The sequence below is a fragment of the Manacus candei genome, unplaced genomic scaffold (genome assembly GCF_025592945.1).
Source record: "Manacus candei isolate 608988 ecotype Guabito, Panama unplaced genomic scaffold, ASM2559294v1 h1tg000356l, whole genome shotgun sequence".
Taxonomy (NCBI): Eukaryota; Metazoa; Chordata; class Aves; order Passeriformes; family Pipridae; genus Manacus; species Manacus candei.
The window spans coordinates 246-70,351 of NW_026138404.1; the positions used below are offsets into that span (position 1 = coordinate 246).

General features: G+C 55.3%; 1 protein-coding gene and 3 long non-coding RNA genes across 5 annotated transcripts; 1 reads left to right on the forward strand and 3 right to left on the reverse strand.

The window, feature by feature from the left end:
* The first annotated feature begins 22,631 nt into the window (after nucleotides 1–22,631).
* LOC127465295 (uncharacterized) lies at nucleotides 22,632–23,234 on the forward strand. The gene is made up of 3 exons (XR_007902004.1): nucleotides 22,632–22,696; nucleotides 22,795–22,833; nucleotides 23,188–23,234. It is a non-coding gene; the product is annotated as an uncharacterized LOC127465295 (long non-coding RNA).
* A 3,225-nt stretch (nucleotides 23,235–26,459) lies between these two features.
* LOC127465294 (uncharacterized) lies at nucleotides 26,460–26,992 on the reverse strand. Its single transcript, XR_007902003.1, has 3 exons — nucleotides 26,941–26,992; nucleotides 26,804–26,842; nucleotides 26,460–26,474 (listed from the first exon to the last, which is right to left on the reverse strand). It is a non-coding gene; the product is annotated as an uncharacterized LOC127465294 (long non-coding RNA).
* Nucleotides 26,993–29,109: 2,117 nt separating this feature from the next.
* Nucleotides 29,110–31,278, reverse strand: LOC127465292 (putative keratin-associated protein 4-16). Of its 2 annotated transcripts, XM_051775767.1 has the most exons (3): nucleotides 30,567–31,278; nucleotides 30,285–30,482; nucleotides 29,110–29,924 (listed from the first exon to the last, which is right to left on the reverse strand). In XM_051775767.1, exons 1-3 carry the CDS (start codon nucleotides 30,983–30,985, stop codon nucleotides 29,591–29,593), a joined length of 951 nt encoding a protein of 316 aa, XP_051631727.1. In that variant the 5' UTR covers nucleotides 30,986–31,278; the 3' UTR covers nucleotides 29,110–29,590. The 2 variants fall into 2 exon arrangements, with proteins under 2 accessions (XP_051631727.1, XP_051631726.1); XM_051775766.1 differs by having other exon boundaries at nucleotides 30,285–31,278.
* Nucleotides 31,279–49,796: 18,518 nt separating this feature from the next.
* Nucleotides 49,797–50,493, reverse strand: LOC127465293 (uncharacterized). The gene is made up of 3 exons (XR_007902002.1): nucleotides 50,422–50,493; nucleotides 50,285–50,323; nucleotides 49,797–49,958 (listed from the first exon to the last, which is right to left on the reverse strand). It is a non-coding gene; the product is annotated as an uncharacterized LOC127465293 (long non-coding RNA).
* Nucleotides 50,494–70,106: the final 19,613 nt, after the last annotated feature.

Sequence of the window (70,106 nt, forward strand, 5' to 3'; positions counted from 1 at the left end):
GAGTGACTGCAATAATACTGGGAGTATGTGAGAGGGACTGCAACCATACTGGGGATGACTGGGATCAAACTGAACCCACTGGAAGTGTCTGCAAGTTCTTGGGATCATACTGGGGGTGACTGGACTCATAGTGGGATCACACTGGGAGCAACTGGGACCATGCAGGGGCAAATGGCATCGTCCAGGCAGTGACTGAAAGTGCCTGGGGCCAGACTGGACTCAGACTGGGAGTCCCTGAGAGGGAAAGGAACCATCCTGGGGGGGGACTGGGAGCAACTGGGGCCACCTTGGGTGTAGCTGTAAAATATGGAACTTTATTAGAAATTGTCAACCATAGAATTTCTGTATTTACACCAAACACTTGAAAAGGACAGTGCTAGCACAGAAATTGTGGATTTTAGTGAGCTTGGAAGGTCTCGAGGGAAAGGGTAGAGTTACCATTTCTTGTGAAGATTCCTTACAGGAAATAATTTTGGTAAAAACAGAGAGGGTTCTTACAGCTGTGAAGCGACTGATAGAAAGTGAGAAAGGACAGAAAACAGATCCATGAAACTGGGTCTAGGCCTTGGAGCAGTTGTAGAGGGCAGGAAACAGTGCCAGAAGCACAGGGTGAAGAAAAGAACAAAGCAAGAAAGGTGTTGGTGCCTGACCCCAGGGGTCGCTTTGTGACCTCCAACACAGTTCCAGAGGGGAGTAGGGTGGGTGGAAACTGGGGTGGAACAGGGGTGGAATTGAGTCCAACCCTCAGCCCTGCCCAGGTCCATCCCCAAGAGTCACAGCCTGTGCCCCAGAGGATCATCCAAACTCTCCTGGAGCTCTGTCAGCCTTGGTGCTGTGCCCACTGCCCTGGGGAGCCTGTTCAGTGCCAACCACCCTGGGGGGGAAGAACCTCTATCTAACATCCAACCTGACACTGGCCTGACACAACTCCAGGCCATTCCCTGGGGGCTGTCCCTGGTCCCCCCAGAGCAGAGCTCAGGGCCTGCCCCTCCTCTGCCCCTCTGAGGAAGTTGGAACTGCCATGAGGTCTCCCCTCAGTCTCCTCTTGTGCAGCTGAACATCCCAAGTGCCCTGAGCTGCTCCTCCTTTGGCTTCCCCTGCAGAGCCTTCCCCATCCTGGTGGCCTCCTTTGGCCACTCTCTACTGGCTCCATCTCTTCCTTCCATTGTGTCCCCCCAGAGTGCCCCACTATAGAGGTGAGGCCGCCCCAGGGCAGAGCAGAGCGGGACAATCCCCTCCCTGGCCCGGCCATGCTGGGCCTGATGCCCCCAGGACAGGGTTGTCCCTCCTGGCTGTCAGGGCACTGCTGACTCCTGGCCAAGTGGGCACCCCCCAGGACCCCCAGGGCCCTTTCCCAGCACTGCTCTCCAGCCTCTCATTCCCACTCTGTCCCCACATCTGGGGTTGCCCATCCCAGGGGCAGAATCCGGCCCTGCCCCTTGTTGAACTTCCATGCGTGGTGATTCCCAGCCCTGGGATCTGTCCAGGTCTCTCTGCAGGGCCTCCCTGCCCTCCAGGGACTCAGCAGCTCCTCCCAGGTTGGGGTCATCTGCAAACTTGCTCCGTGTCCCTTCCAGTGCTGCGTCCAAGTCATGGATGGAGATGTTGGAGAGCACAGGGCCCAGATGGAGCCCTGGGGAACCCCCCTAGTGACCCCCATCTGATGTCCCCCAGTCACTGCCACCCTCTGTGCCCGACCCAGGAGCCCATTGCTCGCCCAGCACAGGGTGTGTTTATCCAGCTCTGGGCTGGACACTTTGTCCAGAGGGATCTGGGCACAGACACGATGGGAAGCTTCACTGGAACCCAAGAAGGTCCCATCAAGTGCCTTCCCTTGATCAGCCAGGGGGTGATGTTGTCATAAAGTAACTCAGGTTTGATCAGCAGGCCTTTCCTCTGGGGAAACCGTGCTGGCTGTGATACCCCACAGCAGGGTGGGAGCTCAGGGGCCACCCCAGACCCCCCTTTTCCCACCTTTTCCCCCGTGGCCACTGCAGCACTGGCTGTTGGGTGGAGGGGAACCCCCCATCAGCCCCCCAGGGATGGACAGGGGGTTTGGGGACCCCCCAGTGCAGATCCAACCCCCCCAGAGCCCCAGGGAACTGCTCCAGGGCTCAAGTGATGGGGACACCAAGGGACCCCCATGGGACTCCTCTTCCTGCTGTCCCACCCCCGTTTTCTGCCCCTCTCCCACCCCTTTCCTATGGTCTCCCCAGCCCCCAGACCCCCTCTGCACTCAGTTGGGGTCTCCCGTCCCTCTCCCAATAACTTTGGGGTCCCAGCACTCCTCACACTCAGTTTTGGGGCTCTCAGCCCACCACTTTTCCCTTCTCTCCCACCCCTTTCCTATTGTCCCACTAAACCACAGCTTCCCTCTGCTACCTTTGGGGGTCCCACCCCTTTGGCCCCTCAGCTGAAGGGGTCCCACGCCCCCTTTTTCCCACCTTTTCTCCCCTTTCCTGCTCCCTTTTCCCCATCCCCCCTGTGGCAGGGGGAGTTCAAGGCTCAGACAAAGTTGATGGGAGAAGTCCTGCCCTGGAGTCCCGAGGCGCAGAACGGACTCCCTGGCTTTCTAAACTCTGCTCCCAGAGGAGCCTGGGGGCAGCTGGATCCAATCTCAGCCTTGGGTTATGCCAATGTTTTGAATTTAAGGAATTATAGAGATGGGATTGAACCAGTTTTGTCCCACAGGTTTTAATGTTGGAAAAGCAGTTACATTTATATCAATGAACTACTTATTACTAATAATGATCAGACAAAAGGACTAAACCAGAATTATTTATTACACAACATACACACTAAAACTACCAGTAGTGCAGGATAAGATATGACAGGGCAATACACTAAAGCAATTGTTGAAGCAATTCTACTAAAGGTGGCAAACAAGCAAGAATTTTTAATTAGAGATGGATGGAACTCCCCCAGAGCAGCGCTCGTGGGGAGATCTCTGCTCTCAACCTCCAGCAGTGACCTTGGGGGGTCCCCAGCCAAGGCAGGAATCTCCACACACCCCCCAAGAAGGGTTCTGTTGGAAGAACCTGCCCCTGGGAAAGGGGACTGGCCCTTTCTGGTAGAAACCCATGGACTGACAGGCCTTGGACTCCAGGGCTTCCCTCACCATCAGGGGCTTCATTTGGGGTGAAACCAGTCTGGGGTCCAACATCTCCTGCCTTGGCCTGGCCCCCTCTCAGCTCAGCACTGACCCCTTTGCAAATGGGGCATTGTCTTGGTGCCATTGCAGGGGGATGTCCTGCCCCAGTGTCCCAGTGTTCCTTTAATTCCCAGAGGCCCTGCAGTGTCCCAGTGGCCCCTTGATTCCATGACCTTCGGAAACACCTCAGGGTTCCTTTGGTTCCATGAGGCCCCCATGTCCCAAAGGCCCCTGGATTCCAGGAATTCCGCAGTGTCACAAGGTTCCTTTTTTTCCATGGGGCCCTGCAGTGTCCCAGTTGTGCCTTGATTCCAGGAGTATCCAAATACTCCCGGGGTTCCTTTGGTCTCAGGAGGTCCCGCTCGAAGGCTTCACACAAAATCAGCATTTTTATCCAATCTTCAGCTGGGATTAAATGCATATTCAAGTGATTACAACATCTATCGATGCATATTAATAACAGGCGGAGTAGAGGTGGAGCTCAGGCAGGGCTTGGGGCGGTGTTTCTCTTGGCCCTCAATCCTGAGGGTACTTCCACTCTTCCTCCATGGCTCTGGGGGCTTCAACTCATCTTCCTCAGCTTGACCTTCCTTCTCTTCCATTCTTCTTGACCCGCTCACTGAAGCTTGGAAAAAGCCCTGGCTCCCGGCCTATTCCTCCTATTCCAATGTCTCCCTGATCCTGCTGTCTCTCTAATTTATCCCCTCGAGGCCTAGGACATGTTCCTGTACTATTCTCTGAAGCTTTGCTCCAGTCAGTAGAACAGAACGAGCACAGATGGTCTTGGATGTTGGTAGCTTGTTAGCAGGCCCCAATTTCTTAGTTAACTCTTTTGGGCCTGGCCTCCTGTTTCCCCAGGGACACAGCCCGGGCCCGGCTGTTCCCATTCCCATTCCACGGGTTTGCATTCCTGTTCCAGGGGTTTCCCATCCCGTTCTAGTTGTTCCCATCCCATTCCAGGTGTCCCCATTCCCATTCCAGGTGTTCCCATTCCCATTCCATGTGTTCCAATTCCCTTTCCAGGTGTTCCATCCCATTCTAGGTGTCTCCATTCCCATTCCTATTGTCCGTCCTCCCATTCCTGGTGTTCCCATCCCACTTCTGTTTTCCCCATTCCCAGTTCTTGGTGTTCCCATTTATATTCCAGGTGTCTCCATTCCGATTCCTATTGTCCCCATTCCCATTCCAGGTGTTCCCCTCCCACCTCTGTTTTCCCTATTCCCATTCCAGGTGTCTCCATTCCCATTCTAGGTGTCCCCATTCCAATTCCTGGTGTCCCCAGTCTGCTCCCAATGTTCCCATTCCCATTCCAGGTGTCCCCATTCCAATCCCAGGTGATCCCATTCCCATTCCTGGTGTTCCCAACCTGCTCCCGATGTTCCCATTCCCATTCCCAATGTTCCCATTACCAGCCCAGGTGTCCCCATTCCGATTCCAGGTGTCCCCATTCCCATTCCTGCTGCCTCCATTCCCATTCCAGGTGTTTCCATTCCCATTCCAGGTGTTTCCATTCCCATTCCTGGTGTCCCCATTCCCATTCCAGGTGTTCCCATTCCCATTACTGGTGTTCCAATTCCAGGTGTCCCCATTTCCATTCCCGGTGTCCCCATTTCCATTCCAGGTGTTTCCATTCCCGTTCCAGGTGTCCCCATTCCAATTCCAGGTGTTCCCATTCCCATTCCTGCTGCCCCCATTCCCATTCCAGGTGTTTCCATTCCCATTCCACGTGTCCCCATTCCCATTCCTAGTGTCCCCATTTCCATTCCAGGTGTCCCCATTCCCATTCCAGGTGTTCCTATTCCAATTCCAGGTGTTCCCATTCCAGGTGTTTCCATTCCAGTTCCAGGTGTTCCCATTCCCATTCCTGGTGTCCCCATTTCCATTCCAGGTGTTCCCATTCCCATTACTAGTGTTCCCATTCCAGGTGTCTCCATTCCAATTCCAGGTGTCCCCATTTCCATTCCAGGTGTTCCTATTCCCATTCCAGGTGTTCCCACTCCAGGTGTTTCCATTCCAGTTCCAGGTGTTCCCATTCCCATTCCAGGTGTTCCCATTCCAGGTGTCTCCATTCCAATTCCTGGTGTCCCCATTTCCATTCCTGGTGTTCCCATTTCCACTCCAGGTGTTCCCATTCCCATTCCAGGTGTCTCCATTCCAATTCCTGCTGCCCCCATTCCTATTCCAGGTGTTCCCATTCCCATTCCAGGTGTTTCCATTCCAGTTCCAGGTGTTCCCATTCCCATTCCTGGTGTCCCCATTCCAGGTGTCCCCATTCCCATTCCAGGTGTTCCCATTCCAGGTGTCTCCATTCCAATTCCGGGTGTTCCCATTCCCATTCCTGGTGTCCCCATTCCCATTCCTGGTGTTCCCATTCCAGGTGTCCCCATTTCCATTCCAGGTGTTCCCATTCCTGGTGTCCCCATTTCCATTCCAGGTGTTCCCATTCCCATTTCAGGTGTTCCTTCCCCATTCCACGTGTCCCCATTCCCATTCCTGCTGGCCCCATTCCCATTCCTAGTGTCCCCAGTCTGCTCCCAATGTCCCAATTCCCATTCCAGGTGTTCCCATTTCCATTCCTGGTGTTCCCATCCCATTACTATTGTCCCCATCCCATTCCTGATGTCCCCATTCCCATTCCAGGCATTCTCATTCCCATTCCAGGTGTTCCATCCCATTCTAGGTGTCACCGCTGTCATTTCCCCTGCTGGTTTACCTTTAAACCAGCACACCAGGGCTGTGCCCAACGGGGGTCCCTGTGGATCATCCAACGCGGGTCCTCCCATGGCTGATGGAGTTGGAGCAGCGGCCGAAGCTCTTCCCGCAGTCGGGGCACTCGGGGCTTCTCTTACCGGTGGGTCCGTTGGTAGGAGGTCAAGGCAGAGCTGTCCCTGAAGCTCTTCCCACACTCCCCACACTTGTGAGGCCTCTCCCTGATGTGGATGTGATGGTGGGTGTAGAGGGTGGAGCTGTCCCACATTCCCTACACGTGTAGGGCTGTTCCCCAGTGGGGATGTGCTGGTGGCTGAGCAGCTTGGTGCTTGTGCTGAAGCTCTTCCCACATTCCAAGCACTTGTAGGGCCATTCCCTGGTGGGGATGCAACGGTGTTTGCAAAGGCTGGAGCTGTCCCTGAAGCTCTTCCCACACTCCGCACACGTGTAGGGCCGTTCCCACTGTGGATCATCTGGTGTCGGAGCAGGTTGGAGCTCTGATTGAAGCTCTTCCCACACTCCCCACACGTGTAGGGCCTTTCCCCACTGTGGATGCGACGGTGTTTGCGGAGGGTGGAGATGTCACTGAAGCTCTTCCCACACTCCTCACACGTGTAGGGCCGTTCCCCACTGTGGATGCGACAGTGGTTGCGGAGGGTGGAGCTCTGCCTGAAGCTTTTCCCACATTCCCCACACGTGTAGGGCCGTTCCCCACTGTGGACGTGCTGGTGCCTCAGGAGGTTGGTTCTCTTCCTAAAGCTCTTCCCACATTCCAAGCACCTGAAGGGTTTCTCCCTGCTGGGAGGCTGCTCAGGGACCACCAGCTCGCAGCTCCGCCTCAAGCTCCGGCCGCCTTCCCGGCACACGCTGGCTCTTTCCTCCTCACAGCCCCCTGGGCTGGCTTTGGAGCCCCTCCTGCGGGGGCATCTCCGGCCCTTTTCCTCCCCGCTGCCTTCCTGCGCCGGGGAGCCCTTCAAAACGGCCTCTCCCACCAGGCTCTGCCGGGGGGATTTGTCCTCCGCGCTCTCCGGCCTCACCTCGGGGCCTGGGGCAGGAACCAACAAGGACACGCAGGGGATTTGCCTCCGGCCCACAGGGAAGCCCAAGGACATCCCCCCAACTCCGGCCCCGGCAGGACGGCCACAAAAGACAAAAGACCGACCCAAAGGGGCACTGACTTCCTCCTCACCTGCCTGGGGGTCCCAAGGAATCTTCCTCTTCCTCACAGCCTCCTCCTCCATCCACCCAACCTTTGGGAAGCAGAAATCCTGTTGGGGGGGACAACATGGGGTGAGCACATTGCCCTTGGGGTTCCTCCTGCCCAAGTCCAGCTCAAGGACTCACTGGGCATCTTGTGTCCATAAAAACCCCCAAAACACCAACATTCAGCCAAAAATCCCCTACCAAAATTCCCCCTCTCTGCTCTCTGGGGTTAGGGGGGTCCCCCTGTCTGGCCTGACGGCACTTCTGCCTGCATTGGGGGTCCCCCTTCTCTGGGCTGCCGGGGGTCCCGCGGCTCTGGGGGGTTCCCACTCTCCGGGGTCCCCTTGAGTGTTGCCAGGGGGGTCCCAGGGCTCACTTCTCCCCACTCTGCCTCCCGGGGCCGGCCGGCCCTCCTCTCTCGGCTCCCACCCTCGCAAACCTCTTGGCGCTCTCGGCTCCCACCCCACCTCGAGGTCCCCCCTCCTCTCCACACTCCAAGGCCTTCCTCCTCTCCGGGACCCCCGCTTAAGGGGCCCGGCGCTCCCTCTCTGCTCCCCCCCCTCCAGCATTCCGGGGTCCCCCAGCTCCGGGATCACCCCTCTCCGCTCTCCCCACTCCGCGGCTACCGGGGTTCCCCCCCGGCTCTCATGAGGGCCCCCAAACCGCTCTCGCCCCCCCCGCCATTGCCCAGCCACCGCCAGGACCTTTTGGCTGCTCTTCTTTGTGCTCCCGCTCGGCTCCTCCCTCGGCTGGGCCGCCGCTTTTGGCGGGTTTCCTCCTCCGGGATCCGCCCCCTGCAGCCCATCCCCCCCTGGACCAGCCCCCTTGGGCCCCCCTTGGGCCCCCCTTGGGCCCCCCTTGGGCCCCCCTTGCCCAATAAGTCTGATTATACAAACAAGCAATTTGGTTTTCATCCACAAAACCCAAAGGTATAACCCAGCACCCTGGGGCATGAACAAAGTGGTTTTCCTTGGGCCCCCCCGGAGTCCAAAGTAAAGGGAGAGGGGAAAAAACCTGCTGGTGGGAGAGCTGTTGCAGTCTGGTCAGAAGTGGTGATTGCAGTCCAGTTGAGGGTGATGGTCTCAGTCTGGTTGAGAGCGATGAGCTGCAGCCTTCCTCTGGATCCCACGAGTGGTGGAAAGGTTCTGAAACTCCAGGTTTATATATTCTCCATTTCAGGCAGGAATGCCCAGTCCTCCCCTCAGAGTGGGGAATTCCATAAAAGGATGCTTAGTTCTTCCCTCAGAGTGGGGAATTCCATAAAAGGATATGAGGATTCTCAGAGCAGGGAATTCCATAAAAGGGTATGAGGATAGGGACAACCCCCCCACCTCGCATGGCCCCCCCACAGTCCCTCCCCCCGACAACAGTTCCTGGGAAAATGGCATGGAAGGCCATAGAATACACACTTTTGGGCTACACCCATCCAGTGAGGAATCGGTCCCAGCTGTTCTAACTAGGACACTGTGTCCGTCATCGCTGCCATCATCATCATCATCGGCCTCGTGGCAGTCGGTGTCTGGAAGCTCCGATCCGGTAACTCCCGGGATGGGGGTCGGCAAGGGGCACGGATCCGCCCGGCAGCATTCCGGGGATCCTGTGCCACGGGTGCTGATCCCACTTTCTTTCCAGAGGGAAGAGGGAGGGGAATGGATACGACCCCGCGCCCACCAGTGAGTCCCAGCAGCGTGTGTGGATCCAGATCCTCTGTGCAGGGATCCCAGGATGGATGCCGGGATTCCAGAGGGGAATGGGGGCCTAATGGCTGGAGCGGGATTGGAAGGGGATTGCAGCTCAGGGCAGGATTCCAGAGTGGGATCAGGTGGAATTGTGGACTGGGATCAGGGCTGGATTCTGGAGTGGGATTGGGGTGGGATGGATGGAATGGGATTAGGGTGGGATGGACAGCACTTCTCTTGCAGAGAGCTGGGCCTGTCAACCCAGCTGCCAAAAGCACGGCCCTTGGGCTGCCTCGGAGGTTCCTGCAGTCGCCCCAGGCCCTGCCCAAGGCCCTCCCATCAGGGGCTGGGCCCTGGGGGCCGGGGGAGAACCCACCCGCGGCTTGGCCCTTCTTGCCCAGCCCTGCTCTGGCCCAGCCTCCTCCCCCTGCACACTCCCCACTGCCACAGCCTGCGCTGGGGCAGCATTTCCTTCCTGGGCCCTTTCCAGCTGCCCCCATGGGGACACTTCCATTTTCTGGGCCAGGATAAGTATAAGTATGGAGAGGCATGGCAGGTTGATTATATCAAACTGCCACAGACCCGCCAAGGTAAGTGCTATGTACTTACCATGGTGGAAGCAGCAACAGGATGGTTAGAGACTTTTTCAGTGCCCCACGCAACGGCCCGGAATACCATTCTGGGCCTTGAAAAGCAAGTCCTGTGGAGACACGGGACCCCAGAACGTATTGAGTCGGACAACGGGACTCATTTCAAAAATGAATTAGTCACCACTTGGGCGAGGGAACATGGTATCGAATGGGTGTACCACATTCCTTATCATGCACCAGCTGCTGGGAAGGTTGAGAGATATAACGGACTGTTGAAGACAACTCTAAAGTCACTAGGTGAGGGGACTTATAAAAACTGGGACAAGAACTTAGCCAAGGCTGCCTGGCTAGTTAACACCAGGGGTTCTGTCAACCGAGCTGGCCCCGCACAAGCAGAATCCCTTCACATTGTTGATGGAGATAAAGTTCCAGCAATCCATTTGAGGGGAATGCTAGGGAAAGCTGTTTGGGTTACCCCTGCCTCAGGCCAAGACAAACCCATTTGTGGGATTGTCTTTGCTCAAGGGCCAGGAAATACGTGGTGGGTAATGAGGAAGGATGGAGTCATCCAGTGTGTGCCTCAAGGAAATTTAGCCTTGGGGAAAAACTAATTGTATGTCCTGAGTTGTGTTTTCACAGGAAGCCAGTCACCAGATGAGAGAGAGAGAGACCTGAACTAAGCTGGTGCTGGTATCCAGTGATGAGACAGTCCAGTGATGAAACAGCCATAAATCAGAACTGTAATTGTGACTGAGGAGACCAAAGATCTGGACTGAACTGAACTGACATCGGTATTGATTTTCCAACGACGAGACAACTGCGCTGAGAGACCAACAAGGACTATATATATATATATATGTATATGTGTATATATACGTGCGGGATGTAGGCGAACGTGAGACATAGGTGTTACTTAAAAATAGTATGGAATAAGGGGTGGAGAATGGGATGGTTTGGGCTAGGCCTTCCTTGGTGACCAGTTTGTAACCAAGGAAGGGTCCAGATTTACCCAGTATTCCCTACGATTTTTACGTAAGTCAGATTATAAGAAGAAAGGAGGAGAGGCCTTCGCTCTCTTTCCTTCCGGCGGCTTGGAGGTGCAGGTTCCCTGCTGTTGATCTGCCGTGCTGGGGAGCGAGGCCTGGTTAGGCCTTGTCGACCTTGGGAGACAGAGGTTGCCGGCGATCGTTCTGGAGCGACCCTCGGTTGTCCCAGGAGAGTAGTGAGCTATTTCTTTGCTAACTCTTTTAGTGGATAGATATTGGGCTGCTAATTGGGATATTTATATATATATAATATTTTGGTTTTGTTCCTTTTCCCTTCCCCCTTCCCTTTCCCTTATTTTAATTGTATATAAGTGTAAATATATATCTCACTTTGGCTGTCTCTCTCTCGTTTCGGGTTTTCTTAGGTTTTTTTTTTCTCCCTCTTCTCCCTGAGGTTTGGGGGGGGAACTCTGGTGGTAAGGTTTGGAGACTTGGCAGGGAGCCAGGTTCAAACCATATCAGTAAGCTTGGGCCATAATTACAGGACACCTGTAAAATCTGGGCTTTGGGAAAGGTTGGGGAGGGTTGGGAAAGGTGTTCAAAGGGTGGTTTTGCCTGAGGTGTTAAACATGGGAGCGGGTTTGTATTCCCAATTCCCAAGAGAAGAGATCCCAGAAAGCTCCCCAGCAGGTTGTGTTTTAAGGAACAGGAGAAGAGACCGAGGGTAAGGGGTTTCTTTCCTGGAGGGAAGGGCTGTCGTTCACTTGCAGGAGCCCTGCTCTGAAATTGCCAGTCTGACTGCCCAAACTGAACACAGCTGAAGATTCCTGCCAGACAAAAGGTGGCAGGACAGAAAGCTCTTGCTGCCCATGGAGTGCCCAGGGTGGCCCCCCAACTGCATGTGAAACCCGAAGGTTCCAGGCTTTCTTTCCTGGGGGAAAGGCCGTGACATCCCAAAGAGTCCCGTGGCAGACAGGTGGGGCTGCACTGTGGGGGTGTGAGGTGTTGGTTCTTTGGTTTCCAGGGGCTATTCCAGAATGGATGGGATAGACTGTGACATCACAAAGGGGCCCATGGCACACGGGTGGGGCTGCACTAGGGGCTGTGAGACATTGGTTTTTTGGTTTCCAGCAGCCATTCTGGAATGGAGAGGACAGGCTGTGACATCACAAGAGGGTCCATGGCACAAAGGTGGGGCTTCACTTTGGGGTTGTAGGGCGTTGGTTCTTTGGTTACCAGGGCCCATTCCAGAATGGAGAGGACAGGCTGTGACACCACAAAGGAGTCCTTGGCACACGGGTGGGGTTGAACTGTCACATGGGGGGGGTTTGGTTCTTTGGTTTCCAGAGGCCATTCCAGAATGGTGGGGATAGGCCAGAATGGATAGGACAACAAAAGGGCCCAAAGCACATGGGTTGGTCTGCACTATGGTGTGGGGTGTTGGTTCTTTGGTTGCCAGGGTCTATTCTGGAATGGAGAGGACAGGCTGTGACAAGAAGTGCCTGTCAGAACTGCAAAGACGGACGCACAAGAATCTTCTGTGGGCATATTCTCTGCTCTGCCCTGCAGACCCTTGTGTTGGGGTCAAAACACAGCCTCTCTGCTTCCCTCTCCTGAGGGACTTGTTCTTAGACATCCCTTTCCCCTCCCAGCAATTCCCAAGCCTGGACCCGGCTCTCATCCCCTCTCTGGCTCAGAGCCCTCAACTCATCTTTCAGAGAGCTGGGCCTGTCAACCCACCGTCCCTTTGGCTGGCTGTATTGGGGAGAGTTCGGATCATACTGAAGCTGAAACCACGACACCATTGAAAGCTCAACAAAACTGATCTTTATTAGCAAGAGGTGGCCAACAAAAAGAACACACCCAAAGGAGAGGAAGGAAGAGAGAAATAAGCCCCCAGCATGACCTCCCCCAGTCACCCAGCTGTTGCCCATAAAGTTATCTCACTGACCTAGAATGCCTGTAATTACCAATGGCAGAAGCTGCATCCTTGGAGAGTCAGTAAGTTCACAAACTGGCAGGTGTCCCTGCCAAAGGCAACGTTGTCCTTGATGTGGAGCTTGCTCCCCTCCAAAAAAAGAGCTATCTGCTTTTATTCAATGAGTTGAGTGACCTCAACCTCGGCAGGTGTGGCCAGCACCGCCCAGCCAGAGCCCTCAGTCCCACCCCTTGGTGATGTCAGTGCATCTCTTCTGCGCACGCGGGGCTTTCCCTGCGCTTGTTTATCTGTACTAGGGGGAATTTATGCTGAAACTTTTGGTCTGTGTTTGGCCCCAGCCACCTGCAGGAGTTTATATTCTCCCTGCCAAGTTCAATGATAAAAAGTGAATTCATCCATGGAGGAAGAACTTGTGTATAAACTGTTTAATTGGTGTTCTGTGATTGGCCAGTTGTCCTCCAAGGCTGCTTGAAGGAGAGATTGAGGAGGAGGATGAGGAAGGCTCGTCCCCAGACTCAATTAAGAAAGACCCCCAAAACACACTGTGTGTGTGTGAGGGGATTTCCCAAGTTCTCACGTGCACAGAAGGGATGCACTGACATAACCGGGGTGGGACTGAGGGCCTCGGGCTGGGCAGTGCTGGCCACTCCTGGGAGGCTGTGGCCACTCAGTTAATTGTATAAAAAGCAGATAGTGCTTTCTTGGGGCGAGCTAACTTCACACCAAGGACAACGTTGCCTTTGGCAGGGACACCTGCCAGTTTGTGAACTCACTGACTCTCCAAGGATGCAGCTTCTGCTCTGGGTAATTATAGGCCTGCTAGGTCAGTAAGAGAACTTTATGGGCAACAGCTGGGGAACTGGGGGCTTATTTCTCTCCTCCTTCCTCCCTTTTGGGTTTGTTCGTTTTGTTGGCCACCTCTTGGTAATAAATATTGGGTTTTGTTAAGCTTTTAATGGTGTCTTGGTTTCGAGTTTCAGTATGGTTTTGAACCCTCCCTAATACAATCAGGAACAGCGTGGCCAGCAGGTCCAAGGAAGTGATTCTTCCCCTGGACTCAGCACTGGTGAGACCACCCCTGGAGTGCTGTGTCCAGTTCTGGGCCCTCAGTTCAGGAAGGATATTGAGGTCCTGGAGCAGGTCCAGAGTAGGGCAACGAAGATGGGGAAGGGGCTGGAGCACAAGTCCTGTGAGGAGAGGCTGAGGGAGCTGGGGCTGTTCAGCCTGGAGAAGAGGAGGCTCAGGGGAGACCTCCTCACTCTCTACAACTCCCTGACAGGAGGTTGTAGCCAGCTGGGGGTTGGTCTCTTTTCCCAGGCAACCATCAGCAAGACAAGAGGGCATGGTCTCAAGTTGTGCCAGGGGAGGTTTAGGTTAGATATTAGAAAGAATTTCTTTCCAGAGAAGGTGGTCAGACGTTGGAATGGGCTGCCCAGGGAAGTGGTGGATTCCCAGTCCCTGGAGATTTTTAAAAAGAGACTGGATGTGGCACCAGTGCCATGGCCTAGTAACTGCAGTGGTGTTGGATCAAGGGTTGAACTTGATGATCCCTGTGGGGTCCCTTCCAACTCGCATGTTCTTTCATTCTGGGATTCTGTAACACTTTGCCTGCTTTGCTGCTTCTGTGAACACGAGTTCCTTATAGAATCATAGAATCATAGAATCAGCTGGGTTGGAAGGGACCTTCGAGATCATCAAGTCCAACCCTCAGCCCTGCCCAGGCCCATCCCCAAGAGTCACAGCCTGTGCCCCAGAGGATCATCCAAACTGTCCTGGAGCTCTGTCAGCCTTGGTGCTGTGCCCACTGCCCTGGGGAGCCTGTTCAGTGCCAACCACCCTGGGGGGGAAGAACCTCTATCTAACATCCAACCTGACACTGGCCTGACACAACTCCAGGCCATTCCCTGGGGGCTGTCCCTGGTCCCCCCAGAGCAGAGCTCAGGGCCTGCCCCTCCTCTGCCCCTCCTGAGGAAGTTGGAACTGCCATGAGGTCTCCCCTCAGTCTCCTCTTGTGCAGCTGAACACCCCAAGTGCCCTGAGCTGCTCCTCCTAAGGCTTCCCCTGCAGAGCCTTCCCCATCCTGGTGGCCTCCTTTGGACACTCTCGACTGGCTCCATCTCTTCCTTCCATTGTGTCCCCCCAGAGTGCCCCACTATTGAGGTGAGGCCGCCCCAGGGCAGAGCAGAGCGGGACAATCCCCTCCCTGGCCCGGCCATGCTGGGCCTGATGCCCCCAGGACAGGGTTGTCCCTCCTGGCTGCCAGGGCACTGCTGACTCCTGGCCAAGGGGGCACCCCCAGGACCCCCAGGGCCCTTTCCCAGCACTGCTCTCCAGCCTCTCATTCCCACTCTGTCCCCACATCTGGGGTTGCCCCATCCCAGGGGCAGAATCCGGCCCTGCCCCTTGTTGAACTTCCATGGGTGGTGATTCCCAGCCCTGGGATCTGTCCAGGTCTCTCTGCAGGGCCTCCCTGCCCTCCAGGGACTCAGCAGCTCCTCCCAGGTTGGGGTCATCTGCAAACTTGCTCCGTGTCCCTTCCAGTGCTGCGCCCAAGTCACGGATGGAGATGTTGGAGAGCACAGGGCCCAGATGGAGCCCTGGGGAACCCCCCTAGTGACCCCCATCTGATGTCCCCCAGTCACTGCCACCCTCTGTGCCCGACCCGGGAGCCCATTGCTCGCCCAGCACAGGGTGTGTTTATCCAGCTCTGGGCTGGACACTTTGTCCAGAGGGATCTGGGCACAGACACTATGGGAAGCTTCACTGAAACCCAAAAAGACCCCATCAAGTGCCTTCCCTTGATCAGCCAGGGGGTGATGTTGTCATAAAGTAACTCAGGTTTGATCAGCAGGCCTTTCCTCTGGGGAAGCCGTGCTGGCTGTGATACCCCACAGCAGGGTGGGAGCTCAGGGGCCACCCCAGACCCCCCTTTTCCCACCTTTTCCCCAGTGGCCACTGCAGCACCGGCTGTTGGGTGGAGGGGAACCCCCCATCAGCCCCCCAGGGATGGACAGGGGGGTTGGGGACCCCCCAGTGCAGATCCAACCCCCCCAGAGCCCCAGGGAACTGCTCCAGGGCTCAAGTGATGGGGACACCAAGGGACCCTCGTGGGACTCCTCTTCCTGCTGTCCCACCCCCCTGTTCTGCCCCTCTCCCACCCCTTTCCTATGGTCCCTCCAACCCTCTGCACTCAGTTGGGGTCTCCCGTCCCTCTCCCAATAACTTTGGGGTCCCAACACCCCTCACACTCAGTTTTGGGGCTCTCAACCCACCACTTTTCCCTTCTCTCCCACCCCTTTCCTATTGTCCCACTAAACCACAGCTTCCCTCTGCTCCCTTTGGGGGTCCCACCCCTTTGGCCCCTCAGCTGAAGGGGTCCCACGCCCCCTTTTTCCCACCTTTTCTCCCATTTCCTGCTCCCTTTTCCCCATCCCCCCTGTGGCAGGGGGAGTTCAAGACTCAGACAAAGTTGATGGGAGAAGTCCTGCCCTGGAGTCCTGAGGTGCAGAACGGACTCCCTGGCTTTCTAAACTCTGCTCCCAGAGGAGCCTGGGGGCAGCTGGATCCAATCTCAGCCTTGGGTTATGCCAATGCTTTGAATTTAAGGAATTATAGAGATGGGATTGAACCAGTTTTGTCCCACAGGTTTTAATGATGGAAAAGCAGTTACATTTATATCAATGAACTACTTATTACTAATAATGATCAGACAAAAGGACTAAACCAGAATTATTTACTACACAACATACACACTACAACTACCAGTAGTACAGGATAAGATATGACAGGGCACTACACTAAAGCAATTGTTGAAGCAATTCTACTAAAGGTGGCAAACAAGCAAGAATTTTTAATTAGAGATGGATGGAACTCCCCCAGACCAGCGCTCGTGGGGAGATCTCTGCTCTCAACCTCCAGCAGTGACCTTGGGGGGTCCCCAGCCAAGGCAGGAATCTCCACACACCCCCCAAGAAGGGTTCTGTTGGAAGAACCTGCCCCTGGGAAAGGGGACTGGCCCTTTCTGGTAGAAACCCATGGACTGACAGGCCTTGGACTCCAGGGGTTCCCTCACCATCAGGGGCTTCATTTGGGGTCAAACCAGTCTGGGGTCCAACATCTCCTGCCTTGGCCTGGCCCCCTCTCAGCTCAGCACTGACCCCTTTGCAAATGGGGCATTGTCTTGGTGCCATTGCAGGGGGATGTCCTGCCCCAGTGTCCCAGTGTTCCTTTAATTCCCAGAGGCCCTGCAGTGTCCCAGTGGCCCCTTGATTCCATGACCTTCGGAAACACCTCAGGGTTCCTTTGGTTCCATGAGGCCCCCATGTCCCAAAGGCCCCTGGATTCCAGGAATTCCGCAGTGTCACAAGGTTCCTTTTTTTCCATAGGGCCCTGCAGTGTCCCAATTGTGCCTTGATTCCAGGAGTATCCAAATTCTCCCGGGGTTCCTTTGGTCTCAGGAGGTCCCGCAGTGTCCCAGCGGCCCCTTCATTCCAGGCAGGCCCAGGGAGACGAAGCCAAAGACGGAGCCCCGACCCCGTCAGCATCTTGGGGGGCGGGGGGGCAGGACCTGGGAAACGGCTGGGAAGGGACGGGGATGGACTGGGATGGACTGGGAGGGACTGGGATGGATTGGGATGGACTGGGATGGACTGGGATGGATTGGGAGGGACTGGGATGGACTGGGATGGACTGGGACAGACTGGGATGGACTGGGACAGACTGGGATGGATTGGAATGGGCCGGGACACCAGGATACACAAGGATACAACGGGACCAGTACTGGGAAAAAACAGGACCCCCCGGGAGCAGGATCTGAGCACACTGGGACCCTCCAGGACCAGAACTGGGGCAACAGGGATCATACTGGGAGCCACTGGGACCACACTGAGGGGTACTGGGAGCAACTGGAGGCCACATAGGATATAGTGGGAGTGGCTTGGAGTCACTGGGATCATACTGGTGGAAACTGGAATGTTACTGGGACCACACTGGGAGTGACTGGGAAGGACTAGGAGCATGCTGAGGGCTCTACTGGGATATACTGGGAGTGTCTGCAACCATGGTGGGGGTGACTGAGACCATACTGGGAGTGACTGGGACTACGTGAAGGGGAATTAGGACCAGGTTGGGGGCAACTGGAAGGAACTGTGAGTGACTGGATCTACAAGAGAAGCAACTGGGATTGACTGGGACTGTCAGGAGGGAGGACTGGGATCATACTTGGAGTGACTGGATCTGTGCTAGGGGCAACTGGGAGCAACTGGGACCATGATGGGGACAACTGGGATCATCCTGGGATCACGGTGGGAGAAGCTTGGCCCATGCTGGGAGCAACTGAGACCACACTGAGGGTGACTGGGGTCATCCTGGGATCATAGCAGGAGTGAGTGGGATCATGCAGGAGGTGATTGGGATCATACTGGGAGCAACTGGGAGTGCACTGGGGATGACTGGAAGTGGCTGTGAGCAACTGGGATCATGCTGGAAGCTTCTGGGGGCAACTGGGAATGAGTGGGACCACATGGAGGAAACTGGGAGCAACTGGGAGAGACCAGGAGTGACTGGGATCATCCTGGGACTGACTGGGCGCTGAATCCGAAAAATCGGTCCGAGAAACTGCTGAGAGACTTTTTTATCTTTAAGCAGCAAGGTATTTGTTTATTCAACGTTGGGAGCAAGCCAGCTGGCGCTGGACAAACTTGCTCGAAGGCTTCACACAAAATCAGCATTTTTATCCAATCTTCAGCTGGGATTAAATGCATATTCAAGAGATTACAACATCTATCGATGCATATTAATAACAGGCGGAGTAGAGGTGGAGCTCAGGCGGGGCTTGGGGCGGTGTTTCTCTTGGCCCTCAATCCTGAGGGTACTTCCACTCTTCCTCCATGGCTCTGGGGCCTTCAACTCATCTTCCTCAGCTTGACCTTCCTTCTCTTCCATTCTTCTTGACCCGCTCCCTGAAGCTTGGAAAAGCCCTGGCTCCCGGCCTATTCCTCCTATTCCAATGTCTCCCTGATCCTGCTGTCTCTCTAATTTATCCCCTCGAGGCCTAGGACATGTTCCTGTACTATTCTCTGAAGCTTTGCTCCAGTCAGTAGAACAGAACGAGCACAGATGGTCTTGGATGTTGGTAGCTTGTTAGCAGGCCCCAATTTCTGAGTTAACTCTTTTGGGCCTGGCCTCCTGTTTCCCCAGGGACACAGCCCGGGCCCGGCTGTTCCCATTCCCATTCCACGGGTTTGCATTCCTGTTCCAGGGGTTTCCCATCCCGTTCTAGTTGTTCCCATCCCATTCCAGGTGTCCCCATTCCCATTCCAGGTGTTCCCATTCCCATTCCATGTGTTCCAATTCCCTTTCCAGGTGTTCCATCCCATTCTAGGTGTCTCCATTCCCATTCCTATTGTCCGTCCTCCCATTCCTGGTGTTCCCATCCCACTTCTGTTTTCCCCATTCCCAGTTCTTGGTGTTCCCATTTATATTCCAGGTGTCTCCATTCCGATTCCTATTGTCCCCATTCCCATTCCAGGTGTTCCCATCCCACCTCTGTTTTCCCTATTCCCGTTCCAGGTGTCTCCATTCCCATTCCAGGTGTCCCCATTCCAATTCCTGGTGTCCCCAGTCTGCTCCCAATGTTCCCATTCCCATTCCAGGTGTCCCCATTCCAATCCCAGGTGATCCCATTCCCATTCCTGGTGTTCCCAACCTGCTCCCGATGTTCCCATTCCCATTCCCAATGTTCCCATTACCAGCCCAGGTGTCCCCATTCCGATTCCAGGTGTCCCCATTCCCATTCCTGCTGCCTCCATTCCCATTCCAGGTGTTTCCATTCCCATTCCAGGTGTTTCCATTCCCATTCCTGGTGTCCCCATTCCCATTCCAGGTGTTCCCATTCCCATTACTGGTGTTCCAATTCCCGGTGTCCCCATTTCCATTCCAGGTGTCCCCATTCCCATTCCAGGTGTTCCTATTCCAATTCCAGGTGTTCCCATTCCAGGTGTTTCCATTCCAGTTCCAGGTGTTCCCATTCCCATTCCTGGTGTCCCCATTTCCATTCCAGGTGTTCCCATTCCCATTACTAGTGTTCCCATTCCAGGTGTCTCCATTCCAATTCCAGGTGTCCCCATTTCCATTCCAGGTGTTCCTATTCCCATTCCAGGTGTTCCCACTCCAGGTGTTTCCATTCCAGTTCCAGGCGTTCCCATTCCCATTCCAGGTGTTCCCATTCCAGGTGTCTCCATTCCAATTCCTGGTGTCCCCATTTCCATTCCTGGTGTTCCCATTTCCACTCCAGGTGTTCCCATTCCCATTCCAGGTGTTTCCATTCCCATTCCTGCTGCCCCCATTCCTATTCCAGGTGTTCCTATTCCCATTCCAGGTGTTTCCATTCCAGTTCCAGGTGTTCCCATTCCCATTCCTGGTGTCCCCATTCCAGGTGTTCCCATTCCCATTCCAGGTGTTCCCATTCCAGGTGTCTCCATTCCAATTCCGGGTGTTCCCATTCCTGGTGTCCCCATTTCCATTCCAGGTGTTCCCATTCCCATTTCAGGTGTTCCTTCCCCGTTCCACGTGTCCCCATTCCCATTCCTGCTGGCCCCATTCCCATTCCTAGTGTCCCCAGTTTGCTCCGCATGTCCCCATTCCCATTCCAGGTGTTCCCATTTCCATTCCTGGTGTTCCCATCCCATTGCTATTGTCCCCATCCCATTCCTGATGTCCCCATTCCCATTCCAGGCATTCTCATTCCCATTCCAGGTGTTCCATCCCATTCTAGGTGTCACCGCTGTCATTTCCCCTGCTGGTTTACCTTTAAACCAGCACACCAGGGCTGTGCCCAACGGGGGTCCCTGTGGATCATCCAACGCGGGTCCTCCCATGGCTGATGGAGTTGGAGCAGCGGCCGAAGCTCTTCCCGCAGTCGGGGCACTCGGGGCTTCTCTTACCGGTGGGACCGTTGGTGGGAGGTCAAGGCAGAGCTGTCCCTGAAGCTCTTCCCACACTCCCCACACTTGTGAGGCCTCTCCCTGATGTGGATGCGACGGTGGGTGTAGAGGGTGGAGCTGTCCCACATTCCCTACACGTGTAGGGCCGTTCCCCAGTGGGGATGTGCTGGTGGCTGAGCAGCTTGGTGCTTGTGCTGAAGCTCTTCCCACATTCCAAGCACTTGTAGGGCCATTCCCTGGTGGGGATGCAACGGTGTTTGCAAAGGCTGGAGCTGCCCCTGAAGCTCTTCCCACACTCCGCACACGTGTAGGGCCGTTCCCACTGTGGATCATCTGGTGTTGGAGCAGGTTGGAGCTCAGTTTGAAGCTCTTCCCACACTCCCCACACGTGTAGGGCCGTTCCCCACTGTGGATGCGACAGTGCTTGCGGAGGGTGGAGCTCTGCCTGAAGCTTTTCCCACATTCCCCACACGTGTAGGGCCGTTCCCCACTGTGGACGTGCTGGTGCCTCAGGAGGTTGGTTCTCTTCCTAAAGCTCTTCCCACATTCCAAGCACCTGAAGGGTTTCTCCCTGCTGGGAGGCTGCTCAGGGACCACCAGCTCGCAGCTCCGCCTCAAGCTCCGGCCGCCTTCCCGGCACACGCTGGCTCTTTCCTCCTCACAGCCCCCTGGGCTGGCTTTGGAGCCCCTCCTGCGGGGGCATCTCCGGTCCTTTTCCTCCCCGCTGCCTTCCTGCGCCGGGGAGCCCTTCAAAACGGCCTCTCCCACCAGGCTCTGCCGGGGGGATTTGTCCTCCGCGCTCTCCGGCCGCACATCGGGGCCTGGGGCAGGAACCAACAAGGACACGCAGGGGATTTGCCTCCGGCCCACAGGGAAGCCCAAGGACATCCCCCCAACTCCGGCCCTGGCAGGACGGCCACAAAAGACAAAAGACCCACCCAAAGGGGCACTGACTTCCTCCTCACCTGCCTGGGGGGCCCAAGGCATCTTCCTCTTCCTCGCAGCCTCCTCCTCCATCCGACCAAGCTTTGGGAAGCAGAAATCCTGATGGGGGTAAAAACAAGGGGTGAGCGCGTTGCCTTGGGGGTTCCTCCTGCCCAAGTCCAGCTCAAGGACTCACTGGGCATCTTGTGTCCATAAAAACCCCCAAAACACCAACATTAAGCCCAAATTCCCCTCCCAGGAGTTCCCCCTCTCTGCTCTCTGGGGTTAGGGGGTCCCCCCTGTCTGGTCTGATGGCACTTCTGCCTGCATTGGGGGTCCCCCTTCTCCGGGCTGCCGGGGGTCCCGCGGCTCCGGGGGGTTCCCACTCTCCGGGGTCCCCTTGAGTGTTGCCAGGGGGGTCCCAGGGCTCACTTCTCCCCACTCTGCCTCCCGGGGCCGGCCGGCCCTCCTCTCTCGGCTCCCACCCTCGCAAACCTCTTGGCGCTCTCGGCTCCCACCCCGCCTCAAGGCCCCCCCTCCTCTCCACACTCCAAGGCCTTCCCCCTCTCCGGGACCCCCGCTTAAGGGGCCCGGCGCTCCCTCTCTGCTCCCCCCCCTCCAGCATTCCGGGGGTCCCCCAGCTCCGGGATCGCCCCTCTCCGCTCTCCCCACTCCGCGGCTACCGGGGTTCCCCCCCGGCTCTCACGGGGGCCCCCAAACCGCTCTCGCCCCCCCCCGCCATTGCCCAGCCACCGCCAGGACCTTTTGGCTGCTCTTCTTTGTGCTCCCGCTCGGCTCCTCCCTCGGCTGGGCCGCCGCTTTTGGCGGGTTTCCTCCTCCGGGATCCGCCCCCTGCAGCCCTTCCCCCCCTGGACCAGCCCCCTTGGGCCCTCCTTGGGCCCCCCTTGGGCCCCTCTTGCCCAATAAGTCTGATTATACAGACAAGCAATTGGTTTAAATCCACAAAACCCAAATGTATAACCCAGCACCCTGGGGCATGAACAAAGTGGTTTTCCTTGGCCCCCCCCGAGTCCAAAGTAAAGGGAGAGGAGAAAAAACCTGCTGGTGGGAGAGCTGTTGCAGTCTGGTCAGAAGTGGTGATTGCAGTCCAGTTGAGGGTGGTGATCTCAGTCTGGTTGAGAGTGCTGAGCTGCAGCCTTCCTCTGGATCCCACGAGTGGTGGAAAGGTTCTGAAACTCCAGGTTTATATATTCTCCAGTTCAGGCAGGAATGGTCAGTCGCTCCCTCAGAGCAGGGAATTCCATAAAAGGATGCTTAGTTCGTTCCCTCAGAGCAGGGAATTCCATAAAAGGATATGAAGATTGCCAGAGTGGGCAATTCCATAAAAGGGTATGAGGACAGGAACATCCCCCCCCACCTCGCAGGCCCCCACCCCCCGACAACAGTTCCTGGGAAAATGGCATGGAAGGCCATAGAATACACACTTTTGGGCTACACCCATCCAGTGAGGAATCGGTCCCAGCTGTTCTAACTAGGACACTGTGTCCGTCATCGCTGCCATCATCATCATCATCGGCCTCGTGGCAGTCGGTGTCTGGAAGCTCCGATCCGGTAACTCCCGGGATGGGGGTCGGCAAGGGGCACGGATCCGCCCGGCAGCATTCCGGGGATCCTGTGCCACGGGTGCTGATCCCACTTTCTTGCCATAGGGAAGAGGGAGGGGAATGGATACGACCCCGCGCCCACCAGTGAGTCCCAGCAGCGTGTGTGGATCCAGATCCTCTGTGCAGGGATCCCAGGATGGATGCCGGGATTCCAGAGGGGAATGGGGGCCTAATGGCTGGAGTGGGATTGGAAGGGGATTGCAGCTCAGGGCAGGATTCCAGAGTGGGATCAGGTGGAATTGTGGACTGAGATCACGGCTGGATTCTGGAGTGGGATTGGGGTGGGATGGATGGAGTGGGATTGGGGTGGGATGGACGGAGCAGGACCAGGTGGGAATCCGCAGCAGTTCCTACTCTCCCTGGGCTCCACAGCCGGCTCCATCCCCTGGGATGGGAACAGGGACATGGTGACTCCTTTCCCCGCTCTCATGCCAGCAGGAATCACAGCCTGAGCGATCCCGGAGCTGGATCCACCCCTTCCCTCTCTCTGTGGAAAGGCAGGAGCTGCTGGCAGAGCTCATCCCGCTGCTCCCACCCACCCCGGCCCCCCTGCGGCTCTTCCCCATGGATCAACTTCCTGCTTTTTCCCGTGTGAAACCCAGGACCACAATTATTCCTGAGGCTTTAATTTGGGTGTGAAAATCTCCTGCTTTGGGCAAGAAATCCTGGCTCCTCCTCCGGCATCCGGCAGTTCCTCTGTGGGAACCAGAACTGGGAATGGGGACAGGGGGGACTGGGATGGGGACATTGGGGACAGGGATGGGGACACTGGGAACAGGCTGGGGACAGCAGGAATGGGAATGGGGACGTCGGGCCATGAATTTTGGGTACTTGATTTTAAGGTCTTTTGCCTGCACATAAGGCACAGCAATGGGAAGGACGCAGCGTGAGGCTGAGAGGTTTCTGTCATGGTTTGTGGGCTTGGGTGAGATTGGGCCATAATTACAGGACACCTGTAAAATCTGGGCTTTGGGAAAGGTTGGGGAGGGTTGTGAAAGGTGTTCAAAGGGTGGTTTTGCCTGAGGTGTTAAACATGGGAGCGGGTTTGTATTCCCAATTCCCAAGAGAAGAGATTCCAGAAAGCTCCCCTGCACGTTGTGTTTTAAGGAACAGGAGAAGAGACCGAGGGTAAGGGGTTTCTTTCCTGGAGGGAAGGGCTGTCGTTCACTTGCAGGAACCCTGCGCTGAAATTGCCAGTCTGACTGCCCAAACTGAACACAGCTGAAGATTCCTGCCAGACAAAAGGTGGTAGGACAGAAAGCTCTTGCTGCCCATGGAGTGCCCAGGGTGGCCCCCAAGTGCATGTGAAACCCGAAGGTTCCAGGCTTTGTTTCCTGGGGGAAAGGCCGTGACATCCCAAAGAGTCCCGTGGCAGACGGGTGGGGCTGCACTGTGGGGGTGTGAGGTGTTGGTTCTTTGGTTTCCAGGGGCTATTCCAGAATGGAGAGGACAGGCTGTGACATCACAAAGGGGCCCATGGCACAGGGGTTGGGCTGCACTAGGGGCTGTGAGACATTGGTTTTTTGGTTTCCAGCAGCCATTCTGGAATGGAGGGGATAGGCCAGAATGGATAGGACAACAAAAGGACCCAAAGCACATGGCTTGGCCTGCACTATGGTGTGGGGTGTTGGTTCTTTGGTTTCCAGGGGCTATTCTGGAATGGAGAGGACAGGCTGTGACAAGAAGTACCTGTCAGAACTGCAAAGACGGATGCACAAGAATCTTCTGTGGGCATATTCTCTTCTCTGCCCCGCAGACCCTTGTGTTGGGGTGAAAACACAGCCTCTCTGCTTCCCTCTCCTGAGGGACTTGTTCTTAGACATCCCTTTCCCCTACGCTCCTTTCAAAAGCCCTCCTGGCAATTCCCAAACCTGTACCCGGCTCTCATCCCCTCTCTCTCGTCTTCCCAATCCCCTGGTCAATCCCAACATCCCAGGACAGGGATCCCAGTTGTTTGGCTGCACTCCCACCTAGTTCCATATGCTGGGCCATGATATCCCAGCACTGGAGCAGCCAGGTCAGCAGGGGCTCTCCCAGCTGGAGGCTGAAATCTTTTCACATCTCTCACAGCTCAGCCGGGGATGGGGATCTGGTGATTATCTCTGGCCCTGCCTCTTGCTCCTGTTCTGAGGGCTCTGCTTCCCCTTCATCCCTCACTAACTGAGCTGATTTGGTCTTGGATTTCTTCTGTAGAGGGTCAGCTGCTACTGGCACTGGTTGTTCCTCTGCAGTTTGATTGGACACGGCACCTCTTGGTCTCCTTTCCTCCTCCTCCCCCTGAGGGCACTGGGTCTTGGTTAAACAAGATTACAACTTAGAAATTAAGAGACTTCAGGTGGAAGTGTGGAAAAGGAAAAGAAACAACTTTTTATTAACAAAATCTGAATAAACAACAAATGGTGCAACCAAAAACTTTCAGAAGAAACAAAACAAAGTCCCAAATCCCCAGGTGGGGGGAGAAACTGTCCCGGCAGTTCAAAGCTCTCTCAGCCCCGTGTGCTCGCAGCCAGCAGTGAAGGAGTCCCTTTTCCCAGGGCAGTCCCCAAAGCAGAACACCTCGCTCCCAGATGGGTCGGGCTCTCTCTCTCTCTCTCAGTTGTTCTCCACGAGGTGTCCCGTGGGGAAAAAACTTCCTGTCAGGAAAAGAGAACAAGGTGGCCAAAATCAGCTCCCGCTCTGTCCGGTCCCGGACAAACCCCAAAAGCCCCCGAACAAAGGACCCCCCGCCCTCCCCGCGGCCACCGCGGTGTCCCCGAGAGCCGCCCTCCCCCCACTGCCCCTGCCCAGCGCCTGCGGCTCCGCTCCAACCCACCCCATCCCGGGAGACACAGATGGGAATGGGGGGACACTGGAAACAATTCCAACACCTCTTTTCAAACCTCTGACACCTGGTTCCCAGACATTCCCAAAGAAGGGGCTTCCCGTGGCCTCGAGCCAGGGACCCACCTTTGGATTGAACCAACTCCTGGAGAGACACGTTCCCATCCCTGTCCCCATTCCCATTCCTGGGGTTCCCATCCGTGTCCCCATTCCCATTCCTGGGGTTCCCATCCCTGTCCCCATTCCCATTCCTGGGGTTCCCATCCCTGTCCCCATTCCCATTCCTGGGGTTCCCATCCCTCTCCCCATTCCCATTCCTGGGGTTCCCATCCCTCTCCCCATTCCCATTCCTGGGGTTCCCATCCCTGTCCCCATTCCCACTTCCTGCTGTGCCAACCTGCTCCCAGTGTCTCCGTTCCTGTCCCCACTATCCCTATCCTGGTCTCCCATGTCCCCATTACCATTCCCGGTGTCTCAAATCCCATTCCTGGTGACTCCAACCTGCTCCCAATGTCCCCATTCCCATTCCTGGAGTTCCCATTTCCATTCCTGATGTCTGTAACCTACTCCCAGTGTCCCCATCCCTGTCCCCAATGTCCCCATCCCAGTCCCCCCCTGTCCCCATTCCCATTCCTGGTTCCCACAGAGGAACTGCCGGATGCCAGAGGAGGAGCCAGGATTTCTTGCCCAAAGCAGGAGATTTTCACACCCAAATTAAAGCCTCAGGAATAATTGTGGTCCTGGGTTTCACACAGGAAAAAGCAGGAAGTTGATCCATCGGGAAGAGCCGCAGGGCGGCCGGGGTGGGTGGGAGCAGGGGGATGAGCTCTGCCAGCAGCTCCTGCCTTTCCATAGGGAGAGGGAAAGGGGCGGATCCAGCTCCAGGATCACTCAGGCCGTGATTCCTGCTGGCATGAGAGCGGGGAAAGGAGTCACCATGTCCCTGTTCCCATCCCAGGGGATGGAGCCGGCTGTGGAGCCCAGGCAGAGTAGGAACTGCTCCAGATTCCCACCTGATCCTGCTCTGTTCATCCCACGCCAATCCCACTCCAGAATCCAGCCCTGATCCCAGTCCACAATTCCACCTGATCCCACTCTGGAATCCTGCCCTGAGCTGCAATCCCCTTTCAATCCCGCTCCAGCCATTAGGCCCCCATTCCCCTCTGGAATCCCGGCATCCATCCTGGGATCCCTGTACAGAGGATCTGGATCCACACACGCTGCTGGGACTCACTGGTGGGCGCGGGGTCGTATCCATTCCCCTCCCTCTTCCCTATGCCAAGAAAGTGGGATCAGCACCCGTGGCACAGGATCCCCGGAATGCTGCCGGGCGGATCCGTACCCCTTGCCGACCCCCATCCCAGGAGTTACCGGATCGGAGCTTCCAGACACCGACTGCCACGAGGCCGATGATGATGATGATGGCAGCGATGACGGACACAGTGTCCTAGTTAGAACAGCTGGGACCGATTCCTCACTGGATGGGTGTAGCCCAAAAGTGTGTATTCTATGGCCTTCCATGCCATTTTCCCAGGAACTGTTCTCGGGGGGGGAGGGGGCCTGCGAGGTGGGGGGGGTGTCCCTGTCCTCATACCCTTTTATGGAATTGCCCACTCTGGCAATCTTCATATCCTTTTATGGAATTCCCTGCTCTGAGAGAACGAACTAAGCATCCTTTTATGGAATTCCCTGCTCTGAGGGAGCGACTGACCATTCCTACCTGAACTGGAGAATATATAAACCTGGAGTTTCAGAACCTTTCCACCACTCGTGGGATCCAGAGGAAGGCTGCAGCTCACCACTCTCAACCAGACTGAGACCACCACCCTCAACTGGACTGCAATCACCACTTCTGACCAGACTGCAACAGCTCTCCCACCAGCAGGTTTTTTCCCCTCTCCCTTTACTTTGGACTCGGGGGGGGGCAAGGAAAACCACTTTGTTCATGCCCCAGGGTGCTGGGTTATACATTTGGGTTTTGTGGGTTAAAAGCAATTGCTTGTCTGTATAATCAGACTTATTGGGCAAGGGGGGCCCAAGGGGGGCCCAAGGGGGGCCAAAGGGGGGCCCAAGGGGGCTGGTCCAGGGGGGGAAGGGCTGCAGGGGGCAGATCCCGGAGGAGGAAACCCGCCAAAAGCGGCGGCCCAGCCGAGGGAGGAGCCGAGCGGGAGCACAAAGAAGAGCAGCCAAAAGGTCCTGGCGGTCGCTGGGCAATGGCGGGGGGGCGAGAGCGGTTTGGGGGCCCTCGTGAGAGCCGGGGGGGAACCCCGGTAGCCGCGGAGTGGGGAGAGCGGAGAGGGGCGATCCCGGAGCTGGGGGACCCCCGGAATGCTGGAGGGGGGGGAGCAGAGAGGGAGCGCCGGGCCCCTTAAGCGGGGGTCCCGGAGAGGGGGAAGGCCTTGGAGTGTGGAGAGGAGGGGGGGCCTTGAGGCGGGGTGGGAGCCGAGAGCGCCAAGAGGTTTGCGAGGGTGGGAGCCGAGAGAGGAGGGCCGGCCGGCCCCGAGAGGCAGAGTGGGGAGAAGTGAGCCCTGGGACCCCCCTGGCAACATTAATGGGGACCCCGGAGAGTGGGAAGCCCCCAGAACCGCGGGACCCCCGGCAGCCCGGAGAAGGGGGACCCCCAATGCAGGCAGAAGTGCCATCAGGCCCGACATGGGGGACCCCCCTAACCCCAGAGAGCAGAGAGGGGGAACTCCTGGGAGGGGTTTTTGGGCTGAATGTTGGTGTTTTGGGGGTTTTTATGGACACAAGATGCCCAGTGAGTCCTAGAGCTGGACTTGGGCAGGAGGAAGCTGAAGGCAACGCATTCACCCCTTGTTTTCACCCCCATCAGGATTTCTGCTTCCCAAAGCTTGGGCGGATGGAGGAGGAGGCTGCGAGGAAGAGGAAGATGCCTTGGGCCCCCCAGGCAGGTGAGGAGGAAGTCAGTGCCCCTTTGGGTGGGTCTTCTGTCTTTTGTGGCCGTCCTGCCGGGGCCGGAGTTGGGGGGATGTCCTTGGGCTTCCCTGTGGGCCGGAGGCAAATCCCCTGCGTGTCCTTGTTGGTTCCTGCCCCAGGCCCCGAGGTGAGGCCGGAGAGCGCGGAGGACAAATCCCCCCGGCAGAGCCTGGTGGGAGAGGCCGTTTTGAAGGGCTCCCCGGCGCAGGAAGGCAGCGGGGAGGAAAAGGGCCGGAGATGCCCCCGCAGGAGGGGCTGCAAAGCCAACCCAGGGGGCTGTGAGGAGGAAAGAGCCAGCGTGTGCCGGGAAGGCGGCCGGAGCTTGAGGCGGAGCTGCGAGCTGGTGGTCCCTGAGCAGCCTCCCAGCAGGGAGAAACCCTTCAGGTGCTTGGAATGTGGGAAGAGCTTCAGCAAGAGATCCAGCCTCCTCAGCCACCAGCGCATCCACAGTGGAGAACGGCCCTACACGTGTGAGGAGTGTGGGAAAAGCTTCAGGCAGAGCTCCCACCTCCTCAGCCACCAGATGATCCACACTGGGGAACGGCCCTACACGTGTGGGGAATGCGGGAAGAGCTTCAATGACCGCTCCACCCTTCGCAACCACCGTCGCATCCACAGTGGGGAACGGCCCTACACGTGTGGGGAATGTGGGAAGAGCTTCAGTCAGAGCTCCAACCTGCTCCGACACCAGATGATCCACAGTGGGAAAGGCCCTACACGTGTGCGGAGTGTGGGAAGAGCTTCAGGGACAGCTCCAGCCTTTGCAAACACCGTTGCATCCACACCAGGGAATGGCCCTACAAGTGCTTGGAATGTGGGAAGAGCTTCAGCACAAGCACCAAGCTGCTCAGCCACCAGCACATCCACACTGGGGAACAGCCCTACACGTGTAGGGAATGTGGGACAGCTCCACCCTCTACACCCACCTTCGCATCCACATCAGGGAGAGGCCTCACAAGTGTGGGGAGTGTGGGAAGAGCTTCAGGGACAGCTCTGCCTTGACCTCCCACCAACGGACCCACCGGTAAGAGAAGCCCCGAGTGCCCCGACTGCGGGAAGAGCTTCGGCCGCTGCTCCAACTCCATCAGCCATGGGAGGACCCGCGTTGGATGATCCACAGGGACCCCCGTTGGGCACAGACCTGGTGTGCTGGTTTAAAGGTAAACCAGCAGGGGAAATGACAGCGGTGACCCCTAGAATGGGATGGAACACCTGGAATGGGAATGAGAATGCCTGGAATGGGAATGGGGACATCAGGAATGGGATGGGGACAATAGCAATGGGATGGGAACACCAGGAATGGAAATGGGAACACCTGGAATGGGAATGGGGACATTGGGAGCAGAGTGGGGACACTAGGAATGGGAATGGGGCCAGCAGGAATGGGAATGGGGACACGTGGAATGGGGAAGGAACACCTGGAATGGGAATGGGAACACCTGGAATGGGAATAGGAACACCCGGAATTGGAATGGAGACACCTGGAATAGGAACACCAGGAATGGGAATGGGAACACCTGGAATGGGGACACCAGGAATGGGAATGGGAACACCTGGAACTGGAATGGAAACACCTGGAATGGGAATAGGAACACCTGGAATAGGAATGGGGGCAGCAGGAATGGGAATGGAAACACCTGGAATGGAAATGGGAACAGCAGGAATGGAAATGGGGACACCTGGAATTGGAATGGAGACACCTGGAATGGGAACACCTGGAATGGGAATAGGAACACCTGGAATGGAAATGGGGACACCTGGAATTGGAATGGAGACACCTGGAATGGGAATGGGGACACCTGGAATTGGAATGGGAACACCTGGAATGGAAATGGGGACACCAGGAATGGGAATGGGAACACCAGGAATTGGAATGGAGACACCTGGAATTGGAATGGGAACACCTGGAATGGAAATGGGGACACCAGGAATGGGAACACCTGGAATGGGAACACCTGGAATGGGAATAGGAACACCTGGAATGGGAATGGGGACACCAGGAATGGGAATGGAAACACCTGGAATGGGAATGGGAACACCTGGAATGGGAATGGGGACACCAGGAATGGAAATGGGGACACCAGGAATGGGAATGGGGACACCTGGAATGGGAATGGGAACATTGGGAATGGGAATGGGAACATCGGGAGCAGGTTGGGGACACCAGGAATGGGAATGGGATCACCTGGGATTGGAATGGGGACACCTGGAATGGGAATGGGAACATTGGGAGCAGACTGAGCACACCAGGAATTGGCAGGGGGACACCTGGAATGAGAATGGGAACACCTGGAATGGGAATAAGGAAAACAGAGGTGGGATGGGAACACCAGGAATGGGAATGGGAACACCAGGAATGGGAATGGGGACACCTGGAATATGAATGGGAACACCAAGAACTGGGAATGGGGAAAACAGGAGTGGGATGGGAACACCAGGAATGGGAGGAGCGACAATAGGAATGGGAATGGGAACACATGGAATGGGAATGGGAACTCCTGGAATGGGAATGTGGACACCTGCAATTGGATCGGAACAACTAGAATGGGATGGGAACACCTGGAACAGGAATGCAAACCCGTGGAATGGGAATGGGAACAGCCGGGCCCGGGCTGTGTCCCTGGGGAAACAGGAGGCCAGGCCCAAAAGAGTTAACTAAGAAATTGGGGCCTGCTAACAAGCTACCAACATCCAAGACCATCTGTGCTCGTTCTGTTCTACTGACTGGAGCAAAGCTTCAGAGAATAGTGCAGGAACATGTCCTAGGCCTCGAGGGGATGAATTAGAGAGACAGCAGGATCAGGGAGACATTTGAATAGGAGGAATAGGCCGGGAGCCAGGGCTTTTCCAAGCTTCAGTGAGCGGGTGAAGAAGAATGGAAGAGAAGGAAGGTCAAGCTGAGGAAGATGAGTTGAAGCCCCCAGAGCCATGGAGGAAGAGTGGAAGTACCCTCAGGATTGAGGGCCAAGAGAAACACCGCCCCAAGCCCCGCCTGAGCTCCACCTCTACTCCACCTGTTATTAATATGCATCGATAGATGTTGTAATCACTTGAATATGCATTTAATCCCAGCTGAAGATTGTAGAAAAATGCTGATTTTGTGTGAAACCTTGGAGCAAGTTTGTCCAGCGCCAGCTGGCTTGCTCCCAACGTTGAATAAACAAATCCCTTGCTGCTTAAAGATAAAAAAGTCTCTGAGCAGTTTCTCGGACCGATTTTTCGCATTCAGCGCCCAGTCAGTCCCAGGATGATCCCAGTCACTCCTGGTCTCTCCCAGTTGCTCCCAGTTTCCTCCATGTGGTCCCACTCATTCCCTGTTGCCCCCAGAAGCTTCCAGCATGATCCCAGTTGCTCACAGCCACTTCCAGTCATCCCCAGTGCACTCCCAGTTGCTCCCAGTATGATCCCAATCACCTCCTGCATGATCCCACTCACTCCTGCTATGATCCCAGGATGACCCCAGTCACCCTCAGTGTGGTCTCAGTTGCTCCCAGCATGGGCCAAGCTTCTCCCACCGTGATCCCAGGATGATCCCAGTTGTCCCCATCATGGTCCCAGTTGCTCCCAGTTGCCCCTAGCACAGATCCAGTCACTCCAAGTATGATCCTAGTCCTCCCTCCTGACAGTCCCAGTCAATCCCAGTTGCTTCTGTTGTAGATCCAGTCACTCACAGTTCCTTCCAGTTGCCCCCAGCCTGGTCCTAATTCCCCTTCATGTAGTCCCAGTCACTCCCAGTATGGTCCCAGTCACCCCCACCATGGTTGCAGACACTCCCAGTATATCCCAGTAGAGCCCTCAGCATGCTCCTAGTCCTTCCCAGTCACTCCCAGATGCCCCAGTAACATTTCAGTTTCCACCAGTAGGATCCCAGTGACGCCAAAGCACTCCCACTATATCCTATGTGGCCTCCAGTTGCTCCCAGTAGCCTTCAGTGTGGTCCCAGTTGCTCCCAGTATGATCCCTGTTGCCCCAGTTCTGGTCCTGGAGGGTCCCAGTGTGCTCAGATCCTGCTCCCGGGGGGTCCTGCTGGGTCCCAGTCCTGGTCCCGGTGTATCCTGGTGTCCCAGTCCATCCCAGTCCATCCCAGTCCATCCCAACCATTTCCCAGGTCCTGCCCCCCCGCCCCCAAGATGCTGACGGGGTCGGGGCTCCGTCTTTGGCTTCGTCTCCCTGGGCCTGCCTGGAATGAAGGGGCCGCTGGGCCACTGCGGAACCTCCTGAGACCAAAGGAACCCCGGGAGAATTTGGATACTCCTGGAATCAAGGCACAACTGGGACACTGCAGGGCCCTATGGAAAAAAAGGAACCTTGTGACACTGCGGAATTCCTGGAATCCAGGGGCCTTTGGGACATGGGGGCCTCATGGAACCAAAGGAACCCTGAGGTGTTTCCGAAGGTCATGGAATCAAGGGGCCACTGGGACACTGCAGGGCCTCTGGGAATTAAAGGAACACTGGGACACTGGGACAGGACATTCCCCTGCAATGGCACCAAGACAATGCCCCATTTGCAAAGGGGTCAGTGCTGAGCTGAGAGGGGGCCAGGCCAAGGCAGGAGATGTTGGACCCCAGACTGGTTTCACCCCAAATGAAGCCCCTGATGGTGAGGGAAGCCCTGGAGTCCAAGGCCTGTCAGTCCTTGGGTTTCTACCAGAAAGGGCCAGTCCCCTTTCCCAGGGGCAGGTTCTTCCAACAGAACCCTTCTTGGGGGGGTGTGGAGATTCCTGCCTTGGCTGGGGACCCCCCAAGGTCACTGCTGGAGGTTGAGAGCAGAGATCTCCCCATGAATGTTGGTGTGGGGGAGTGTCAGAGACTGGAACAGTTAATGATTTATGCATTCTAAGAGACTTCTGCAGGCTTTTGACTTTCTGATGGGCAGCTGGGCCCATCCCCCTCCTCCAGTGCAGAAGATGTCAAGCCCCCAAAAGGCGGGAAGAGCCGAGTTTACCACGCCCTCCACATGAACTCCGCGCCAAAAAGGGGGACACCCCCCTTTGGAAACAACTCCCCGCCTTGGGGAGGTGCAAAGGATATGGATATTGACTGGTGACTTTGGGGGTTTGGGGGGATTTTTCCTTCTTCTCCCCCCACCGCCTGCGGATCCAGACCATTGCTTTTTACATGACTGGATCCAGTGGGCGGTGACTATTTACGTTTTTACCACTCTCATCTTTTCTTCTTTCTTGCTCTCCCTTACTCTTACCCTGTCTTTCTCTCCCCTATGCAATTTTCTCCTCCCCTGAAAGGTTGGCCTTGTTATATGACAGCCCCCAAAATGCTGGCACACCTGTTGATACAAAATTGTTCAAATAAACCTTGTCAATATGTTTTCAGACACCGATTATTCAGTGTCGTTTCGCTTTAATCCAGCCCAAGGGAATTATTGATAAAACCTGAGTTACCCCCCCGTCTTTTTCCTGGGGGGGGTCCTAACAGTCACCATTGTGCCTGTGATGTCACTGCTGTGACTGTGATGTCACTGTTGTCTCTGTGATGTCATCGCTGTCTCTGTGATGTCACCGTTGTCTTTGTGATGTCACCAGTGTCCCTGTGATGTCACTGCTGTCTCTGTGATGTCACTGCTCTCTCTGTGATGTCATGACTGTCTCTGTGATGTGACCAATGTCCCTGTGATGTCACCGCTGTGACTGTGAAATCACCGATGTGTCTGTGATGTCACCGCTGTCCTTGTGATTGTGATGTCACTGTTGTGTCTGTGATGTCACTGCTGTCTCTGTGATGGCACCAATGTCCTTGTGATGTCACTGTTGTGTCTGTGATGTCACCGCTGTGTCTGTGATGTCACTACTGTCTCTGTGATGTCACTGATTTCCCTGTGATGTCACCGCTTTCCCGTGATGTCACTGATGTCTCTGTGATGTCACCGTTGTCTTTGTGATGTCACCAGTGTCCCTGTGATGTTACTGCTGTCTCTGTGATGTCACTGCTCTCTCTGTGATGTCATGACTGTCTCTGTGATGTTACCAATGTCCCTGTGATGTCACTGCTGTGACTGTGATATCACTGATGTGTCTGTGATGTCATCGCTTACTCTGTGATGTCATTGCTGTCCCTGTGATGTCATTGCTGTCCCTGTGACATCACTGCTGTCTTTGTGATGTCACCGGTGTCTATGTGATGTCATGACTGTCTCTGTGATGTCACCACTGTGCCTGTGATGTCACTGATGTCTCTGTGATGTCACTGATGTCTCTGTGATGTCACCACTGTGCCTGTGATGTCACCAGTGTCTCTGTGATGTCACTGCTGTCCCTGTGATGTCACCAATGTCTATTCAACCAGATTGCAACCACCACTGTCAACCAGAGTGCAGATCACCACTCTCGACCAAACTGCAACCACCACTCTTGACCAGACTGCACCACCACTCTCACCAACAGGGGTTTTTTCCCTCTCCCTTTACTTTGGGCTCAGGGGGCCCAACAAACACCACTCTGTTCATGCCCCAGGGTACTGGGTTATACATTTGGGTTTTGTGGGTTAAAACCAACTGTTTGTCTGTATAATTGTACTTATTGTGTTATTTTATTAAATTGTTATTCTGACTTATAATCTCTCTTTTGGGTTGACTTCATTTCCCCTGCTGGTTTACCTTTAAACCAGCACAATCAGACTGCTGAAATTACAGGGGTATTACTCTGCTCCCCATTGCTGGCAAAATCCTGGCAAGAATACTCTTGAACAGACTAAAACCCACTATAGCAGAAGGCATTCTCCCTGAAAGCCAATGTGGTTTCAGAGCCAACAGGAGCCCCACAGACATGGGATTTGTTCTCAGACAACTGCAAGAGAAGTACAGGGAACAGAACAAAGGTCTCTATGGAACCTTTGTTGACCTCACCAAGGCTTTCGATACTGTGAGCAGGAAAGGTCTGTGGCAGATTTTGGAACGTTTAGGTTGTCCCCCCCAGTTCCTGAAAATGATCATCTCACTCCATGAGGATCAGCACGGCCAAGTCAGATATGGCAATGCACTTTCTGAGCCCTTTCTAATAACCAATGGTGTGAAACAAGGCTGCGTTCTCGCACCAACCCTATTCACAATCTTTTCCAGCAGGATGCTCCAAAGGGCCACGGCAGACCTCGATGATCAGGACGGGATCTACATCCAATACCGTACTGATGGAAGCCCTTTCAACCTAAGGCGACTGAAGGCCCACACCAAGACCTTAAACCATCTTGTCCAGGAGCTGCTTTATGCTGATGACGCCGCCCTCGTCGCTCACACAGAAGCAGCTCTGCAGCGTTTAACATCCTGCTGTGCTGAGGCTGCTGAGCTCTTTGGGCTGGAAGTCAGCTTAAAGAAAACAGAAGTTCTCCATCAACCTGCACCTCAGGAAGTCTTCCATCATCCCCATATCACCATTGGCCAATCAGAGCTCAAATCAGTCCAGCAGTTTAATTACCTAGGGAGCCTCATCTCCTCGGATGGTGAGATTGATGGAGAGATGGACAACAGGTTAGCAAAGGCATAGAGAGCTTTTGGAAAACTTCATAAAAGAGTTTGGTGAAATAAACACTTGAAGAAAAGCACAAAGATCAGTGTTTACAGAGCCATTGTGCTGTCTACTCTCTCATATGGGTCCGAATCCTGGGTCATCTACAGCCACCACCTGCGACTCCTGGAACGCTTCCATCAACGCTGCCTCCGTACAATCCTAAACATCCCCTGGTCAGATGATGTGACCAATCCATCTGTTCTAGAACAGGCAGCAGTCACAAGCATTGAGGTCATGTTGCTGAGAACACAGCTGTGCTGGGCAGGGCACGTCTCCAGGATGAAGGACCAACCACCCCCTCCCTAAGATCGTGCTCTGTGGTGAACTTGCCACCGGCTGCCGCAAGAGAGGAGCCCCAAAGAGGAGATACAAGGACTGCCTGAAACAACATCTCAGCCTTGGCCACATTGATCTCCATCACTGGTCTACTCTGGCCTCCAGTCGGGAGGTCTGGAGACACCCCATCTCTAACGCTGCTGCTTCCTTTGAGAATGCAGCAGGATCAGCATCGAGGAGAAAAGACAACGCAGAAAGAACCGTGTCCTGTCCATCCCATCCAAGGAGTCTTTCTGCTCTGCCTTTTGCAACTGGACGTGTCTATCTCGTATTGGCCTCTTTAGCCACCAGTGTGCTTGTAGCAAATGTGGGCAGAGCCCTTCCCAAATCTTCGTTCATGCAGCCCAGCCATGATTTTGGATATTAATTTGGGAGTCTGGACTCATTGGTTTATTTGATTCTGGAACTGGTATTTGTTTTATTTGGTTTTGGAAACAGGTATTTGGTTTCTTTTGTATTATGGGTACTTCAGGTTGCAAAGAAAGAATCTTGAAGAAATCCTTTCTGGCATTTTGGATATTAACTTGTGATTTCTGGACTTATAAGTTGATTTGGTTTTGGAAACTGGTATTTGGTTTATTTTGTATTCTTGAACCATTGGAAACAAATTGTGACCCCTTTGGAGGGACAAAGCTGTTGATGCCCCCAGGGGTTCCAGGACCCTGAAGATTCCAGTGAACATTGAAAGTGTTATTCAGGGAGATCCTCTCAGTCCCTGGATGCGGGGAGTTCCAAGGAAGATCCCTGGGATTTTATTAAGGTGTTAAAAGGTTTATAAAAGATATATAAATATATATAAAAGGTGTACCTACCCAACATAGAAATGGAGCTCTATAATATAATACAATTGACTTATAAAAAGTTGTGCTAGAACTGTAAAAGAAGAGGTGTGATGCCTCAGAGCTTTTTGGAATTTTTAACTTTGGTAGATTTTAGAAGTAGTGGTGTAGTGATTGTAGATTTTAGTGGAGCTGCATTCTATCCCTTACCCTGTAGCATAATGTTTGCACATCCCCAACCCTGTTACCCCATCCCATATCAATCCCTCTGTCGCTGTCTAGAGAGACTGGACTGCTTGCTAAAGAGGATGAGTTGTGAGGTAGACCAAACTCCTCTCTCTCTGCAATTGTAATGTCAAATTAAGGGGCTTTACTCGAGGAAAATGTGGAAAAAACAGAAGAAATAACAACCCTTTATTAAAAGATATATGTACGTTGGCAAAAAAACAGTAACACAAACCAAAACAACACCAGCAACAACCACCACAACAACAAGTCCAAAAGAACACTGCTCTGTCCTTCGGCACAGCCCGAATCGTGGCCAGCAGGGGGCGCTGTGGGATCGCTGGAGCTGCAGGACCTGCAGTGCCCGGCCGTGGCCAGCAGGGGGCGCTGTGGGGCCGCTGGAGCTGCAGGACCTGCAGTGCCCGGCCGTGGCCAGCAGGGGGCGCTGTGGGCCCGTCAGTCCCCGCGGGCAGAGGGGCCGCAGAGAGCGGTCCCGGGACCGCGGGGGAAGCCGAGAAGGAGATGAGGGGGGTCCTCGCCCCCGTGGGGGCGACAAGGAAGGCAGGCAGCACACTCCCACGGGAACTCACCGCTGTCTCAAGTGGCGGGGACTCACCGCAGTCTCAGGCGGTGGTGTCTCAAAAAAACTCCTCCACCTCTCCCGCGGGCAAGCAAAACTCTCCGATGAAACACAGCAGCTCCGGCGGGCGGGACAGTCAGGCAGGTCGAAGCCAGCAGGACGAGAGGCCGAACTCCCCAGAATTAACAGCCAAAAAACAAGCTAGACCTCCAGTCCCCCTCCCCAACAAAATACCTGCCTGCACCCAGGGAGCCAGTCACAGCACTCTGCCTCTCACCTTTCCCACCAGCGCCCAGCCCCCCCCCCCCCCCCACCTCTCCCCTTTCTCCAATGGGTCCATTACCCTAGGTTGGCTACATCTTTTGTAATGCTAATGACCTCCCTTCCCCCTGCTCACTCCCTTTCTTTCCCTTGGAGTGAGGGCAGGGGAAGAAAAATTCCCCCTGATTTCCTAATCTATAACAGTCAGAATAACAATTTCATGAAATAATAAATAAGTACAATTATACAGACAAACAGTTGGTTTTAACCCACAAAACCCAAATGTCTAACCCAGCACCCTGGGGCATGAACAGAGTGGTGTTTGTTGGGCCCCCTGGGCCCAAAGTAAAGGGAGAGGGGGAAAAAACCTGTTGGTGAGAGTGGTGGTGCTGTCTGGTCAAGAGTGGTGGTTGAGGTTCGGTCGAGAGTGGTGATCTGCAGTCTGGTTGACAGTGGTGGTTGCAATCTGGTTGAAGAGACATTGTTGACATCACAGGGACAGCAGTGACATCACAGAGACATTGGTGACATCACAGAGAGATCGGTGACATCACAGGCACAGTGGTGACATCACAGAGACAGCAGTGACATCACAGGGACAGCGGTGACATCACAGGGACAACGGTGACATCACAGGGAAATCAGTGACATCACAGAGACAGTAGTGACATCACAGAAACAGCGGTGACATCACAGAGACAGCAGTGATGTCACAGAGATAGCAGTGACATTACAGGGACAGCAGTGACATCACAGACACAAAAGTGACATCACAATCACAAGGACAGCAGTGACATCACAAAGACAGCAGTGACATCACAGGCACAGCGGTGACATCACAGAGACAGCAATGACATCACAGAGAGAGTGATGACATCACAGACACATCGGTGACATCGCAGTCACAGCAGTGACATCACAGGGACATTGGTCACATCACAGAGACAGTCATGACATCACAGAGAGAGCAGTGACATCACAGGGACAGTACTGACATCACAGGGACACTGGTGATGTCACAGGGACATCAATGACATCACAGGGACATCGGTGACATCACAGAGACAGCAGTGACATCACAGAGACAGCGATGACATCACAGGGACAGCGGTGACGTCACAGGGACAACCGTGACATCACAGGGACATTGGTGACATCACAGTCACAGCAGTCACATCACAGACACAGCAGTCACATCACAGTCACAGCAGTGACATCACAGGCACAGTAGTGACTGTTACGACCCGCCCCAGAAAAAAGGTGGGTTGGTAACTCAGGTTTTATCCATAATTCCCTTGGGCTGGGTTAAAGTGAAACAACACTGAATAATCGGTGTCTGAAAACATATTGACAAGGTTTATTTGAACAATTTTGTATCAACAGGTATTGCAGCATTTTGGGGGCTGTCATATAACAAGGTCAACCTTTCAGGGGAGGGTAAAAATGCACAGGGGAGAGAAAGACAGGGTAAGAGTAAGGGAGAGCAAGAAAAAGGAAAAGATGAGAGTGGTAAAAATGTAAATAGTCACCGCCCACTGGATCCAGCCATGTAAAAAGCAATGGTCTGGATCTGCAGGCGGTGGGGGGAGAAGAAGGAAAAATCCCCCCCAAAGCCCCAAAGTCACCAGTCAATATCCATATCCTTTGCACCTCCCCAAGGCGGGGAGTTGTTTCCATAGGGGGGTGTCCCCCTTTTTGGCGCGGAGTTCATGTGGAGGGCGTGGTAAACTCGGCTCTTCCCGCCTTTTGGGGGCTTGACATCTTCTGCACTGGAGGAGGGGGGATGGGCCCAGCTGCCCATCAGAAAGTCAGAAGCCTGCAGAAGTCTCTTAGAATGCAGAAATCATTAACTGTTCCAGTCTCTGACACTCCCCCAGACCAGCGCTCGTGGGGAGATCTCTGCTCTCAACCTCCAGCAGTGACCTTGGGGGGTCCCCAGCCAAGGCAGGAATCTCCACACACCCCCAAGAAGGGTTCTGTTGGAAGAACCTGCCCCTGGGAAAGGGGACTGGCCCTTTCTGGTAGAAACCCATGGACTGACAGGCCTTGGACTCCAGGGGTTCCCTCACCATCAGGGGCTTCATTTGGGGTGAAACCAGTCTGGGGTCCAACATCTCCTGCCTTGGCCTGGCCCCCTCTCAGCTCAGCACTGACCCCTTTGCAAATGGGGCATTGTCTTGGTGCCATTGCAGGGGGATGTCCTGCCCCAGTGTCCCAGTGTTCCTTTAATTCCCAGAGGCCCTGCAGTGTCCCAGTGGCCCCTTGATTCCATGACCTTCGGAAACACCTCAGGGTTCCTTTGGTTCCATGAGGCCCCCATGTCCCAAAGGCCCCTGGATTCCAGGAATTCCGCAGTGTCACAAGGTTCCTTTTTTTCCATAGGGCCCTGCAGTGTCCCAATTGTGCCTTGATTCCAGGAGTATCCAAATTCTCCCGGGGTTCCTTTGGTCTCAGGAGGTCCCGCAGTGTCCCAGCGGCCCCTTCATTCCAGGCAGGCCCAGGGAGACGAAACCAAAGACGGAGCCCCGACCCCGTCAGCATCTTGGGGGGCGGGGGGGCAGGACCTGGGAAACGGCTGGGAAGGGACGGGGATGGACTGGGATGGACTGGGAGGGACTGGGATGGATTGGGATGGACTGGGATGGACTGGGATGGATTGGGAGGGACTGGGATGGACTGGGATGGACTGGGACAGACTGGGATGGACTGGGACAGACTGGGATGGATTGGAATGGACCGGGACACCAGGATACACAAGGATACAACGGGACCAGTACTGGGAAAAAACAGGACCCCCCGGGAGCAGGATCTGAGCACACTGGGACCCTCCAGGACCAGAACTGGGGCAACAGGGATCATACTGGGAGCCACTGGGACCACACTGAGGGCTATTGGGAGCAACTGGAGGCCACATAGGATATAGTGGGAGTGGCTTGGAGTCACTGGGATCATACTGGTGGAAACTGGAATGTTACTGGGACCACACTGGGAGTGACTGGGAAGGACTAGGAGCATGCTGAGGGCTCTACTGGGATATCCTGGGAGTGTCTGCAACCATGGTGGGGGTGACTGGGACCATACTGGGAGTGACTGGGACTACGGGAAGGGGAATTAGGACCAGGCTGGGGGTGACTGGGACCATACTGGGAGTGACTGGGACTACGTGAAGGGGAATTAGGACCAGGCTGGGGGCAACTGGAAGGAACTGTGAGTGACTGGATCTACAGTAGAAGCAACTGGGATTGACTGGGACTGTCAGGAGGGAGGACTGGGATCATACTTGGAGTGACTGGATCTGTGCTAGGGGCAACTGAGAGCTTGGCCCATGCTGGGAGCAACTGGGACCACACTGAGGGTGACTGGGGTCATCCTGGGATCATACCAGGAGTGAGTGGGATCATGCAGGAGGTGATTGGGATCATACTGGAAGCAACTGGGGATGACTGGAAGTGGCTGTGAGCAGCTGGGATCATGCTGGAAGCTTCTGGGGACAACTGGGAATGAGTGGGACCACATGGAGGAAACTGGGAGCAACTGGGAGAGACCAGGAGTGACTGGGATCATCCTGGGACTGACTGGGCACTGAATGCGAAAAATCGGTCCGAGAAACTGCTGAGAGACTTTTTTATCTTTAAGCAGCAAGGGATTTGTTTATTCAACGTTGGGAGCAAGCCAGCTGGCGCTGGACAAACTTGCTCGAAGGCTTCACACAAAATCAGCATTTTTCTACAATCTTCAGCTGGGATTAAATGCATATTCAAGTGATTACAACATCTATCGATGCATATTAATAACAGGCGGAGTAGAGGTGGAGCTCAGGCGGGGCTTGGGGCGGTGTTTCTCTTGGCCCTCAATCCTGAGGGTACTTCCACTCTTCCTCCATGGCTCTGGGGGCTTCAACTCATCTTCCTCAGCTTGACCTTCCTTCTCTTCCATTCTTCTTGACCCGCTCACTGAAGCTTGGAAAAAGCCCTGGCTCCCGGCCTATTCCTCCTATTCCAATGTCTCCCTGATCCTGCTGTCTCTCTAATTTATCCCCTCGAGGCCTAGGACATGTTCCTGTACTATTCTCTGAAGCTTTGCTCCAGTCAGTAGAACAGAACGAGCACAGATGCTCTTGGATGTTGGTAGCTTGTTAGCAGGCCCCAATTTCTTAGTTAACTCTTTTGGGCCTGGCCTCCTGTTTCCCCAGGGACACAGCCCGGGCCTGGCTGTTCCCATTCCCATTCCACGGGTTTGCATTCCTGTTCCAGGTGTTCCCATCCCATTCTAGTTGTTCCCATCCCATTCCAGGTGTCCACATTCCCATTCCAGGAGTTCCCATTCCCATTCAAAGTGTTCCCATTCCCATTCCATATGTTCCCATTCCCATTCCCTGTGTTCCAATTCCCTTTCCAGGTGTTCCATCCCATTCTAGGTGTCCCCATTCCCATTCCTATTGTCGCTCCTCCCATTCCTGGTATTCCCATCCTACTCCTGTTTTCCCCATTCCCAGTTCTTGGTGTTCCCATTCATATTCCAGGTGTCCCCATTCCCATTCCTATTGTCCCCATTCCCATTCCAGGTGTTCCCATCCCACCTCTGTTTTCCCTATTCCCATTCCAGGTGTTCCCATTCTCATTCCAGGTGTCCCCCTGCCAATTCCTGGTGTGCTCAGTCTGCTCCCAATGTTCCCATTCCCATTCCAGGTGTCCCCATTCCAATCCCAGGTGATCCCATTCCCATTCCTGGTGTCCCCAACCTGCTCCCGATGTTCCCATTCCCATTCCCAATGTTCCCATTCCCATTCCAGGTGTCTCCATTGCAATTCCTGTCTCCATTGCACATTCCTGGTGTCCCCATTCCCATTCCAGGTGTTCCCACTCCAGGTGTTTCCATTCCAGTTCCAGGTGTCCCCATTTCCATTCCAGGTGTTCCCATTTCCATTCCAGGTGTCCCCATTCCCATTCCAGGTGTTCCCACTCCAGGTGTTTCCATTCCCATTCCAGGTGTTCCCATTTCCATTCCAGGTGTTCCCATTCCCATTCCTGGTGTCCCCATTTCCATTCCAGGTGTTCCCATTCCCATTCCAGGTGTTTCCATTCCCATTCCTGGTGTCCCCATTTCCATTCCAAGTGTTCCCATTCCCATTCCAGGTGTTCCTTCCCCATTCCACGTGTCCCCATTCCCATTCCTGCTGGCCCCATTCCCATTCCTAGTGTCCCCAGTTTGCTCCCAAAGTCCCCATTCCCATTCCAGGTGTTCCCATTTCCATTCCTGGTGTTCCCATCCCATTGCTATTGTCCCCATCCCATTCCTGATGTCCCCATTCCCATTCCAGGCATTGTCATTTCCATTCCAGGTGTTCCATCCCATTCTAGGGGTCACCGCTGTCATTTCCCCTGCTGGTTTACCTTTAAACCAGCACACCAGGGCTGTGCCCAACGGGGGTCCCTGTGGATCATCCAACGCGGGTCCTCCCATGGCTGATGGAGTTGGAGCAGCGGCCGAAGCTCTTCCCGCAGTCGGGGCACTCGGGGCTTCTCTCACCGGTGGGTCCGTTGGTGGGAGGTCAAGGCAGAGCTGTCCCTGAAGCTCTTCCCACACTCCCCACACTTGTGAGGCCTCTCCCTGATGCGGATGCGAAGGTGGGTGTAGAGGGTGGAGCTGTCCCACATTCCCTACACGTGTAGGGCTGTTCCCCAGTGTGGATGTGCTGGTGGCTGAGCAGCTTGGTGCTTGTGCTGAAGCTCTTCCCACATTCCAAGCACTTGTAGGGCCATTCCCTGCTGTGGATGCAACGGTGTTTGCAAAGGCTGGAGCTGTCCCTGAAGCTCATCCCACACTCCGCACACGTGTAGGGCCTTTCCCACTGTGGATCATCTGGTGTCGGAGCAGGTGGGAGCTCAGTTTGAAGCTCTTCCCACACTCCCCACACGTGTAGGGCCGTTCCCCAGTGTGGATGCGACGGTGTTTGCGGAGGGTGGAGATGTCACTGAAGCTCTTCCCACACTCCCCACACGTGTAGGGCCGTTCCCCAGTGTGGATTTGCTCGTGCCTCAGGAGGCTGGATCTCTTCCTGAAGCTCTTCCCACATTCCAAGCACCTGAAGGGTTTCTCCCTGCTGGGAGGCTGCTCAGGGACCACCAGCTCGCAGCTCCGCCTCAAGCTCCGGCCGCCTTCCCGGCACACGCTGGCTCTTTCCTCCTCACAGCCCCCTGGGCTGGCTTTGGAGCCCCTCCTGCGGGGGCATCTCCGGCCCTTTTCCTCCCCGCTGCCTTCCTGCGCCGGGGAGCCCTTCAAAACGGCCTCTCCCACCAGGCTCTGCCGCCGGGATTTGTCCTCCGCGCTCTCCGGCCTCACCTCGGGGCCTGGGGCAGGAACCAACAAGGACACGCAGGGGATTTGCCTCCGGCCCACAGGGAAGCCCAAGGACATCCCCCCAACTCCGGCCCCGGCAGGACGACCACAAAAGACAAAAGACCCACCCAAAGGGGCACTGACTTCCTCCTCACCTGCCTGGGGGGCCCAAGGCATCTTCCTCTTCCTCGCAGCCTCCTCCTCCATCCACCCAAGCTTTGGGAAGCAGAAATCCTGATGGGAAGGGGGGAAACAAGGGGTGAGCGCGTTGCCTTGGGGGTTCCTCCTGCCCAAGTGCAGCTCTAGGACTCACCGTGCATCTTGTGTCCATAAAAACCCCCAAAACACAAACATTCAGCCTAAAAACCCCACCCAAAATTCTCCCTCTCTGCTCTCTGGGGTTAGGGGGGTCCCCCCTGTCTGGCCTGATGGCACTTCTGCCTGCATTGGGGGTCCCCCTTCTCCAGGCTGCCGGGGGTCTCGCGGCTCCGGGGGGTTCCCACTCGCCGGGGTCCCCTTTAGTGTTGCCAGGGCGGTCCCAGGGCTCACTTCTCCCCACTCTGCCTCCCGGGGCCGGCCGGCCCTCCTCTCTCGGCTCCCACCCTCGCAAACCTCTTGGCGCTCTCGGCTCCCACCCCGCCTCAAGGCCCCCCCTCCTCTCCACACTCCAAGGCCTTCCCCCTCTCCGGGACCCCCGCTTAAGGGGCTTGGCGCTCCCTCTCTGCTCCCCCCCTCCAGCATTCCGGGGATCCCCCAACTCCGGGATCGCCCCTCTCCGCTCTCCCGACTCCGCGGCTACCGGGGTTCCCCCCCGGCTCTCACGGGGCCCCCAAACCGCTCTCGCCCCCCCCCGCCATTGCCCAGCCACCGCCAGGACCTTTTGGCTGCTCTTCTTTGTGCTCCCGCTCGGCTCCTCCCTTGGCTGGGCCGCCGCTTTTGGCAGGTTTCCTCCTCCGGGATCCGCCCCCTGCAGCCCTTCCCCCCCTGGACCAGCCCCCTTGGGCCCCCCTTGGGCCCTCCTTGGGCCCCCCTTGGGCCCCCCTTGCCCAATAAGTCTGATTATACAGACAAGCAATTGATTTTAACCCACAAACCCCAAATGTATAACCCAGCACCCTGGGGCATGAACAAAGTGGTTTTCCTTGGCCCCCCCCCGAGTCCAAAGTAAAGGGAGAGGCGAAAAAACCTGCTGGTGGGAGAGCTGTTGCAGTCTGGTCAGAAGTGGTGATTGCAGTCCAGTTGAGGGTGGTGGTCTCAGTCTGGTTGAGAGTGGTGAGCTGCAGCCTTCCTCTCGATCCCACGAGTGGTGGAAAGGTTCTGAAACTCCAGGTTTATATATTCTCCAGTTCAGGCAGGAATGCCCAGTCCTCCCCTCAGAGCGGGGAATTCCATAAAAGGATATGAGGGTTCTCTGAGCGGGGAATTCCATAAAAGGATGTTCAGTTCTTCCCTAAGAGCGGGGAATTCCATAAAAGGATATGAGGATGCTCAGTCCATAAAAGGGTAGGAGGGTGCTCAGGACATCCCCCCCACCTCGCACCCCCCCCCCCCCCCGACAACAGTTCCTGGGAAAATGGCATGGAAGGCCATAGAATACACACTTTTGGGCTACACCCATCCAGTGAGGAATCGGTCCCAGCTGTTCTAACTAGGACACTGTGTCCGTCATCGCTGCCATCATCATCATCATCGGCCTCGTGGCAGTCGGTGTCTGGAAGCTCCCATCTGGTAACTCCCGGGATGGGGGTCGGCAAGGGGCACGGATCCGCCCGGCAGCATTCCGGGGATCCTGTGCCACGGGTGCTGATCCCACTTTCTTTCCATAGGGAAGAGGGAGGGGATACGACCCCACGCCCACCAGTGAGTCCCAGCAGCGTGTGTGGATCCAGATCCTCTGTGCAGGGATCCCAGGATGGATGCCGGGATTCCAGAGGGGAATGGGGGCCTAATGGCTGGAGTGGGATTGGAAGGGGATTCCAGCTCAGGGCAGGATTCCAGAGTGGGATCAGGTGGAATTGTGGACGGGGATCAGGGCTGGATTCTGGAGTGGGATTGGCGTGGGATGGATGGAGTGGGATTGGGGTGGGAGGGACGGAGCAGGATCAGGAGGGAATCCGGAGCAGTTCCTACTCTGCCTGGGCTCCACAGCCAGATCCATCCCCTGGGATGGGAACAGGGACATGGTGACTCCTTTCCCCGCTCTCATCCCAGCAGGAATCAAGGTCTGAGCGATCCCGGAGCTGGATCCGCCCCTTCCCTCTCCCTGTGGAAAGGCAGGAGCTGCTGGCAGAGCTCATCCCGCTGCTCCCACCCACCCCGGCCCCCCTGCGGCTCTTCCCCATGGATCAACTTCCTGCTTTTTCCCGTGTGAAACCCAGGACCACAATTATTCCTGAGGCTTTAATTTGGGTGTGAAAATCCTGGCTCCCTCCTCCAGCATCCGGCAGTTTCTCTCTTGGAACCAGGAATGGGAATAGGGACAGGGGGGACTGGGATGGGGACACTGGGGACAGGGATGGGGACACTGGGAGCAGGTTGGTACAGCAGGGAGTGGGAATGGGGACAGGGACGGGAACCCCAGGAATGGGAAAGGGAATGGGAATGGAAACCCCAGGCATTGGAATGGGGACAGGGATGGGATTGCGGACAGGGATGAGAACCCCAGGAATGGGAATGGGGACAGGGATGGGAACCCCAGGAATGGGAATGGGGAGAGGGATGGGAACCCCAGGAATGGGAATGGGGACAGGGATGGGAACGTGTCTCTCCAGGAGTTGGTTCCATACAAAGGTCGGTCCCTGGCTCGAGGCCACGGGAAGCCCCTTCTTTGGGAATGTCTGGGAACCAGGTGTCAGAGGTTTGAAAAGAGGTGTTGGAATTGTTTCCAGTGTCCCCCCATTCCCATCTGTGTCTCCCGGGATGGGGTGGGTTGGAGCGGAGCCGCAGGCGCTGGGCAGGGGCAGTGGGGGGAGGGCGGCTCTCGGGGACACCGCGGTGGCCGCGGGGAGGGCGGGGGGTCCTTTGTTCGGGGGCTTTTGGGGTTTGTCCGGGACCGGACAGAGCGGGAGCTGATTTTGGCCACCTTGTTCTCTTTTCCTGACAGGAAGTTTTTTCCCCACGGGACACCTCGTGGAGAACGACCGAGAGAGAGAGAGAGCCCGACCCATCTGGGAGCGAGGTGTTCTGCTTTGGGGACTGCCCTGGGAAAAGGGACTCCTTCACTGCTGGCTGCGAGCACACGGGGCTGAGAGAGCTTTGAACTGCCGGGACAGTTTCTCTCCCTCACCTGGGGATTTGGGACTTTGTTTTGTTTCTTCTGAAAGTTTTTGGTTGCACCATTTGTTGTTTATTCAGATTTTGTTAATAAAAAGCTCTTTCTTTTCCTTTTCCGCACTTCCACCTGAAGTCTCTTAATTTCTAAGTTGTAATCTTGTTTAACTAAGACCCAGTGCCCTCAGGGGGAAGGGGAGGAGGAAAGGAGACCAAGAGGTGCCATGGCCCATCAAACTGCAGAGGAACAACCTGTGCCAGTAGCAGCTGCCCCTCTACAGAAGAAATCCAAGACCAAATCAGCTCAGTTAGTGAGGGATGAAGGGGAAGCAGAGCCCTCAGAACAGGAGCAAGAGGCAGGGCCAGAGATAATCACCAGATCCCCATCCCCAGATGAGCTGTGAGAGATGTGAAAAGATTTCAGCCTCCAGCTGGGAGAGCCCCTGCTGACCTGGCTGCTCCAGTGCTGGGATATCATGGCCCAGCATATGGAACTAGGTGGGAGTGCAGCCAAGCAACTGGGATCCCTGTCCTGGGATGTTGGGATTGACCAGGGGAGTGGGAAGAGGACAGAGAGGGGATGAGAGCTGGGTACAGGCTTCGGAATTGCCAGGAGGGCTTTTGAAAGGAGCGTAGGGGAAAGGGATGTCTAAGAACAAGTCCCTCAGGAGAGGGAAGCAGAGAGGCTGAGTTTTCACCCCAGCACAAGGGTCTGCAGGGCAGAGCAGAGAATATGCCCACAGAAGATTCTTGTGCGTCCGTCTTTGCAGTTCTGACAGGCACTTCTTGTCACAGCCTGTCCTCTCCATTCCAGAATAGGCCCTGGCAACCAAAGAACCAACACCCCACACCATAGTGCAGACCAACCCATGTGCTTTGGGCCCTTTTGTTGTCCTATCCATTCTGGCCTATCCTCTCCATCCCGGAATAGCCTCTGGAAACCAAAGAACCAAGCCCCCACCATGTGACAGTTCAACCCCATTCGTGTGCCAAGGGCTCCTTTGTGGTGTCACAGCCTGTCCTCTCCATTCTGGAATGGGCCCTGGCAACCAAAGAACCAACGCCCCACAAGGTCAGAATGCAGCCCAACCCCTGTGCCATGGGCCCCTTTGTGATGTCACAGCCTGTCCTCTCCATTCTGGAATAGCCCCTGGAAACCAAAGAACCAACACCTCACACCCCCACAGTGCAGCCCCACCTGTCTGCCACGGGACTCTTTGGGATGTCACGGCCTTTCCCCCAGGAAACAAAGCCTGGAACCTTCGGGTTTCACATGCAATTGGGGGAACACCCTGGGCACTCCATGGGCAGCAAGAGCTTTCTGTCCTGGTCCTTTTTGTCTGGCAGGAATCTTCAGCTGTGTTCAGTTTGGGCAGTCAGACTGGCAATTTCAGCGCAGGGCTCCTGCAAGTGAACGACAGCCCTTCCCTCCAGGAAAGAAACCCCTTACCCTCGGTCTCTTCTCCTGTTCCTTAAAACACAACCTGCAGAGGAGCTTTCTGGAATCTCTTCTCTTGGGAATTGGGAATACAAACCCGCTCCCATGTTTAACACCTCAGGCAAAACCACCCTTTGAACACCTTTCCCAACCCTCTCCAACCTTTCCCAAAGCCCAGATTTAACAGGTGTCCTGTAATTCTGGCCCAATCTCACCCAAGCCCACAAACCATGACAGAAACCTCTCAGCCTCACGCTGCGTCCTTCCCATTGCTGTGCCTTATGTGCAGGCAAAAGGCCTTAAAATCAAGTACCCAAAATTCATGGCCCGACGTCCCCATTCCCATTCCTGCTGTCCCCAGCCTGTTCCCAGTGTCCCCATCCCTGTCCCCAATGTCCCCATCCCAGTCACCCCTGTCCCCATTCCCAGTTCTGGTTCCCACAGAGGAACTGCCGGATGCTGGAGGAGGAGCCAGGATTTCTTGCCCAAAGCAGGAGATTTTCACACCCAAATTAAAGCCTCAGGAATAATTGTGGTCCTGGGTTTCACACGGGAAAAAGTAGGAAGTTGATCCATGGGGAAGAGCCGCAGGGGGGCCGGGGTGGGTGGGAGCAGCGGGATGAGCTCTGCCAGCAGCTCCTGCCTTTCCACAGGGAGAGGGAAGGGGCGGATCCAGCTCCGGGATCGCTCAGGCCGTGATTCCTGCTGGGATGAGAGCGGGGAAAGGAGTCACCATGTCCCTGTTCCCATCCCAGGGGATGGAGCCGGCTGTGGAGCCCAGGGAGAGTAGGAACTGCTGCGGATTCCCACCTGGTCCTGCTCCGTCCATCCCACGCCAATCCCACTCCAGAATCCAGCCGTGATCTCAGTCCACAATTCCACCTGATCCCACTCTGGAATCCTGCCCTGAGCTGCAATCCCCTTCCAATCCCACTCCAGCCATTAGGCCCCCATTCCCCTCTGGAATCCCGGCATCCATCCTGGGATCCCTGCACAGAGGATCTGGATCCACACACGCTGCTGGGACTCACTGGTGGGCGCGGGGTCGTATCCATTCCCCTCCCTCTTCCCTATGGAAAGAAAGTGGGATCAGCACCCGTGGCACAGGATCCCTGGAATGCTGCCGGGCGGATCCGTGCCCCTTGCCGACCCCCATCCCGGGAGTTACCGGATCGGAGCTTCCAGACACCGACTGCCACGAGGCCGATGATGATGATGATGGCAGCGATGACGGACACAGTGTCCTAGTTAGAACAGCAGGGACCGATTCCTCACTGGATGGGTGTAGCCCAAAAGTGTGTATTCTATGGCCTTCCATGCCATTTTCCCAGGAACTGTTGGCGGGGGGGGGGGGGGGGCGTTTAGAGGTGGGGGGGGTGTCCCTGTCCTCATACCCTTTTATGGAATTCCCCGCTCTGAGGAAACGACTGACTATTCCTGCCTGAACTGGAGAATATATAAACCTGGAGTTTCAGAACCTTTCCACCACTCGTGGGATCGAGAAGAAGGCTACAGGTCACGGCTCTCAACCAGACTGAGACCACCACCCTCAACTGGACTGCAATCACCACTTCTGACCAGACTGCAACAGCTCTCCCACCAGCAGGTTTTTTTCTCCTCTCCCTTTACTTTGGACTCGGGAGGGGGGCAAGGAAAACCACTTTGTTCATGCCCCAGGGTGTTGGGTTATACATTTGGGTTTTGTGGGTTAAAACCAAATTGCTTGTCTGTATAATCAGACTTATTGGGCAAGGGGGGCCCAAGGGGGGCCCAAGGGGGCTGGTCCAGGGGGGGAAGGGCTGCAGGGGGCGGATCCCGGAGGAGGAAACCCGCCAAAAGCGGCGGCCCAGCCGAGGGAGGAGCCGAGCGGGAGCACAAAGAAGAGCAGCCAAAAGGTCCTGGCGGTGGCTGGGCAATGGCGGGGGGGGCGAGAGCGGTTTGGGGGCCCCCGTGAGAACCGGGGGGGAACCCCGGTAGCCGCGGAGTGGGGAGAGCGGAGAGGGGCGATCCCGGAGCTGGGGGACCCCCGGAATGCTGGAGGGGGGGGAGCAGAGAGGGAGCGCCAAGCCCCTTAAGCGGGGGTCCCGGAGAGGGGGAAGGCCTTGGAGTGTGGAGAGGAGGGGGGGCCTTGAGGCGGGGTGGGAGCCGAGAGCGCCAAGAGGTTTGCGAGGGTGGGAGCCGAGAGAGGAGGGCCAGCCGGCCCCGGGAGGCAGAGTGGGGAGAAGTGAGCCCTGGGACCCCCCTGGCAACACTAAAGGGGACCCCGGAGAGTGGGAACCCCCCGGAGCCGCGGGACCCCCGGCAGCCCGGAGAAAAGGGACCCCCAATGCAGGCAGAAGTGGCATCAGACCAGACAGGGGGGACCCCTCTAACCCCAGAGAGCAGAGAGGGGGAACTCCTGGAAGGGGAATTTGGGCTGAATGTTTGTGTTTTGGGGGTTTTTATGGACACAAGATGCCCGGTGAGTCCTAGAGCTGGACTTGGGCAGGAGGAACCCCCAACGCAATGCACTCACCCCTTGTTTTTCCCTCCCCAGCAGGATTTCTGCTTCCCAAAGCTTGGGCGGATGGAGGAGGAGGCTGCGAGGAAGAGGAAGATGCCTTGGGCCCCCCAGGCAGGTGAGGAGGAAGTCAGTGCCCCTTTGGGTGGGTCTTTTGTCTTTTGTGGCCGTCCTGGTGGGGCCGGAGTTGGGGGGATGTCCTTGGGCTTCCCTGTGGGCCGGAGGCAAATCCCCTGCGTGTCCTTGTTGGTTCCTGCCCCAGGCCCCGATGTGCGGCCGGAGAGCGCGGAGGACAAATCCCCCCGGCAGAGCCTGGTGGGAGAGGCCGTTTTGAAGGGCTCCCCGGCGCAGGAAGGCAGCGGGGAGGAAAGGTGCCGGAGATGCCCCCGCAGGAGGGGCTCCAAAGCCAGCCCAGGGGGCTGTGAGGAGGAAAGAGCCAGCGAGTGCCGGGAAGGCGGCCGGAGCTTGAGGCGGAGTTGCGAGCTGGTGGTCCCTGAGCAGCCTCCCAGCAGGGAGAAGCCCTTCAGCTGCTTGGAATGTGGGAAGAGTTTCAGGAAGAGCATCAACCTCCTGAGGCACCAGCACGTCCACACTGGGGAACGGCCCTACATGTGTGGGGAATGCGGGAAGAGTTTCAAGTACAGCTCCACCCTCCGCAACCACCGTCGCATCCACAGTGGGGAACGACCCTACACATGGGGGGAGTGTGGGAAGAGCTTCAAACAGAGCTCCCACCTTCTCAGCCACCAGATGATCCACAGTGGGGAACGGTCCTACATGTGTGGGGAGTGTGGGAAAAGCTTCAGGCACAGCTCCACGCTCCGCAAGCACTGTCGCATCCACAGTGGGGAACGGCCCTACACCTGTGGGGAGTGTGGGAAGAGCTTCAATCAGATCTCCAGCCTGCTCTGACACCAGATGATCCACAGTGGGAAAGGCCCTACACGTGTGAGGAATGTGGGAAGAGCTTCAGGGACAGCTCCAGCCTTTGCAAACACCGTTGCATCCACACCAGGGAATGGCCCTACAAGTGCTTGGAATGTGGGAAGAGCTTCAGCACAAGCACCAAGCTGCTCAGCCACCAGCACATCCACACTGGGGAACGGCCCTACACGTGTAGGGAATGTGGGACAGTTCCACCCTCTACACCCACCTTCGCATCCACATCAGGGAGAGGCCTCACAAGTGTGGGGAGTGTGGGAAGAGCTTCAGGGACAGCTCTGCCTTGACCTCCCACCAACGGACCCACCGGTAAGAGAAGCCCCGAGTGCCCCGACTGCGGGAAGAGCTTCGGCCGCTGCTCCAACTCCATCAGCCATGGGAGGACCCGCGTTGGATGATCCACAGGGACCCCCGTTGGGCACAGACCTGGTGTGCTGGTTTAAAGGTAAACCAGCAGGGGAAATGACAGCGGTGACACCTAGAATGGGATGGAACACCTGGAATGGGAATGAGAATGCCTGGAATGGGAATGGGGACATAAGGAATGGGATGGGAACACCAGGAATGGAAATGGGAACACCTGGAATGGGAATGGGGACATTGGGAGCAGACTGGGGACATTGGGAGCAGACTGGGGACACCAGGAATGGGAATGGGGGCAGCAGGAATGGGAATGGGGACATGTGGAATGGGGAGGGAACACCTGGAATGGGAATGGGAACACCTGGAATGGAAATGGGGACACCAGGAATGGGAATGGAGACACCTGGAATGGAAATGGGAACACCTGGAATGGAAATGGGGACACCAGGAATGGGAATGGAAACACCTGGAATGGGAATGGAAACGCCTGGAATGGGAACACCAGGAATGGGAATGGGGACACCAGGAATGGGAATGGAGACACCTGGAATGGAAATGGGAACACCTGGAATGGAAATGGGGACACCAGGAATCGGAATGGGGACACCTGGAATGGGAATGGGGATATCAGGAATGGGAATGGGGACACCTGGGCTGGGAATGGGAGCATTGGGAATGGGAATGGGAACATTGGGAGTAGGTTTGGGACACCAGGAATGGGAATGGGAACACCTGGAATGGGAATGGGGACACCTGGAATGGGAATGGGAACATTGGGAGCAGACTGGGGACACCAGGAATTGGAATGGGGACAACTGGAATGGGAATGGAGACACCTGGAATGGGAATAGGGAAAACAGAGGTGGGATGGGAACACCTGGAATGGGAATGGGGACAATAGGAATGGGAATGGAGACACCTGGAATGGGAATGGGAACACCTGGAAAGGGAATGAGAATGCCTGGAATGGGAATGGGGACATAAGGAATGGGATGGGGACAATAGCAATGGGATGGGAATACCAAAAATGGAAATCGGAACACCTGGAATGGGAATGGGGACATTGGGAGCAGACTGGGGACACCAGGAATTGTAGAGGATTGGTTAGAAATGCGAGGACATGTGAACATGGCTAAGGCTATGGATGAGCTGCTAAAGTATAAGACTACTGCTAAAGTATAAGATGCAGTTTCCCTAGGCCCATGAGAAAGTTAGAGATAGCAGGGCCGTGAGAAAGTGGCAGTGTCCTTGGGTATTCTAAATTGAGCTGAGAAACAGGAGCTAGGCATTACCAAAACAAAGGCACTTAATGAACCACCTGTGTAAACAAAGGAAAGCAGTTAAGATGATATCACCACCTAACCAATAATGAGCCTAATTTCTGTAATATTCATGAACCTATTATAGAGTGTATATTAAGCTACTATCAATCTATAATAAACGAAGTTCCTGGATTCTCATATTGAGGTGTCTAGAGCTTTCCATCGCAACGTTATTACTGGCGTCTGTGTAACAGGGACCAAGGGGGGGTCTCTAGGAGATCAAGATGGATCTCCTGGGTCGGAGTCAAGTCGGACTCCCGAGAGCCAAGTCGGGTTCTCGCAGCCGCGGTCGGACGTAGGAATTTCGGTCGGTCTTGCCGTGCAGCACAAGAAGGCGAAAGGGTTGAACGAAAAAGAGCTCAACTTGCCGCCGCCGGACGCCTCCCTTTCGGGGATTTCGGACGGCGAAAGAGTTAAGTTCTGCGTTCCCAGCAACGAAATAGTTGGACCCGGCGCCCGGGAAGACTCCTGAAGAAGGAGGCCCGCCGACAAAGCCGCAAAGTCTCGTGGAAAGGGCTGCACAAAGCGTGGTAACACGTTTTTTAGGTAATGGAGAGACAGGCAGCACTATCATTGCTCCAATGCTTTCTGGGAAAGCGGGGAGTTAAAGGGTGAGATTTAAAAAAGGATTTACCGGAATTGCTTAAGGTGGGGTTTGCGAAAGGGTGTTTTGTGGACCCCAATACGGTCTTTGATGAAGGTGAATGGAAACGGTACAGGGATAAGTTGTGGGAGGATTTATTGAATGATGATAAAGTAGCTAAAAAGTTAGCCAAGCAGTGGCAGGCTGTTTCTAATGCTTTACAACAACATAAGGCCGAGCAGCAGGCTGCCCGAGTTGCTGCGCAGCGTTTGGGAGACATCGGCAATCCTTTCGCGGCTGAGTCTCCGTGCCCGCTGCCTCCCTCGACTAATGTTGTACATATCCCGCCTGAACCCCAAGAGCAGGCTCTTATTACTCCCACTGCCCCTTCCCTAGAGTTCCCTAGCCCGTCCCCTGAGTCCCAGCAGACCTCGTCTACCGGGGCTGCGTCACTCCCCTCACCCGATACATCGAGTACTGTCGCGGCAGAGCGGCGAAAGCTCTGGCAAGGCATTGCCGCAGATGCTTTGCAAGCGGGAGATAAAGAAGCGGCAGAAACTTTAACTAATGCCTTTCCAGTAGTTTATGCTCTGGCACAAGGGGGTGGATTGGTAGCGAATATCACTGCCCTTGATTGGAAGCTGTTGTCGCAATTGCGTGCTACCGTTAATGAGAGTGGAATCCAGGGTGAGCCTACCCGACAAATGTTAAATTATATTTGGGGTAGCAACTTGCTTTTACCAGCAGATATCAGTAACATTATGAAGTTGGTTCTTTCACAGCACCAGCAAATGCTACATAGTGCGCATTGGCAGGCGCTTTGCCAGGAGGCCGTAGCGGTTCAGAGACAGGCAGCTGACCCTTTGCACGGGGTTACGCTAGATGAATTAATGGGCTTCGGACCGTATGCCAGAATAGAGGCACAAGCGTTAATAGGGCCGGATAAGATCAGGGAGTCTATGCGCCTAGCCCGTCTCGCTCTAGATAAGATCAAAGCTCCGGGGGGAATTCCGTCATATATGGGGATCAAACAGGGAAGGGATGAACCTTTTGGATCGTTTATAGATCGGGTTGCTAATGCCATCCAGTTAGCGGGGGTTCCCAAATATATGCGCGGCGCTTTGCTAAAGCAGTGTGCGCTGCAGAATTGTAATTCTACAGCTCGCAATGTCATTGTTACGCTCCCGGGTAATTGGTCAATTGAGGAGCTGTTAGAGAGAATGGCGCAAATACCCCAGGGGCCTAATGCTATGTTAGTGAACGCGGTTAAAGAGCTAGGTGAAAGCTTAAAGGAGCAGGCAAAGGCTACTAGCTCTCAGGTTTTAGCCGCGCTTGCGCCCTTACAAGCTCCGACCGGAGCCACGCAACGAAGCAGACCAGCACAAAGACGCTGTTTTCGGTGTGGAGCATACGGACACGTACGAAGAGAGTGCCAGTCCGGTCCGGTGTGGTGTTCTCGCTGTCAGCAAAACACGCATGTTCCTGCTATGTGCTGGCGTGGGTCAGGAAACGGGAAAGCCAGCGCGAAGGGGTCCCGCGCCAAGACACAGGTGACGGCTCCAACTACTCACAGCTTCCCGGCTCAGACCTCACACTGCATCCCGCAAACAGAGGGAGCCTCGGGCTGGACCTGGCAACCACAATAGACTGCACCCTAATAGACCAGCGTCCTCAGAAAATACCGACAGGAGTGCACGGGCCGGTGTTAATCGACGGCAAACCAGTGGGGGCTTTGTTAATAGGTCGGTCCTCGTCCACAATGGCTGGATTAACTGTTTTAGTGGGACTGATTGATGCCGATTACACTGGAGAAATATCAATCATGGTAAATACACTATTTCCACCTTTGCATATACCGGCCAGATCTCGTATCGCACAACTGATACCGCTCCCTCAGATCGCTCCTGACCATCGGATAAGCCCGAACGAGGAGATCAGGGCTTCGGATCTACCGGTACATCGGCTCTGCTAACAATAGATTTGGCCAGACGACCACGAAAAGCTATCCAGCTCCAATGGAACTCACAAACTGCACATTTAATTGCTCTTTTGGATACGGGAGCTGACGTCAGCATTGTTGCAGCTCGCAAGTGGCCCACATCGTGGCCCTTGGTAAACTCAGGAGCAACAGTTGCAGGAGTGGGTGGTCTGACTGGCAAAAAGGTCCCCTCCTATAACTATCACGTTGGATGAAATGACTGTGAACTGTACGGTGTCTGTTCTCCCCCTACCCGATGGAGTACAAGCATTAATAGGGAGAGACATTCTCGCTCAGATGGGGGTGGTTCTGACCAACGAACCAAGATCCCCTTTAGCATGACGGCCATTGCCTGGACTTTCCCGATCCCGCTCCAATGGAAGACAGAAACGCCGGTGTGGGTAGAGCAATGCCCCTTAAAAAGGGAAAGTCTTTTACAGGCACATGCGTTGGTATCAGAGCAGTTACAACAGGGACATTTGCGTTTGTCAACTAGCCCGTGGAATACTCCTATTTTTGTGATCAAGAAGAAATCTGGGAAATACAGGCTGTTACATGATTTACGTGCAGTAAATGCCCAGATGCATACGATGGGGGCATTGCAACCAGGACTGCCAAATCCAGCTATGATCCCACAAAATTGGTTCCTGTTAATAATCGATCTTAAGGACTGCTTCTTCACTATTGCATTACATGAGCAGGATCGTCAGCGTTTTGCATTCACTGTTCCTGCTATAAACAAGGAAGGACCAGCGCAACGTTATGAGTGGACTGTGTTGCCTCAGGGAATGAAGAATTCTCCCACTCTTTGTCAGCTCTACGTGGACGCTGCATTACAGCCAATCAGAAAATCATGGCCCTCGACAGTCATTTACCACTACGTAGACGATTTATTGTTCGCCCAGCCGACTAAGTTTACAAAAGATCAAAAACAGCAGCTGGTTAATCAGTTGCAGCAGCAAGGCTTAGTCATAGCCACTGAGAAAATTCAAGAATCCAGTCCCTGGCATTATTTAGGCTGGCAAATCACAGACTCTGTCATTCGACCTCAGAAATTGTCTATCAATATAGAGATTGCCACCTTGCATGATGCTCAGAGACTCTTAGGAGACTTACAGTGGCTGCGTCCAGTAGTGGGAATACCTAATGAGTGGCTAGAACCCCTCAGACCGCTATTAAAGGGTACAGACCCTTCAACAGCAGTAACTGTCACCCCGGAACAGCGAAACCTCTTACATCGGATTACGACCAGTATTGCAGATCGTGTCACACACCAACGGATAGAGGGTACACCTGTCAATCTCACCATCTTGGCAGGAGAAAAGCATTTTATGGGAGCCCTCACGCAGCAAAAAATAAAAACGGGGGACAATCAAAAGCGGCTTGCAACATCAACTAAAGGGCAACAAATTGTGTTAGAATGGCTGACAACGTCTTTGCAACCATGCAGAACAGTCCAGGAAAGGATTCAGACTTTATCAGAGCTCATTAAAAAAGGCAGAAACCGGATTGTGCAAGCGACCGGGTCAGAACCACATGAGATACAAGTACCGATAAGACAGGAGGACTTGGATTGGTATTTAGTCCATTCTCCTGAGCTGCAAGGAGCACTACTCATGTCAGATGCCATCGTTAACATCCGTCCTTTGCAGTCACCAACGCTAGCCTGGATGGCTAACCAGGCGTGGCTGCAAGTTCCAAAGCGATCTGCGACACCACTTCAGAATGCAGTCACCGTATTCACTGATGCTGGAAAAAGGTCACAGCGTGCCGTAGCCACCTGGAGGCACGAAGGGCGGTGGCATCAACACTTCTTAAGCGCTCACTTAAAGGACTCTTTACAAACATTAGAGCTTGCAGCTGTTGTGTGGGCATTATCTCACTGGCTAGATCAAACACTTAATGTGGTTACAGACTCGATGTATGTTGCAGGAGTAGCTAATCGAATCGAAGATGCCAGCATTAGAGAAGTTAAGAATGCCAGACTCATGCAACTATTACAGCAGCTTCACAAAGCAATTGCTTACCGGTCAGCCAGATATGCTGTGTTGCATATCAGGAGTCATCAATGGAATATAGGGTTGGGAGAAGGAAATGCTAGAGCAGATCGTCTAGTGTCAACAGTCACAGAAGCTCCTATACCTCCTTTCCTGAGAGCACGTGAGGCTCATGCTGTATATCATCAAAATGCAAAAGGTCTCAGTCACTCATATGGACTGTCAATTGAAGATGCCAGAGCAATAGTGAAAGCATGCCCTATTTGCAGTCAGCAAAATAAAGGAGTAGGCCTCGGAGTGGGAGTTAATCCCAAAGGACTAAAAGCTAATGAGTTGTGGCAGATGGATGTCACACATGTTCCTGCTTTTGGTCGATTGAAATACATGCATGTGTCAATTGATACCTACAGTCACTTCGTATGGGCCATGCTGCAGCCAGGAGAAAAGGTCCAAGATGTGAAGCGTCATCTGACAGATTGCTTTGCTGTCATGGGAGTCCCTAAAACGTTAAAAACAGATAACGGACCTGCCTATGTTAGCAGGATTCTGGGACAATTCTTGCAGCAGTGGGACATAAAGCATGTTACGGGCATAGCTCATTCGCCTACTGGACAAGCTATAGTAGAGCGAATGAATGGAACAATTAAAAGCTACCTTGAGAAATACAAAGACATCAGGGATGCCCGAGAGAGAGTTAGCAAAACTCTTTTTGTCCTTAACCATTTGTGTATTTTCGGAGATGATTCAGTACCTCCTATCATCAAACATAATCAGAAAGAGCAGGTGTCAAAAGGACCATCCATGAAGGTTCATTATCGGAATCCTAAAACTGGGATGTAGGAAGGTCCAGCAGAAGTCATCTTTATAGGCCGAGGCTACTTCTGTGTGTCTACTTCTACAGGTACCCTGTGGGTTCCCAGTCGTTGGGTCAAGCCAGCAATTGAGAGCCCTCAAGAACGAGGAGGAGAGACACCTGCGGTGCCTGCAGCCTCACCTGACCTTACACCACCACCTCCAGCCTCTTCAACACCTGATTCCCCTGCACCTGCTGAAGAGGGAGACACTGGAACAGCATCTGAATTAACTGAGTAACTGTACACAAAGGAACTGCAAGACTTACGTGCCCGGACTTGATTTACTGTTTTTGTGTATTAGTATAGCAAAGATGTTAGGATTTCTGTCTATTTCATTGTACGGCTATGTAATAAGTTTTCTTCTTTTCACGGGTATGATTGTCAATGTTGGGGCTCTTCACACCATTGACCCTCGGAAAAACATATGGGTCACCTGGGCAAATCAAACAGGACAATCATCCTTTTGCTTGTCCTTGGCATCTGCCTCAGATCCTTTTCGTACTTGCTTATTTGGTATGCCTTTTAGCTCGTGTTACCTTTTCTTGTATTACTAGACGTCTAAATACTACGACAAAGAAAACATTGTTGACCCATAATAAAAACGGGGGAATTGTAGAGGATTGGTTAGAAATGCGAGGACATATGAACATGGCTAAGGCTATGGATGAGCTGTTAAAGTATAAGACTACTGCTAAAGTATAAGCAGTTTCCCTAGGCCCATGAGAAAGTTAGAGATAGCAGGGCCCTGAGAAAGTGGCAGTGTCCTTGGGTATTCTAAATTGAACTGAGAAACAGGAGCTAGGCATTACCAAAACAAAGGCACTTAATGAGCCACCTGTGTAAACAGTGGAAAGCAGTTAAGATGATATCACCACCTAACCGAGTACCAATAATGAGCCTGATTTCTGTAATATTCATGAACCTATTATAGAGTGTATATTAAGCTACTATCAATCTACAATAAACAAAGTTCCTGGATTCTCATATTGAGGTGTCTAGAGCTTTCCGTCGTGACGTTACCTCAGGGTTCCTTTGGTTCCATGAGGCCCCCATGTCCCAAAGGCCCCTGGATTCCAGGAATTCCACAGTGTCACAAAGTTCCTTTTTTTCCATAGGGCCCTGCAGTGTCCCAGTTGTGCCTTGATTCCAGGAGTATCCAAATTCTCCCAGAATTCCTTTGGTCTCAGGAGGTCCCGCAGTGTCCCAGCGGCCCCTTCATTCCAGGCAGGCCCAGGGAGACGAAGCCAAAGACGGAGCCCCGACCCCGTCAGCATCTTGGGGGGCGGGGGGGCAGGACCCGGGAAACGGGTGGGAAGGGACTGAGATGGACTGGGATGGACTGGGACGGACTGGGATGGACTGGGACAGACTGGGATGGACTGGGACACCAGGATACACCGGGACCAGGACTGGGACCCAGCAGGACCCCCCGGGAGCAGGATCTGAGCACACTGGGACCCGCCAGGACCAGAACTGGGGCAACAGGGATCATACTGGGAGCAACTGGGGCCACACTGAGGGCTACTGGGAGCAACTGGAGGCCACATAGGATATAGTGGGAGTGCTTTGGCGTCACTGGGATCCTACTGGTGGAAACTGAAATGTTACTGGGGCATCTGGGAGTGACTGGGAAGGACTAGGAGCATGCTGAGGGCTCTACTGGGATATACTGGGAGTGTCTGCAACCATGGTGGGGGTGACTGGGACCATACTGGGAGTGACTGGGACTACGGGAAGGGGAATTAGGACCAGGCTGGGGGCAACTGGAAGGAACTGTGAGTGACTGGATCTACAAGAGAAGCAACTGGGATTGACTGGGACTGTCAGGAGGGAGGACTGGGATCATACTTGGAGTGACTGGATCTGTGCTAGGGGCAACTGGGAGCAACTGGGACCATGATGGGGACAACTGGGATCATCCTGGGATCATGGTGGGAGAAGCTTGGCCCATGCTGGGAGCAACTGAGACCACACTGAGGGTGACTGGGGTCATCCTGGGATCATACCAGGAGTGAGTGGGATCATGCAGGAGGTGATTGGGATCATACTGGGAGCAACTGGGAGTGCACTGGGGATGACTGGAAGCGGCTGTGAGGAACTGGCATCATGCTGGAAGCTTCTGGGGGCAACTGGGAATGAGTGGGACCACATGGAGGAAACTGGGAGAAACTGGGAGAGACCAGGAGTGACTGGGATCATCCTGGGACTGACTGGGCGCTGAATCCGAAAAATTGGTCCGAGAAACTGCTCAGAGACTTTTTTATCTTTAAGCAGCAAGGGATTTGTTTATTCAACGTTGGGAGCAAGCCAGCTGGCGCTGGACAAACTTACTCCAAGGCTTCACACAAAATCAGCATTTTTATCCAATCTTCAGCTGGGATTAAATGCATATTCAAGTGATTACAACATCTATCGATGCATATTAATAACAGGCGGAGTAGAGGTGGAGCTCAGGCGGGGCTTGGGGCGGTGTTTCTCTTGGCCCTCAATCCTGAGGGTACTTCCACTCTTCCTCCATGGCTCTGGGGGCTTCAACTCATCTTCCTCAGCTTGACCTTCCTTCTCTTCCATTCTTCTTGACCCGCTCACTGAAGGTTGGAAAAAGTCCTGGCTCCCGGCCTATTCCTCCTATTCCAATGTCTCCCTGATCCTGCTGTCTCTCTAATTTATCCCCTCGAGGCCTAGGACATGTTCCTGCACTATTCTCTGAAGCTTTGCTCCAGTCAGTAGAACAGAACGAGCACAGATGGTCTTGGATGTTGGTAGCTTGTTAGCAGGCCCCAATTTCTTAGTTAACTCTTTTGGGCCTGGCCTCCTGTTTCCCCAGGGACACAGCCCGGGCCCGGCTGTTCCCATTCCCATTCCACGGGTTTGCATTCCTGTCCCAGGTGTTCCCATCCCGTTCTAGTTGTTCCCATCCCATTCCTATTGTCCCTATTCCCATTCCAGGAGTTCCTATTCCAGGTGTTCCCATTCCCATTCCATGCGTTCCAATTCCCTTTCCAGGTGTTCCATCCCATTCTAGGTGTCTCCATTCCCATTCCTATTGTCCCTCCTCCAATTCCTGCTGTTCCCATCCCACTTCTGTTTTCCCCATTCCCAGTTCTTGGGGTTCCCATTCATATTCCAGATGTCTCCATTCCCATTCCTATTGTCCCCATTCCCATTCCAGGTGTTCCCATCCCACCTCTGTTTTCCCTATTCCCATTCCAGGTGTCTCCATTCCCATTCGAGGTGTCCCCATGCCAATTCCTGGTGTGCTCAGTCTGTTCCCAATGTTCCCATTCCCATTCCAGGTGTCCCCATTCCAATCCCAGGTGTCCCCATTCCCATTCCTGGTGTCCCCAACCTGCTCCCAGTGTTCCCATTCCCATTCCCAATGTCCCCATTCCCATTTCAGGTGTCCCCATTCCCATTCCAGGTGTTCCTATTCCCATTCCAGGTGTTCCCGTTCCAGGTGTCTCTATTCCAATTCCAGGTGTTCCCATTCCCATTCCTGGTGTCCCCATTTCCATTCCAGGTGTTCCCATTCCCATTCCTGGTGTTCTAATTTCAGGTGTCTCCATTCCAATTCCAGTTGTTCCCATTTCCATTCCTGGTGTCCCCATTTCCATTCCAGGTGTTCCCATTCCCATTCCTGGTGTTCCCATTCCTGGTGTCCCCATTTCCATTCCAGGTGTTCCCATTCCCATTCCAGGTGTTCCCTCCCCATTCCACGTGTCCCCATTCCCATTCCTGCTGCCCCCATTCCCATTCCTAGTGTCCCCAGTCTGCTCCCAATCTCCCCAATCAAGGTGTTCCCATTTCCATTCCTGGTGTTCCCATCCCATTGCTATTGTCCCCATCCCATTCCTGATGTCCCCATTCCCATTCCAGGCATTCTCATTCCCATTCCAGCTGTTCCATCCCATTCTAGGGGTCACCGCTGTCATTTCCCCTGCTGGTTTACCTTTAAACCAGCACACCAGGTCTGTGCCCAACGGGGGTCCCTGTGGATCATCCAACGCGGGTCCTCCCATGGCTGATGGAGTTGGAGCAGCGGCCGAAGCTCTTCCCGCAGTCGGGGCACTCGGGGCTTCTCTTACCGGTGGGTCCGTTGGTGGGAGGTCAAGGCAGAGCTGTCCCTGAAGCTCTTCCCACACTCCCCACACTTGTGAGGCCTCTCCCTGATGTGGATGCGAAGGTGGGTGTAGAGGGTGGAGCTGTCCCACATTCCCTACACGTGTAGGGCTGTTCCCCAGTGGGGATGTGCTGGTGGCTGAGCAGCTTGGTGCTTGTGCTGAAGCTCTTCCCACATTCCAAGCACTTGTAGGGCCATTCCCTGGTGTGGATGCAACGGTGTTTGCAAAGGCTGGAGCTGTCCCTGAAACTCTTCCCACACTCCCCACACGTGTAGGGCCTTCCCCACTGTGGATCATCTGGTGTTGGAGCAGGTGGGAGCTCCGTTTGAAGCTCTTCTCACACTCCCCACACGTGTAGCGCTGTTCCCCACTGTGAATGCGACGGTGGTTGCGAAGGGTGGAGCGGTTATTGAAGGTCTTCCCGCATTCCCCACACGTGTAGGGCCGTTCCCCACTGTGGATCATCTGGTGTTGGAGCAGGTAGGAGCTCCGCTTGAAGCTCTTCCCACACTCCTCACACATGTAGGGCCGTTCCCCACTGTGGATCGTCTGGTGTCTGAGGAGGTGGGAGCTCTGTTTGAAGCTCTTCCCACACTCCTCACACATGTAGGGCCTTTCCCCACTGTGGATCATCTGGTGTCGGAGCAGGGTAGAGATATGGTTGAAGCTCTTCCCACATTCCTCACACATGTAGGGCCTTTCCCCACTGTGGATCCTCTGGTGTTGGAGCAGGGCGGAGCTATGATTGAAGCTCTTCCCACACTCCCCACACGTGTATGGCCGTTCCCCAGTGTGGATGCGACGGTGCTTGTGGAGGTTGGAGCTCTCCCTGAAGCTTTTCCCACATTCCCCACACGTGTAGGGCTGTTCCCCACTGTGGATGCGACAGTGGTTGCGGAGTGTGGAGTGGTCACTGAAGCTCTTCCCACACTCCTCACACGTGTATGGCCGTTCCCCAGTGTGGACGTCCTGGTGCCTCAGGAGGTAGGTTCTCTTCCTAAAGCTCTTCCCACATTCCAAGCACCTGAAGCGCTTTTCCCTGCTGGGAGGCTGCTCAGGGACCACCAGCTCGCAGCTCCGCCTCAAGCTCCGGCCGCCTTCTCGGCACATGCTGGCTCTTTCCTCCTCACAGCCCCCTGGGCTGGCTTTGGAGCCCCTCCTGCGGGGGCATCTCCGGCCCTTTTCCTCCCCGCTGCCTTCCTGCGCCGGGGAGCCCTTCAAAACGGCCTCTCCCACCAGGCTCTGCCGCCGGGATTTGTCCTCCGCGCTCTCCGGCCTCACCTCGGGGCCTGGGGCAGGAACCAACAAGGACACGCAGGGGATTTGCCTCCGGCCCACAGGGAAGCCCAAGGACATCCCCCCAACTCCGGCCCCGGCAGGACGGCCACAAAAGACAAAAGACCCACCCAAAGGGGCACTGACTTCCTCCTCACCTGCCTGGGGGGCCCAAGGCATCTTCCTCTTCCTCGCAGCCTCCTCCTCCATCCGCCCAAGCTTTGGGAAGCAGAAATCCTGATGGGGGGGGAAAACAAGGGGTGAGCACGTTGCCTTGGGAGTTCCTCCTGCCCAAGTCCAGCTCTAGGACTCACTGGGCATCTTGTGTCCATAGAAATCTCCTAAACAACAAGATTTAGACCAGAAAAACAGGAAACACAGACATTTGGGAAAAAAAAACAAAGTCCCCCTAAATTTGCAAAAGATCAAGGGACAGCAAAAAAATACTCCCATATATGAACATTCAGCCCAAAAAACCCCTCCCAGAAGTTCCCCCTCTCTGGTCTCTGCACCTTTACCTTCTGGGCTCTCCCCTCTCTGGGCTGCTGGGGGTCCCGCTTAGGGATGCCGGGGCTTTTGGGGGTCCCAGGGGTCCCTTCTCCCCTCACTCTCTGCTTCAGGGGGCCGGGTTCCCAGACATTCCCCCTCTCCGCCTTCTCCACTTTCTTGGCCCGGGGATCCCAGGGGTCCCCACTGCCCAGGCTGCCCCTTCTCCGGGACCCCCCTTGCAGCCTCCCGGGGCTCCTCCCTCTCCCTGCTCCCCCCTCCAGCCTGCCGGGGGTCCCCCAGCTCCGCCATCGCCCCGCTCCGCTCTCCACACTCCGGGGCTCCCGCCCTTCCTCCCCCCACCCCCGGCTCTCCCGAGGGCTCCCCAAACCCGCTGCCTCGGCTCCCTCCGGCTCCCCCGGACCAGCCCCCCCCGCCCACACCGGCCTCACAATGGAGCCGCCGGGGCCTCACCCACCAACACCAACCCCAACAAGGGGGGGACCCGCAGCCCCCCGACCACCCACGGGGCTCTGCCCACAACCCACCCCGACACCGCCCCAAAACACCCCCCGGGGACCCCCAGCAGCCCCCCGGCACACAGCCCCGCACAAGGGCCGCCTGTGCCCGAGCCAACAAAACGCCCCCACAGCCGGGGGGACACCAGAGGCTGCCCCGGGGCAACGAGAGCAGGGAGCGGATCGGGCCCCGCACACGTGGCCGGGCTCTTGGCTCAGCCGGCCGGGATCGGCAACCAACAGCACGGCCCCGACCGCCGGCTCGGCACAGCGAGCCCGGGGGTGTCCCCTCTCCAGGGCCCCCCTCTCCACAGATCAACGCATGGGGACACCAAGGGACCCCCAAGGGAACCCCTTGCCCGCTCTCCCACCTCCCCTTAGCTCCCCTCGCCCACCCCTTGCCCACCGGCCCCCCAAACCCCGGCTCCCCCCAGCTCCCTTTGGGGCTCACCCACCGCCCCCCGCGCTCCCTTTGGGGGTCCTACCCCCCGTTTCCCTCCCTTTCCCCCCTTTCCCATCGGCTCGTCCCCCTTCCCCGCTCACCCCAGAGCTCCGCCCGCGGCCGCAGCGATGCAGCAGGAGAAGGAGGGGCGGCAGGAAGGGCAGGGAGAAAGGCGGAGCGGGAACAGCAACAGGATCGTCCCCCCCGCCCCATCTCGCGGGGGATCGGGAAGGGGGAGTTTGTCCCAAATATCTTGGTGGGGGTTTTGGTGTTTGTTTCTTTTTTGGAAGGGGGGGGTGTAGGGGGAGAATGTTTGGATCTTACAGGACTCCAAAGCTGAGCCGCAAATGCCCCTTAGGGGGATTTTGGGGGTCCCCGGTGGGTGTTTTGGGGCGGTGGCGGGATGGGTTGGCTGCAGAGCCACGGAAGTTCAAGAAGGGGCAGTGCCGGATTCTGCCCCTGGGATGGGCAACCCCAGATGTGGGGACAGAGTGGGAATGAGAGGCTGGAGAGCAGTGCTGGGAAAGGGCCCTGGGGGTCCTGGGGGTGCCCACTTGGCCAGGAGTCAGCAGTGCCCTGGCAGCCAGGAGGGACAACCCTGTCCTGGGGGCATCAAGCCCAGCATGGCCGGGCCAGGGAGGGGATTGTCCCGCTCTGCTCTGCCCTGGGGCGGCCTCACCTCAATAGTGGGGCACTCTGGGGGGACACAATGGAAGGAAGAGATGGAGCCAGTCGAGAGTGTCCAAAGGAGGCCACCAGGATGGGGAAGGCTCTGCAGGGGAAGCCTTAGGAGGAGCAGCTCAGGGCACTTGGGGTGTTCAGCTGCACAAGAGGAGACTGAGGGGAGACCTCATGGCAGTTCCAACTTCCTCAGGAGGGGCAGAGGAGGGGCAGGCCCTGAGCTCTGCTCTGGGGGGACCAGGGACAGCCCCCAGGGAATGGCCTGGAGTTGTGTCAGGGCAGGCTCAGGTTGGATGTTAGAAAGAGGTTCTTCCCCCCCAGGGTGGTTGGCACTGAACAGGCTCCCCAGGGCAGTGGGCACAGCACCAAGGCTGACAGAGCTCCAGGACAGTTTGGATGATCCTCTGGGGCACAGGCTGTGACTCTTGGGGATGGGCCTGGGCAGGGCTGAGGGTTGGACTTGATGATCCCTCTGGGGTCCCTTCCAACCCGCACATTCTTTCATTCTGGGATTCTCTAACACCCCACCTTTGCCTGCTTTGCTGCTTCTGTGAACCACGAGTTCCTCCCTTCATTGTTTCTTTCCTTTCCTTGGCTGGTTTCTCTCCATTGCAGTTGGTTACACAGATATTTTCTAGGGCACATTCTGGACAACCACTGCTGGTTCAGTTCTGTCTCAGAGCCCGAGATCAGCCTTATGGAGCCAAAGGAACCCTGGGACACTGCGGAACCCCATGGGATCAAGGGACCATCGTGACACTGCGGGACCTCATGGAATTAAAGGAACCCAGAGGTCACTGTGGTGCCTCATGGAACAAAGTTGCCAGTGTGACATGTGGGGCCTCATGGAATCAAACGAGCCCTGAGACCTTTGGTACCCTCATGGAATCCAGTGGCCTTTGTGACCCTGTGGAACCTCATGGAATCAAAGGGCCACTGTGACACTGCAAAACCTCATGGAACCAAGGGGCCATTCCAGAATCACAGAATCAACGAGGTGGGAAAAGACCTCTGAGATCATGGAGTCCAAGCCATGACCCAACCCCACCCTGTCAACTAGACCATGGCCCTGAGAGCCACATCCAGTCTTTTCTGAAACACCTCCAGGGATGGTGACTCCACCCCCTCCCTGGGCAGCCCATTCCAACACCCAGTCACCCCTTCTGGGAAGAACTTGAGCCTCCTGTCTGACCTAAACCTCCCCTGGTGCAGCTTTAGGCTGTGCCCTCTTGTCCCACTGTTGGTTGCCTGGGAGAAGAGACCGACCCCCCCGGGTCCCCCCTCCTGTCAGGGAGTTGTAGAGAGTGAGAAGGTCCCCCCTGAGCCTCCTTCTGTCCAGGCTCAGCAAGCCCAGCTCCCTCAGCTGCTCCTCACAGCACTTGTGCTCCAGAGCCTTCAGCAGCCCCAGTGCCCTTCTCCAGACACGCTCCAGCACCTCAACACCTTCCCCAAAGTGAGGGGCCCAGAACTGGGCACAGCACTCGAGGTGTGGCCTCAGCAGGGAGAGCCCAGGGGCAGAATCCCTGCCCTGAAGGCAGCTCCCTGCAATCAGCTCTGCTGCAGCCCTGCAGGGCCCTTCTGCTCCTTGTCCTGCAGCTCCACCATTCCCTGCTCCCTGCAGCCCTGGCTCCCTCAGCCTTCCCCTGCCCAGCCAGACCCCCTTGTCTGGCAGCAAGAGAGCAGCCCTGGGCAGCCCAGGGATTGTCTGGGGCCCAGAGCTGTCTGCCACAGCCTCCAGCATCTCCTGGCTTGCCTGTGCCCAGCCCTGCTGCCCTGCCAGAAGATCCCACGGTGTTCCCACTTGCAATGGAATGGGGGACCTGCTCCCAGGCTTTGCAGGCCCTTCTGTCCCTTCATCACCCACCTGATGATTCAACCAAGGCTCTGTGGGATGATTGTCAGTGTTCCTGAATCACGGGATGTGCCCACCCAAAGACATTTTCAGCATCTCTGTCCTGCCTTGAGATCAGCTTCTCCTCCAGCACAGCCCCTCAGGGGCTGCAGAGACCCCCCCGACAGCAAAGGCCTCTCCTGCCAGGGCTGCAGAGACCAACCCAGCCTCTCCCTGGCCTGGGGGGAAGCGTTTCCCCTTTCTGTGCTGTCCCATTGCCATCTGCCCCTCCAGCACGTCTCTGCTCCAGCCCAGCACTTGCACACATCGGCTCCGGGCACTCGGGGCTGCTGCTGGGAACGAGATCATTTCCTGATTTGTTTAAATGAATGGTGTTCATTAACTTGTTAGTTAATTGCTTTAGTGAATCATAACCAGAATATTCATCCTAAACAGTGGGTTAGTCTTAAGTCACTATTGGCCAGCACTTAGCAAAGTTTGTCATCACCTGCTCTTGTGGGAACAGGCTTGGGAAAATTATTGCAACTCTGAGTTTTGCTAAACTAGCCCTGATCTGCTTCAGTGAACAAAGCCTGGGGAGAGAGGTGGATTGCTGAAACTGGACACAAGGAATGCAGAATTTACAGACCACAAGGACATTGTGCAGGAACTAGAAGATAAAGAAGAGGTTAACAAAGACCATACAGTAGGTGTTGGAAACTCCCTGCCTGGGAAAAGGATAATAAAAAGCCTGAAAAATGGGGACTAATTAGCATGAGAAGTGAGAAGTCAATAACCAGTAGAGGACAGAATACTAAATACTGAAGAGGATGATGTAAGTTAGAACTGATACCCTTTAAATTCTTTCTTTGCTAAACACATATAAATAAGTGAAAAGGCTGGGGGGGCAGGGAGGGCTGGAGTTATCCCCCACACACCCCCTGGCCAGAAGAAAGTGGT

Coding starts and splice junctions, on each gene's coding strand:
- LOC127465292 (XM_051775766.1), bottom strand. CDS start 30,985: ATGTGTTCCCATTCCCATTCCTATTGTCGCTCCTCCCATTCCTGGTGT. Junction 29,925..30,284: donor TGTCCCCATTCCCATTCCAG/GTGTCTCCATTC, acceptor TTCCCATTCCAG/GTGTTCCTTCCCCATTCCAC.